Genomic DNA, 60,948 nt, shown 5'->3' with positions numbered 1-60,948 from the left:
TCCGAAAGGGGAAGGTTGGTAGTATTACGACAGAGAGGTGACAGTATATGTCCGAAAGGGGAAGGTTGGTAGTATTACGACAGAGAGGTGACAGTATATGTCCGAAAGGGGAAGGTTGGTAGTATTACGACAGAGAGGTGACAGTATATGTCCGAAAGGGGAAGGTTGGTAGTATTACGACAGAGAGGTGACAGTATATGTCCGAAAGGGGAAGGTTGGTAGTATTACGACAGAGAGGTGACAGTATATGTCCGAAAGGGGAAGGTTGGTAGTATTACGACAGAGAGGTGACAGTATATGTCCGAAAGGGGAAGGTTGGTAGTATTACGACAGAGAGGTGACAGTATATGTGACACAGGCCAAAGAGTGGTAGTATTAAGGTCATAAGCATGTGTTTATGAAACATGTGTTCAGAAAAGTCCACCACGAGTCTATAAAACGTTTTGAAAGCTTTACTGAGGCCTTGAACGTTGTAACCTTGATCTAACAACAAAAAGGAAAGGTTTCTGGTATTACGTTATAGAGGTGATAGCATCTGTGGCAGACACAGAATGGATGATGAAGGAGGGTTATAAGAGGGAAGATTAACATCGCGAATCGACAAAGACGTAAGGAGGCAATCCTTTCATTTAGTCTTGAGAGTTGAAATCCAATCAGTAATTCGTTCAATATCCACTGGGCCCTTCACCACGTGGCCGCCAGCCCCTGTCACGCGATACCTCGTTCAACTTGTGAATAACCGAGAGGTGATCACGTGCCACCAAACCCACCACCTTCAAATCCAAGAACGCTTCGTCCCTGGTGGTAGCTGGTTTATGGATATGTGAACACGTGTAAACCAGAAGCACGCGTTAGATATGTCTAAACAACGTGGGCTGTTCGCAGCTGACGACAATGAACTCCTACGGTTGCTCCTGCGACTACAAAATTGATAATTACAACCGAGAACAAACACATTTCCCACTGAGGAAGATCAACTGGGAACTATCACTGACGCACCATCAACACATGTTACCAACACATGAAAACTGACTTCCAAACGATGATGATGCATTGATTCGGAACCAATACTGATTGGGTTACGAGTATTTTGGGATTACAATACATCAACGATGATGCAAACAAACACGGTTAAAAAGAAACCATTAAAAACATAAGGAGGATCCTGGAAAGCGGAACTAAAAACACACGTATATAAACACATTTCAGCTCGGGAATATCTACTTCCAAAAGATAAGCAAAATTAACGAGATAGTTCGCTTGAACTACATGTATTCCGTGGGATATTACGAAAACTGTTTTATTGTGAAACCTCGTTATTGCGGACCTCGATAATCTCCATGTTCAGCTTTTGGGACAATATTAACAGAGACGTCATGACACTGATTCGATAATCTGGACAATCTTTACTCTGGACAGTGTAGTCCGGTTTAAATACATTTCACCGAAAACGGATTTATGAAACTCTCGTTCCAGAAATTCAGTAAAATTCATTTGTCTACACGTGACAGTGACGGAATTGTACAGCGCACTGTTTTTTAACATAATTGTTATGATTATGGAATGTGTTTTGTAGGTTATAATTTTAAGGTTTCTCAGTTAAGAACAGAATAAGTGAGAAGGCAATGAGTGTGGCTTAACGCCGCTTTGAACAGTATTTCCAGGTTCACCATTATTATTGTTCAAGTTTAGTCAGCACAATACCCGTGCTCCTGGATTTCACCATAGTGTAAACGTCTAAGACCTAGATCACTCTGGGCTCCCCCCCCCCCCCCCCCCCCCCACACACACACATCAACCTGCCACGCTGTGTGTGAAAAACTGAAGTACTGTTCAAAGCGGCGTTGAACCCAACTCACTCACTAACCCAAATTCAATCCAAACTCATGAGTCAGTGACGCAACTAACCTCAATTTTGTTACCCTTCCGACATAGGCGAGGTACTCATGATTACATGCGTGTTCAGCCCCAGAACTCATAAGACTTGGCAATTGTTGTGGAAATGGAGCTAATTGAGGGGGCGAATTGAGAAGGAGAGTGTGACAAATACGGGTAAAACACGGAGTGGCAATAAAATGAGGTATTGTTGGAGAAGCATGTACTTTTGCACACCCGTCTGCGTCCGTGAAAGGAGAGCAGACTCAGCAGAGTGGGCACACCTTACGCCAATAAATAATCAATAACACTCATCCGAACAGAAACCACAGAGGTCAAAGCAATCTAATATTTACTTAATTTCGTTCCAGAATAGTTGGGATTACCAGCAGTCCTATTTTTGTACAACTGTTCCGGAGATTATAACCTAACAATTACCGTAATAAGAGTAAGAGTGGGGTCTGACTTTTCATGCTTTAGCTGCGACGCAAAATATATATGACTCGTGTGGATACTCAATTACTGTCGTAGTAAAATCCCCAAATCATCGCTAGCTAATAAAGGTCTATTCTTTCACATTTCTACCTGAAAACAAACCACTCCCAAACACCTAACTGCAAATCTCAGTGAGTAGCTAAATAACCGGACAACTTAATATTCCAATAACCGAACTCCGCACGCACATATCACCCACGTTCTAATACAGCGATGATAATTATTGTCCCACACGCTGTCGTCTGCGCTCTTTCATAGGCAGACGACACTTTGTGATTGGAAGAGAGGCCGTCAGAGAGAGAGCGTGCAGCGCGTGATCATCTACTCTTCAGGATTGTAGAACCATTTCCTCAACCAAACTGCATTCTCGTCTGTCATGTCGTCTGCTCATGTTCTTTTGTTGGTCCTTCTAGCGGTATTACACGTGATTGCCCAGGTGAGTTTTTCCCGATGACCATATTCTTATTATAACTTGTATACAAATGGTGATAGCTTAAACACTATGGCATTGGGGAAGAGAAGTTTTGGATGTCAACTCCTTTTTTATGAGGAACACAACGTTTCGTCAGGTGGTGAAGGAGTAAGCATATACTCCGAAACGTTGTGTTCCTCATAATAGAGAAGTTGACATTCATAAATTCTCTTTCTTTTGTGTATCACTTCTAAATGCCTTTCAAGGACTTGACGTATGACATTGTTCGTTTTAGTATACTTTTAAAGAAACAGTGATATATCTCGCTCAAAACAAAGGTTGTTTGATCAGGGTTTTCAGTGTTCAAGAACTAACTAAGTAAGACTTTCAAAAATGGTTTTGTGGTAGGCTTGTGGACAAAATGATATCCGATGACATCCCTATTTTCACTTGTACCATATGTTCTCGTGTTTGTTGAGGTGAACACTTGACTTGCCTTTATGTGTGTTTGGGACGGTTGTCTTCGATGTGGCAGGATACGTTCTCCTCTTCGCAAACACCTTGCACCTGGAATCTTCACTTATTGATAATGATTCATAAACACGTGCAAATGATACAGCCGGAATCCTAAAACTGGCTCTGCTTTAAGAAGTGTTTGTATGATTATTGAAATAATTGTGTCGCTTTTAATTAAGTAAATACTTCGATGATATATTTTCATATCCATCTACCAATCGTGAATCATTTGCAGTCGTCTTGCATTTGTATGCTATTTTGTTTTTAAGAAAATGCAACCAATTCCCCCACCCCCAAATTATGCAAATAATTCGATGGGATGTTTTCACTAAGAATAACCATCTACCAATCGTGAATTTATTTTGTCCCTCCACCCCCAAGAATTTCAACACCTAACTCTCAGATATGGTGTTGATTCTGGACAAATGACTTGGCTGGGTCTAGCTTGATATTCTTGTTCATACAAATATCCTGGCAAAGTTATTAACTGAGAATTGCATGCAACTCAACGGGGCATTGTTACAGAAACGGCCGTTCCTTCCATCTCTTTGTTTTGTGAAATATTGCAGTTGCATCAAGACCTTGTAACACTTTTAACCTAAACGCCCACCTCATAACACGCGAACGTAATACCAGAAACAGCCATGGTGTCGCCCTCTGTTCTAAGATGTGTAACCTCTGAATAATCGTTCTATTAGAAGTTGGCGTGCGTCCACTGCATTAAAGTATGTAAGACGTTCACTTATATGACGAGAACCCCCGAGCACACAAATCAGAGGTATTTTTCTTAAAGAAAGGACCGCAATGCTAATGCAATCAGACAAGCAGTAACCGAAACTCTGACGATGCCCACATGATTGATAACCAGGGGTTTCTTATCATTTCGCCACGGTTGTATAACATAACGACCCCTGTTGGGATTTCTGCCCAAAGTGCCCCAGTCATCGCTGCGGGATCATTATATTCAGAAACATATGAAACTACAGGTTTAAAGGGGGCAGGCTCTAGCAAATTGGCAGGCCAAGCAAATTGGTTCAAGTCATTCAAATACCTCTTAGTTGTGTCTGCAGGCACATATGTATGGTGAAAATCACTGTAATATTTTCATGATTTTCCCATGCGTCCATGGACAATGCCCATTTGCACATGCCACTTATTAAAATGCCGAGACCAAGTCTTCAAATGGACTTCAGAATCTGGATCAGAGTCCACCTTTAAGATGAAATTTGGATCAAGTGAAGTCCGGGTTAGAAATGGTTCCCAACAACCCATGCTTGTAGTTGGAGGCGACTAATAGGATCGGGTGTTCAGGCTGGTGACTGGAAAGTGATTCATTAGCATGCTTATGCTATGGTCGGAATCCTACAATTTTAATAGAGATTTCTTATGATCATGGAAATATTTTTTGTTGCTTGTTTAATCATTACGAACATTATGACCTTTACTCAAACAACACGCTTAAGGTTAACCCTTCGGGGCCATAGCTCTCTGTTGCTTGTGGTAATGGGTTACTACTATAATAGATTGGTGCTCAGGCTCGGTGTCTTAGTTGATAAAGTGTCATCCGACCCCGACGGCGTGGGACGTGGGATGTTGACCGCAATGAAGACTTGAAGAATGTCACATCTACTTGCTCAACACCTGGATTAATGGACATTGTCCAGTTTCCAGGTGGAACTTCATCAAGTATGATGCCCCCCAACTTGGTAGAAGGATACCGTAAACGCCTCATCAAGAATGCTGGAAAATCCCATCCAAACATTTTTGTAGTTGTTCAGCTGTCCATCCATGAAGAAGTGTCAGCCCTTGTCCAGATTGTTCAACTGGAGTCGACAGTCGCATTGAGAGGTTGGGACTTGAGTATGTCATGGTCATTGAACCTTAGTTTCGTTCTTGGGTGCAATAGGTGGACATTATGTACCGATGGACTCTGAACTACGTGATTATTACACGCAACTGTGACATTGTGATCGCAAGGTCAATATATCAATAGGATCCAATAAAAAGTGGGTTCTGGGAGGAGAATAGGTCTTCAACAACCAATGCTTGTCGTAAGAGGCGACTAACGGGATCGGGTGGTCAGGCTCGCTGACTTGGTTGATGCATGTCATCGTATCCCAATTGCGGGGATCGATGCTCACGATGTCAATCGCTTGATTGTCTGGTCCAGACTCGATTATTTCCAGACCGCCGTCATATAGCTGGAGCGGCTTTAAACAACAAACAGACAAGGAAAAGCGAAACACATAATACCTGTTTCATGAGGATTAATATGTCATAAAAAAAGTAGAGTGAGGCGTTAAACAACAAACAAACAATAAATGTTTACTATCATGTTTTATCTACATGTATGTCATAATTGTTTGGACAGCAGACAAGCCTGTAAGACAACTAATTGAATGGTTAGGTCATTGTGTTCAATGAGCCAGTTAACGAAGCGTCTTATGAGCTGGGGGTTCATCTCATAGAACAGCACAGCCTGGCGGGAAATACAGGTTCTCAATAATGTCTTGGAACAACAGGGGGCTTGAGCGACGGGAGCTACAAGGTTGGAGTCCAATACTTCACCATCGAATAAACTGTTCTTGTTTACTTGGTTTTCAGCCAACATCAAACATGAGCGTTTACTTTCTTTTGCCCCGCAGTTGATATGAGAATTGTCAAATTAATAATCGAGTCTGGGGCCGACAAACCATTATGGGTAGCGCATTGGACCTTACGCGTTCGGTGACTGTTTTAAACAGAGCTGGTAACGTTTTGAGAACGTTTGTATTTTTTGGGGTGAAATCCAGTTTTCAAGTGTAAACTCTCTATTGCCCGGGAGGTTATATGGAATATTGCTGTGTGCTGCCTTAAACAAAAAAAAACCAAACAAACAAAACTACAACCACAACGCCTCGCTGACAGTCTGGGCACACAGAAGTGATTATTACTAATGATGTGTAAATGAATAATACAGTCAACTAAACTTAAAATTAATTGAAGTAGAGCAAGAACGAAGTGTAGTTTCGTATCGAAATCTAGATATGAAACAATGTGAGTGAGTGAGTTGGGTTTAACGCCGCTTTTAACAGTATTCCAGTTATATCACGGCGTGTCCGCTTATTTTTGGAGGAAAGCCCGAAGTGATGCAGGTGTCAGACGTTTACCTCTTCGGTGAAACCCACGAGCGCGGGTATGGTGCTGACAAACGTAGAAACATAATCTGGGTTACCGGGATTCGAACCCACAATCATAGGTTTCTGGCGTGTCCAAGGGATGCGACTCTGCACAGCGAATAGCGGCGCCTTAGATGACTGGGCCACCCGTGCCCCCAGATATCAAACAAGACCTAGTATTGTCTCGTTTATATGCTAGTGACTCCTGGCACTGAATCAGCTGGAAATAACTCAAGCCTTATTTCCTTGGCGTTTATGTTATAATTCAAATACCCCGGCATTGGGTCTGCCCAGTATACCAATCTGTTCGTGTAAGGGTACTAACTTACTCTGATTCATAAAAAACAAACGTGATGACGTTGCCTGTAATATCAACTCCTGGTTTGTCTCTCTCGACTTTGAATATCTCGCGCGGACCACATGTCAGGAGGCAATATCCGTTTTACCCCATATTAGGCAACGTGTGAATGTAACTGGTGTGCAAATAGACGAACTATTTTCAATATGGCTGACCTGAATGGAAACAATAACAGTTATGTTTACCTGAAACGCTATAGTTTTGTTAAATTTATTTCTAAGGATTCATCGATTTTGTAAGTTGTGGGCTTGTGATGTAAGCCGCCACATCTCTCTGTTCAGTTGAGTCCCTTGGCCGTGTCAGGATTCGATGTTTGTAGTTTAAATGGCGGATTCGCCCCGATAATGATGTTATGTCTGTCGGTACCAATCCTCACTGGTTTCATGAAAGTGCTAAACATGCAAAGACCTGATGTATATTTAATTTCCTCCCACATTATTCAGGTCATGATATACTGCTCAAAAGAAGTTAAAGAACACTCGAATCACGACAGCTCAACTTTTGTGATATGAAAGAATAGGATGTTCTTTTACTTCTTTTGAATAAAACATAACTGAACGTAAAATGTGGCGTCAAGCCCACCTTACTACAGTAATTTGAAAGTGCTCCTTCTACCCCTATAACTTATAACTACCACGGAGATCCGTTAAGATCTGGGGTAGAATAGGTCTCCAGCAACCCATGCTTGCCGTAAAAGGCGACTAACGGGATCAGGTGGTCAAGCTCCTGACTTGGTTGAGCATGTCATCGATCCCAATTGCGTTGATCGATGCTCATGATATTAATCACTCGATAGTCTAGTCCAGACTCGATTATTTACAGACCGCGGTCATATAACTTGAATATTGCCGAGTGCGGCTAAACAGCAAACAAACCAAACCAACTATCACGGAGCTCGCAGTATGTTTCTCGCGGGGAGCTATGTTAGAATAAGTCATCAGCACCAGAATAGATTGTTTCCGGTGGTGAGGCTCTGCAACAAGGTTATTTTCTATGTCCCTTTACCTGGACGGAGTTTGCTCACAGCGGTATTTGTGTGTTGATAATAAATAGATTATTTACAGACCACCGTAATATTTATTACCTGACAAAAGAAAGCTATAGCAATGCATGATGGTGGCTAAAAATGAAATAAACAAGACATAGTTATTCGATGGTGATGTAATGAGTGAGTGAGTATGGTTTTACGCCGCTTTTAGCAATATTCCAGCAATATCAAGGCGGGGGACACCAGCAATGGGCTTCACACATTGCACCCATGTCGGGAATCGAACCCGGGTCTTCGGCGTGACGAGCGAACGCTTTAATCACTAGGCTACCCGACCGCCCCCGATGGTGATGTGATACGGGTATCACATTTGTGTTTTGGACCTTATGTTTGCAGTGTTTCGGCGACTGTTTTAATCCTTGAAGGTTTTAGACACTTTTGTACTTTGTTGGTTCAATCTAGTATACTTTCATTTGCCGGGCAGTTCAGCTTGATATTAATAAGCTGACTGCGGCGTAAAACAACAAGCAACGAAATCGTAAATGTTTCATTCCGCATGAACGTCTTAATCACTTATTCCAATGCCACACCAGATAGCGTACAATTTCGAGATTTTCGGTCATTGAATCAATTTCCCTTGCCCACGTGGCATTGAAAGCTGCCTTGTGCTGTTTGTCTGAATTAACGAAACAAAGATATTCCCAGAGGTTTCTCGTTGTAAATCCGTACAGACATGATAAAGAAGGAAGCCTATTCACTGTGACAGAGAGTATGTACAACTGTGTAGAGCTCAATATCTCAAGCCTCGGTGGATTTCAGCAGATTGTTTTAAGTCTTTGTAGATCTCAGAAGATTGTCGTTACGTCTTGGTGGATCTCAACAGATTGTCGTTACGTATTGGTGGATCTCAGTAGATTGTCGTTACGCCTTGGTTGATCTCAGCAGATTGTTATTACGTCTTGGTGGATCTCAGCATATTGTCGTTACGTCTTATTGGATCTCGGCGTATTGTCGTTCCGTCTTGATAGATCTCAACATATTGTCGTTGAGTCTAAACAGATTGTCATTACATCTTGGTGGATCTCAGCGGATTTTCGTTACGCCTTGGTAAATGTAAGCAGATTGTCGTTACGTCTTGGTGGATATAAGCAGATTGTCGTTACTTCTTTCGGGTCTCAGCGAACTGTCGTTAAGGTCTTGGTGGATCTGAGTGGATTGAAGGTCTCGGTGGATCTGAGTGGATTGACGTAAAGGTCCCAAAGGATCTGAGTGGAATGTCGTTAAGTTGTTGGTGTCTATTGTCCATTGGAGTCGATTGTACAAAAAGAATGCTTGTGAATTTAGTGGATTTTCGTTAATGTGTCAGTGGATCTGGTTGACTGTTGTGAAGGGCTCAGTGAATCTGAGTTGATTGCCGTTAATTTTTCGGTGGATCCGAATGGATTGTCTTTCAGTGTCGATTATCAGAATATTCTGTGGATTGTCGTTAAGGTGTCGGTGGTTTAAGTGGATTGTCTTTAGGTTCTCGATGGATCTGAGTCGGTTGTTAAGATGTCTGTTGATTTAGTGAATTGAAGCTTTGGTCTCGGTTAATCTGAATGGACTGTCGTTAAGGTCTCGGTCGATCCGAGTGGATTGTCGTTAAGGTCTGGGTCGATCTGAGTGGATTGTCGTTAAGGTCTCGGTCGATCCTTGAATATAGAAATTCGCTAAAGTAACATCTGAGATGTGGGGGGGGGGGGGGGGGGGGGGGAGATGATCCTATAAGGATACTCTCACTGTGTATTTAGAGCATCTATTTCAGTTTATTACTTTAAAAAAAATACTTTTTCCCGTTAAAGTGTCTACCAATTATTTTTCAGTTATCAAATGGTCGCTGTCTACTGTCTTTCCACCTCAAACTTAAAACATAGGACAATTTGTAGGTCAGTGGTAAATGAGATCGCTCGTCATGATGAAGCTCCGGGTTCGATACTGCCAATGTATAAAGCCTATGATATGGCTAAAACAATAAAGACACAACGAAAACCTAATTTTCCTACCCACCGAAGTAGGGGCGGTCGGGTAGCCTAGTGGTTAAAGCGTTCACTCGTCACGCCGAAGACCCGGGTTCGATTCCCGACATGGGTACAATGTGTCCCCCGCTGGATATTGCTGGAACATTGCTAAAAGCGGCGTAATACCGTACTCACTCACCGAAGTTTTGTATGCTTATTCCTCACATCGACCACCTCCGTTGTCTAGTGATAGAGCGTCCGCCCGGAGAGCGGAAGGTCCGGGGTTCGATCCCCGGCCGCGTCATACCAAAGATGGTACTTGTTGTTACCCTGTCTGGCGCTCACACACACACGTGCATGCACGTCGCTATATAAGTGCAATAATCTTGGACGCGACGTTAAACGCAATTTCACCTCACCTCACTTATTCCCAACATCAGTTATATAAATAAACACAAACTCGTTACATGACGTCCGACCGAATCTGCCTCTGCAATGCTTTGAACAAACCCCTTTTTCTCAGCACGATCACGTCTTAACATATGCATTCCTTTCTTCTAACCCAGGATATTGATATCTTTGAATTGTAAACCAAGTTCCATTCGATGTCTGTTTCTAAGTGATAAGAGCCTAATATGTGAATGCTCATGAGTGCGTTGGCCTGGACAGCGATCCTAGAATCGAAGCAATCTAACGGTAACACATCGCCTAAGGGCGTTTGTCCGTGATTACAGCTTTGAAGTAGTTTGAAAGATCCTCCTTGATTTTATTTCAAATAACTGATGTCTGATTCAAAGTAACGTTTACATGAAATGAGATTCTAACTTTAAGAATTAAGCAAGGTTCCAAGTCAATCTTGCGAACGCTTGAAGCGATTCGATATTAAGTTATTTCAACATATTGATCAAGAAGCAAAACGTGGAATAAATAATAATAAAAATAATACGAAAAGTGAGGGTTAAAAGTGATGCCTCTTGGGCCCCTCATTTGTAGTTCCTTTGAATAAGGATTATTTTCCAAAACCGACGTGTTCTAAAGATCGCTGGTCAATCTTATAAAGAAATCGAATCTTTTTATATAAGTTATCTTCAAACAGTTGTCAATCAATTTCAATAAAAAAGTAACGAAAAAGTGTTCTTTTCAATGCAAATCCCCAAAATGACTTCTCATCCTATATTGACCTTTTATCATTGTTGAAAAACGTTAAACCACTCGATCCAATTCTCTATATTTTAGTTTTAATCAATATTAATCGAATTTTGAATAAGAAATATCTTACACACTTGTCACCAGGGCGGTACGAAAAAATCTGATTTTTATGTTTGTGGTGTTGTTTCACCATGATTATGACAAACATGGCTATAAATAGCACATCAATATCATGACATACAATGTCGGCCTGAAGAGACGGTATTTACTTGTCTCCGGGGCCAGGGCCTTCACATTGTACCAGCATGCCCTCTCCTGTTCCATGACCTTTACACGAGGTTTTCACCCCTCCTCACTCACTGGCACAGACTTTAATGGAAATTGGGTGAGTGGTGGGTTCTTCTTGTAGAGCTGGACCCTTTGGTCATCGCTGATTTCAGTGATCCAATAAGATTCACCCCTGTTTTGTTAGGATGAAGGGTTTTAGACGCTGATGTAGATCGTGTTTTGAGAAACTGATCAGTTGCAAAGAGCTCCTGGTGTTATCACCGATTTTCAGTGATCGACTCAAATCATTTTCCCTGCTATTTTGACTTTACGCCCAATGGAATCTATTTGGACGGAGAGTCGAGACGGGTAATTCTCTGACGTTTACGTTAAACGGTCACGTGGCTGCATACAACGCCCGTAGGTCAAGGCCTTGTTCTCCTTATCCGGTTTCAAACAGTCATAAATATAGGACAGTCAGGGGGGACTGGACCAAAGTAACTATTTATTCAGTTTCTACTTAACGAGCGTCGACTGTATAATTAAATCATGGTGTTAGGTCCCATAAATTTAGTTGTCGTTGTCGTCTAATCGATGGAAGAGCCAATTGAATGTGACGTCTCGGTAACGTCGCAATTGACTATGAAACGCTCTGCATTACATCTCTGTTAAATGTTTCTAACCGATACAAAGTCTAGTCATTGGGGATCTGTCCTTGTTTCTGATCAATATACACCGCTTCATCTGTGGTAAATGTATCAGAAGGGACCTCTGCTTGAGACATCTACATGATATTTCACAGCCGGGCGCAACGCGAGTACATAAATGGTAACATATAGGGTTAATCTTCACAGACCTCAATGATGAGTGAGTGAGATAATATTTAACGTCACATCGGCAGTATTTCAGCCATACCATGACGAGTATTTCATGATGACTGGTGGAACATGAAATAAATAAAAATGGCAACATCTTGGGTTAAACGTCACAGACCTCGAACTCGAGGAAAACCACTCGTGAAATTGATAGTTCCAGCTGGGATGCAATGCAAATACATAGATTGCAACATTCAGGGTTGATCATGACAGAACTCGAGTTCGAGTAAAACCAGATACTCTTGACATTTCACAGATGGAATGCATCGCGAAAGACAAAAAACAACAGTGAACATATGGGTTTTATCGTGAAAGTAAAACCGGTAAAACCATCAAGCCAATATAACACTTGTAATGATTCCCCATAAAGGATTTTATGTTTAATGGAAATGGATTTTCTATCCTTTTGGCCATAATTCCCTTTTGTATGGCGTACTGAGTATTGTTCTATTGTCTGCAAGCCCCGATCGATTAGACGAAATAAGCGCTATACGATATTGTGCCCCAAAGCATTTGCTTTATTTAGACTATGAAGTTGTACAGCAGAACCGATGTGATTGGCTCAGAAACGGCACTGGCTGTCAACGATAAGTAAGCTATCACCTGATACCAAATATTCTCTCCCTGACGATTTGAGTTATTTCGGATATTATATCATATTTTTATTTTGAGAAGACGTGTAAACGAGGAAATCAGCTTTCTAATAAAACGAATTAACTTTTAATATGTCACCGATAACCGTTAAAACATACACTAATATATGATAGAAGTTTAAGTTTCAGCAGATGAAAATACGTCCGTTGGACAATTATGTAAAGCTGACATGATTGCACGATTGATTTCATGAAAAAGAAATGACAGAGTGAGTGAGTGAGAATGGTTTTACGCCGTTTTTAGCAATATTCCAGCAATATCACGGCGGGGGACACAGAAATGGAATGGGCTTCACACATTGTACCAATGTCGGGGATCGAACTCGGGTCTTTGGCGTGACGAGCGAACGCTTTAACCACTAGGCTACCCGACCGCCCGATTAATATAGAGAGAACAATACGTTAAACTACAAATGTCATTCCCATTGAACGTAAGGTTTACGTAGGCGGACGGTTATGCGATGGAAGATTATTCCTGGAATCCTGAAAATATATGTCACAGCACGAATGATAACAAAAAAATGGACAAGCTCCATAATTGCATCACCAACCCAGTAGATGATAAGGCTGCAAGAAAACACTTTAACCGGGCACATTTTTTACAAAATCGAGGAGGGAGGTGGGTAGATAGGACATTTCATGACTGAAAACATGAATCTGGTAGAACACTTATTATTGTTTTCCCTTCCAAGTACACGTGAGTTCACATTAAACTCGACTCATAAGCAGGCCTCAAAGTTGCGACTAAAATGGTCGCCAATGCGACCTAAATTTGATTTTGTCTACTGTCAAAAATTCAGAGGTAGCAATGTGACTACCTTGAAAAATATTTTGTGGTGACTAAATTCTATTGCTACACATCTATTGACAGAAAAATAAATAACAGCAGATCTTGGAAAACACGTCTGCTAATAATTGTACTCGCAAATAATTCCTCCTAAAGTTGTCAATAAACCGAAATACATAAATTTAAAAGTAGTTCCTACTTTATTTTAGTTGACAATGCTCAATGGATGAGCAAGGATATACCTATTCCATCTGGTAACATAAATTGTATCATTGTAACAAAAATCAAGTAAAGTTTCCACTAATATTGTATAAAATTCCAAGACAAGTGCTGTAACTTGTACATATCACAATAGTTATTTGATACAAGATAATTTCAAATGCTTTTGGCTACCTGCACTATTGGCTTGACTTCTTGATTTTAATACCAGCTACCTGGAAAAAACTACTTGTAGCCATATGGCAACTTGGTGAAAATGTAAACTTTGGGGCCTGGTAAGTACAATGTCAGTCATTTTTCGGTTAACATAGTATGCTTCATATCGTGCGGAGGGGCGGTCGGGTAGTGGTTAAAGCGTTCGCTTCCATGCCTAAATCCCGGGTTCGATTCCCGACATGGATACAATGTGTGACGCCCATTTCTGGCGTCACTTGCTGGAATATTGGTAAAAGCGGCGAAATACCAACTTGATAACTAATTTTTATTGGCAATTAAAATGACTAATGCGTAGGATTCAAAGTAACGCGTAAAGGTCGCAGAAGCATTTTCCTTGTATCGCCTAAAATAGTTGACATTATTGCTTAGGTTATTCTATTGTATTCTATTCAATATTTCTTCAAAACCTTTTTCGGAAAACAAAGGGATCAGGAACACTAACCTTGATGAGGACAATATTGAACGTAGGTATGACGGGTTAACATGTCAGAATCTAACGTCATCAACAATAACCTACGTCATCTGAAGTTACTGCTGAGGCACACACACATTCTTGTAACAGATTCCCTTTAGATACATGCGTGGAAATTTACATGCAAAGTCTTTCAATGTAGATCATCACGTTAGGCGTTGTTTGATCAAGGCCTCAGTGAAGCTTCCAGATGCTTTATGGTAGACATGTGGAGGAGACAAATGATGTCCGATGCAATTCCCCATTTTGACTTGTACCATGTTCCCGTGTTTTTCAGGTGAACAATTGACTTGCCTTTGCATGTGTTTGGGACGGGTCCAACGGTTGGGCAAGATACACTGACCTTTTCGATACACCTGGTATCATCACTATTTGATAATGATTCATAAATACATCTGATGACATGGTCGGAATCGTACAATCGACTCTGCTTTCGGAAGAGATTTCTTATAAATATGGAAAGGGTTGTGTCCCTTTTATTTACACATCTACCCAGTGGTAAATATTGAACTCAACTTTTTGGCGTGACCTTAAACCACAGGGCGAAAACGAAGTTGTTTCGATGAAACTCATGGGTCTTCTATAATAATAAAAGGTGAAATAACATAATGCCGTCGAACATATCAAGCAATACATTCATCCATTATAATGACATTTAGTCAAAGGTCAGCGTGGGTAGATTGCAAATGTTATCAGTAATAGGGAAAATAAGAGGAATCCTATTTGACTTCCTTGTTCTCAGCGATCAGCCATTGATTTGTTTTATGTATATTCGGAGGTAATCGGTGCTCCCTACCTACTGATGCAGACATAGATTGATCAAAGCAGTAAAGAGAGACAAACGTTCAATTATTACAGTAATTTGCTTCTGAAGGGGATTTACAGCAAGATTTTACTGAATGGTAAATCAGTTACGGTGAGGTGAGGTGAGGTGAGGTGAGGTGAGGTGAGGTGAAATTGGGTTTAACGTCGCATCCAAGATTATTGCACTTATATAGCGACGTACATGAGTGCTAGCTCACTGAGAAACCATACCGCAGTTTAACATGAATACCCCACCCAGACACAGTATACTGACTCCGAGCCAACCATTCCTTGTTTTATCCCTCTTATTGCCGAGCACCAGACAGGGTAACAACAAGTACCATCTTTTAACGTATTTTAGTATGACGCGGCCGGGGATCGGCTCTCCGGGCTAACGCTCTACCACAAGAGCACGGAGGCGGTCTAATCAGTTAAGAGAAGGACTCAATAAGTTAAACCTTGCTGTCTGCGACCATCCCAAGACCGCCCGCCCCTGTGGCGTAGTGGAGAGAGCGTCTGCCCGGAGACCGGTTGGATCCACTACCGTGTCATACAAACATACGTTAATAGATGGTACTCATTGTTGTCCTGCCTGCCGCTCGGCATCAAGGAAAAACAACAAGGAACAAGAAGATAGAGGCATAACTTCCTTTTTATGAAGACTGTTTTTTTCACTAGAAATGAATTTAAAGAAAATTTCAAGGAACGAATACAAAATTGCAGCCAACTTGTCGTTAGCTCTGGTTGTGTTGTACCTCCCAGTCCGGGGACCGCCACCGTGGCCTAGTGGTAGAGCGTCTGACCTGGGAGCGGAACGTCCGGGGTTTTATCCCCGGCCGCGTCATACCAAAAGACGTTAAAAGATGGTACTAGGTGTTACCCAGTCTGGCGCTCGGCATTAAGGGGCTAAAACAAGGACCGGTCGGCTCGGAGTCAGTATACTTTTTCTGAGTAGGGTATTCATGTTAAACTGCGGCATGGTATCTCAGTGGGCTAGCATTACAAAACCGGAATACGTCCTCACGACGTGTTGTACAATCAGCCACACACGCACGCACGCACGTCTCTATGCGAGTAAATTAATCTTGAACGTCAAGTTAACCCCATTTCACCTCACCTCTGTTCTAGAAGGGTGCAATGATATCGTCTAGCAGTGTTCACTAACATGTGTGGGTAAACCTAATTTAACCTCACCTCACCTCAACCATACCGTCATCAAAAGATTACGTCCCAAAACGTAAAAGGAGTCAGACAGGGGCATTACCGAACACCCCTTCTTCCCCAAATATTTCTTTAATCTATCCCTTGATATTAACAGTACATTTAGGGTTATATGAAGCGTGTATGAGAATATCACTCATTAGTGGCGTGGAGTAGACATTTGACTTGGCAGCTGCAACTGTATTCATGTATTCTTTGACAGGTCAAGACGCGAGGTACCAGTCACTTGTAGGTAATGGCTCTCAGAATAGTTCAAATTTTGACATACTTGTTGTATCATTACGTATGGCTTCAGGACACGGTATCCTTGTCGTGACAAAGTTGAAAATGAAAACCAATTGCGGCGTGTTCTAGAAGCAGCACGGCAAATAGAAACTTACTTTGACACATGTATAATAGACAATGATCTGTTTGGAGCAATAGCTTGCGCAAGAAATTCAAACGAGTTGTATCTGTATCAAACCATCGATAATGAATGCTGACTATTTTTGTTTTTCATTTCTTGCATATTAATCAATTTTATTCAGCTTCCTGATTGCTCTCAGCTCCAATTCATCATCAAAGATCCTAGATCGCCTAATGCCGCGCATAACATATTAACAATCATTTTTCAAGATTCACTCCTTATTGCAATCTCATTATTTTTCAATACTGTTTGAATCAGTGGTGACGACTGTAAGACATTGAATGATAATGCGTCTCGTTTGTTTAATGTTGTCATTGTTGCGTTTGGAAGAAGATGTTGGTTGAAAGCGTAGCTTCGTACCCCGACCATATTAGGTGTCGCATCTGAAGCTGTTTTTTTGCCAAAATGTCATTGACCATTTGAACCATCCAGATACTGTGCAATTAAGAAAGGTTTATTCCGGGGGTTTGTGGGGTTGGGGTTGGGGTAGGGGTTGGGGTGGGGTGGGGTGGGAGGGAGATTCCGTGTCAGAATTGGTCCAAGGTACCTCAAGAAGACCAATGTCACTGCTGCACGTGCAGATTACTTTTACAGTGACAGCTTTTCTTCTTTTCATGAGCGAGAACAAAAAAATTCTATTCACGAAGCTGCTAATTTAGACCAACTGTTTTTCATACAAATATCTAGAATACGCTGAAGAGTATCACATACCTCGGCTGTGACGTTCATTCAATGTGACCTGCGTATACGGTTACCAGACTTTACCTTTTTACCTTTTTACTTTTTTGCTTTTCTTTCATTAACCTGTTTATGCACGAACGTGTAAGATTACATACAAAACACGTATTACATCGAGGCATCAATTACCGCCAGACGTCCTAATCCTGTGAAACAATCACGGGAACAGATTGCATTGTTCCAGAATACATATATACGACATACTCGGGAACGGCGACGTGCCGTTTTTGTCATGGACTCGACTGGGTTGATTTGATTAAGGGATGAAATAACTGGAAAACATCTTTCATTGGGATGCCATGCTAGGTTATTATTGTATCAGGTATTACATTGGCAGATTATGTAACAAAAAGTTAAATGAGTTTCTGACTCAAAATAGAACATGGTGAACATCAACGTCAAAATCAATAAATTACACAGTAATGATATCGCTTGGATTGGCTTTATAAGACCATTTTGCAGTGATAGAGTACATTGGTGAGAACTGTCAGACGTCATCATCATCATCATCATCATCATCATCATCAACAACATCATCACCATCATCATCATCGACATTATTCGTCTTCCCTGATGTTGTTTGATAAAACATCATACATTACGATGATGTGTAAGAATAGACTCATGAAACTTGTCACCCCTAGTGTAAGTTGCGTGGGGGTGGGACAGAGGGTGTAGCCAAGTGGTTAAAGCATTCGCCGAAGGACTGGGTTCGATTCCGCACACGGCTCCAGTGTGTTAATTCCATTACAAGGGGCACGGGTGGTCCAGTTGTCTAAGGCGCCGCGGTTCGTGGTGCAGACTTGCGTGCCTTGGGGACGCCAGGAACCTGTAATTGTGGGTTCGAATCCGATTATGTTTCTAGGTTTGTCAGCACCATACTCGTGGATTTCACTGAAGTGGTAAACGTCTTGGACATGCATCACTTCGGGTTTTCCTCCCACATTAGGCCGACATGCCGTGATATAACTAGAATGCTGTTAAAAGCGGCGTTAAACCCAACTCACTCACTCACTTGATAGTGCAGGAATACTGCTTAAGGCGGTGTAAAGCTCACTCACATCAGTGGAACAGCTTTTATTGCGTTGCCAGGCCACACTTGACAACATGGTCTTGTGTAATGCGATGTTACGTTTCCGATCATACTCTTTTGCCTCGCACAACATATTAATAATCAATATTCAAGCTTACCTCCATGACAAACCATATCCGGCGACACATGATCATGTCTCAGCTTTCTAACTTGAAATTAACTTAATGTGGATACTTTCGTGAAACCTCACGCACATTTGATATGAAATTACCAAATTAAGCGTTTAGAATTGACTACATTTTCAAAAAAAGAGCATACATGTTGGTGGTTAGTCAGTCTGTCTGTAATATGGACGTGCGTCTGGGAATTTCATCACATCAATTATCGGTGTGTAATGAACTTAGTCATCATTGTCCTTTCGTCCACTGCAGTGGGTTATTGCCTGTGTATTAATTTGAAATTTTACCCCTTTGCAATGTCACTAATGTTGGAATAGTGCTTGTGTAATTGTGTCAGAATAATCACAGAGAGAGAGAGACTTTTGTTGATCAAGCATGGCACATTGAACATTCAGCAGCCTGTTCGGACTAGTACAAGCAGCCACACACACACACGTGCATGCACGTCGCTTTATAAGTGCAATAATCTTTGATGCAACGTTAAACCCCCATTTCACTTCACCTCCCACCTCCCAATCTATTGTCTGGCACTGGGAGACTGCACGGAATACAACAATTCTGACAATCTGGGTAATGCAGAAGGCTGCAGTGAAGTGGAGTCTTCACATTCTCCGAAAAATTATGGGCGGGTATATATTTATATTGCGCCAAATTCCACACGAGTGAATGCTCATTGCGCTACAGTATTTCGTTTGTGTAGATGAGGTGTGATCACTGTCACTTGGCTGGATACAGTAGCCCACAGACTAAAGAGGTCTTTAGTTCGTTCGGTTGTCCACGTTGTGAGTTATGGACCAATTGCAAATAAAAGATACAAAAGTTAACCCTTTTCATTTGCATTAAATAATCATCTTCAGAAGCAAATTACTGTTATAATTGAGCGTGTGGCTCTCATTACTGCTATGATCAAGGGAACACTGATTCACTCCAAATATACATACTACAAATCAATTGCTGATCGATGAGAACAAAGAATTCAAATAGGATTCCTCTTATTCTCCCTATCACTAATAACATTTGTGATATACCGACGCTGACCTTTGACTAAATGTCATTATTATTGATGAATGTATTACTTGATATGTTCGACGGCATTAGGTTATTTAACCTTATGTTATTATAGAAGACCTAGGAGCTCCATCTAAGACTACTACGGTTTCGCCCTGTGGTATAAGGTCACGCCGAGTTCAATATTAACTACTGGATAGATGTGCAAATAAAAGCGACACAACCTTTTAGCATATTCATAAGAAATATCTGCCGAAAGCAGAGTCGATTGTCCGATGACAACTGTATCATGAACATATGTTCATGGATCCCTCAAATAGTGAATGAATGAGTTGGGTTTAACGCCGCTTTTAACAGTATTCCAGTTATATCCCGTCGTGTCAGCTTAATGTGGGAGGAAAGCCCGAAGTGACGCAGGTCTCAGAAGTTTACCATTTCGGTGAAACCCACGAGCACGGGTATGGTGCTGACAAACCTAGAAACATAATCGGGGCGAACCGGGATTCGAACCCACAGTCATAGGTTTCTGGCGTGCCCAAGGGACGCAACTCTGCATAGCGAATCGCGGCGCCTTAGTCGACGGGGCCCTTATCACATCAATTGTGTATTGATGTTGGTATTAATCATAATCTGCCAACCCACCAGGCCATTGGTACAAGTACGACATCAATGGCTCTCGCCGTCAACATGACTTTACACACTGGGATAGGTTGTCAGAAAGCAATCGGTAAAGTATAAACAGGTTTGGTGAAGGGAAACTGCCAGTTCGTCGTCAATACTTCACGAGTTTGTGTACATTACGTTCTTACATCACCCGTGAATACATTCGGCCGCTTTCCGGTATACCAACGGCGGTAATGAAGCGACGGTCTGGCCCATCAAGCGGTAAACCGGCGATCACTCGGGTCAACGAACGTCCAGTTTACATCGTACTAACGGCAATGTGACCTGCTTGACGTCCAGTTTACATCATACTAACGGCAATGAGACCTGCTTGACGTCCAGTTTACATCATACTAACGGCAGTGTTACCTACTTGACGTCCAGTTTACATCGTACTAACGGCAAAGTTACCTGCTTGACGTCCAGTTTACATCGTACTAACGGCAAATGTAGCTGATTGACGTCCAGTTTACATCGTACTAACGGCAATGTGACCAGCTTGACGACCAGTTTACATCGTACTAACGGCAATGTTACCTCCTTGACGCCATGTTGAACATATGCCATATGTGATAATTAAGCTTCACAATGCTTTATTGTCTGGCAATGGTGGGGTTCACACAAAGTTCATACATTGAGTAAGATCTCATTCTATTAGCTGACAAAAAGCAGACTTCGCCTATCGGCTCAACGTAATCACGGGTGAACACAGTGTGTACACTGTACACTCGTGAAGTATTGACGATGCTCCCAGTGTACAGAAAGTGATTCCATCAACACAGTGTTTGTTTGTTTGTTGTTTAAGCCGCACTCAGCAATATTCCAGCTATATGACGGCTGTCTGTAAATAACTGAGTCTGGACCAGACAATCCAGTGATTGACATCACGAACATCGATCCAGGCAATTGGGATACGATGACATGCATCAACCAAGTCAGCGATCCTTTCAATACAGTTTGGTACGATGGTATTACTAGCCAACCATTTCGCAGCTGAGGTTTACATTTCAAAAGTTGCCATTATCAATTTTGTGTAGCCATTATGGAGGCTATTTAACTACCGCCAATACCCTTCCTTTTCTTATGGTTAACGTACAGTTCTGTCTTAGAGATGACCTCATGGTTACCATGGCAACAAGTCTAGATGTCTGACACATCGATATACCTAACAGCAATATTTCCTAAACAGACCATAACAGACCCGTGAAGATTCCGGGCTAGAATTGGTCTTAAGCAACCCATACTTGCCGTAAAAGTGTGACTATGCTTGTCGTAAAAGGCGACTAATAGGATCGGTTGGTCAGGCTCGCTGACTTGGTTGATGCATTTCATCGATCCCAATTGCGTGGATCGATACTCATGATATTAATCACTGGATTGTCTGGTCCAGACTTGATTATTTACAGACGGCTGTCTTACAGCTGGGATATTGCTAAGTGCGGCGTTAACAACAATCCAACCAACCAACCAATCCTAACTATAACACGTAAATGCCAGAAAATAACCAGTCTCGATTATCCGAAGAAACAGATTACGTTGGGCGTAAGAGGCAAAATAGCGGTGAAAAATATATGAAGGGACCACTGAAAATCAGCGGTGACGCCAGGTGTTCGCGAAAAGGGTTAGCATATCCTGCCCTACCGGTAGCACCTGCCACTCCCACGAGAGCTTCGTTATAACCGGGATACGCTGGTCAAAGGAGACCAGGAACTGGTTCATATTATTCAAAATATATCCGACATTCATTTTCAAACTACCCGTAATGTGAGTGAGTGAATGTTGTTTTACGGTAGCCAGGTGACGTCTGTAATAAGTAGTCTGGGAGTATACGTAAACCTATGCCACATCAAACAGTCAGAGCCACAGATTTTAAGTACCTTTGTTTTGTTACAAGACTTTGATTACGCGCAAAATCCATATTTCACATGGATGACTCGAGTCGGTGAAGCGGAAGGTTCTTATAATCACAAAATGTATACCCCATCGATCCAAGGCTTGATAGTGAGATTGTTCTGAGGTTTTGTCTTCATGTGCGTTTGATATCTCAACGTTCACAAGATTTGCAGAACTTTTCAATATCATGTTTTATATTAATACGGAATAAATACTCGAAACCGACGTTTTAAACCACAATTTTCGAAAGAATGTCACATTTCAGGCCAGCGGACATTCTCAGCATACAACGCACCTTCTGACTGAGATCATGTCTTTTCCTTGACAGTATTGATTCCTGCCAGCGTCTTTGTGACATTTTATTTCCCGCACCCCTCATAATTCCCTCCCTTCTCGTCACTTTTTAAGAATCTTGGCGTTAGGATACACGTTTGACCTGACGGACTATTTGGAAAACCTCTTCACAATGGTGCCTTTCCGCGGCATTGACAAGCGAAGTAACATGTCCTCCGGGAACCGCGGATATTTGATGCTACTTGTCATTCCACTACCGTCATTAGCCGTTAGCACTTAGTATTGCTGCGTCACAACTACTATCATTACTGGAGAGCACTTTATACTATTTGTGTTAAAATCGCTGTCATTATAAGCTCAGTGGAATACCCTTTAGAGAAGCCAATGGTGGGCGTTTTGCTTCTTCATGGAGTTGAGATTCTTTTCGACATATCTCAAGCGTTCTAAAACCTAATTATCTGTGAAACAGTCCAATCTTTTATTTACTGTTGGAGTGCCTAATAAACACATACATGTTTGCTCCTCACGTCGTACAGAAATACACAGCCAGACGACTTGGTACCGTACTGTTTGAAAATAAGTCTCTTTCTGCCGAGAGTGTGTTCAAGAATTACCCATATCAACGAAGAGAGTTCCACTTAATGAGGGGTTTCCTTTAAATAGTGTTACCTCGTACATCGTGCTTGTGAAAACCAACAACAGTTGCCTCGTGGGAACCCGTGTGAGGATGTTTGTTTGTCTCGATTGTTTGTCTAAGACGAGACAAAATTGGACTGGGTGGTTAGAAATAAAGACTCGGTTGATCACGTGTTTTTGTATCCCAACGAAATGAAGTGTTGCTCACGATATCGATACCTCGTTTGTCTGCCCCCAACACGGTTATTTGCAGACCCCGTGATATATTTGGACTATTGCTGACTGCGGCGTAAAACAACAACCAAACAAACAAACACTTCGCCTCGCTGAAAGCCTGGTCACGATGGGAATGGTTTTATGTCTGACATGCGTGATTAAGTCATTCTCCGTGGTTTGTTCGTCGATCATGCTGCTATTAAATATTTTTTTCTGCCCAGATAACTTTTTACAAGTCTATAAATGCAAACTCTTGACCAACCCCTGCAACTCAAAGTTTGAAAAAGCGGATCCGAGGCCATGGTTACAACGGTTAGACCTTGGAGTGAAAGTTGGAATCTGGTACAAAACGAAATTTGGTTTGATAAAGTCTAATAAATGTTATTATGTTATTATACATTCAGGGGCCATGAGAAACAAGAGATATATTTTAACAAGTCTCAAATCGTGTTACGTTTGTTGAAACGTGCGGTAGGCCGAACATGATACAGAAACAACATAAGAATGGTTGAATTATATGAATATTACATGTAATATTTATCTCCGTGTACCCTTGACACAGGACCTGATACTGCCTGGTGTTGTGTCAGTAAATAAAGACTGCGAGGGGACTCTGGTCCAGATTCAATCACAGTAATGTGCTCTGTCCATAACGGCCATGTGTGGTCTGACTGTCATAGGTCCAATTCTCCTATGGTTGATTGTGGTCCTCCCCTTACTTGTTTTCGGCGACAATAATGGGACTCGCTGACTCCCCGAGGAGTAGAGTCAGACTTGTAGTCTAGGGAACTATGGATATACATAAAGATTTACAGTTGACCTCCAGAAGTTCCAGAAGGACGTTCAAAGACATTTGTTGTTACCCTGTGTGTGTATTGTGTCGCAGCTGGTTCGCACTATAAAACAGGCATTAGTCCAGACACACACACACATTTTATATTTTCTTAAGCATTGCCATTTTTAGCTTGAAGATTTGATAGAATTTTCGCACTATAAAACAGGCATTAGTCCAGACACACACACACATTTTATATTTTCTTAAGCATTGCCATTTTTAGCTTGAAGATTTGATAGAATTTGCGTTTAATATATTTATAAAAGACCATGTTACGCGCGTCTACACACGACCCCCCACATGCACGCACGCACGCACGCACGCACGCACGCAGGCAGGCAGGCACGCACGCACACACACACACACACACACATGAGAATTGGACTTCACACCTGTATGTTTAGAGCTTATTATAACAACAGTAAATGTATACGTTAAGCTAAAATGTGCCAAAAGTGCATGGTGAGAAACATATTATTATGATTTGAACATGAACAAGTCTTTGACCAACTGGGTTTTTTTTTGACATGTAGATAAAGACATATGGAAATAATTTATCTCGGGCCATGTACATTGTTCATAGTTAGATGTTCTAATATAAAGACGTTGTTGAAACCGGCCTATCATGCCAAGTGTCGCCATTCCTGTGTGCATGAAGACGCCGGAATTAACAAAATCTTGTAAGTGCAAGAACGAACAGAGGCTAATATATTTTTTATTAGTTTGATATTTAAAAAAGAATGGCCTTATCCAATCTTCTTCTTCCGAAAGACCGGACCAAAGAGTAATGTACCCTTGTTTGTATGATGATGTTCCGGAAGTCGGTGTTCTCAGGGAGACACTACATGTGTCACGTACATTACCTCACAGACATTGTATTCTAGTAATCATTGTGTAGTAACCTATGGTTTTGCTACATAACGTCAACAACAAAGCAGTTCATTAAATGGTCACTACGTATCTACACTTTGTCTATCACCAGAAAGAAGGTGAGGTGTGTGTGGCTGCTTGTACTAGTCCGGACTGATGCTGATTTATAGTGCTAGCTCACTGAGATACCATGCCGCAATCTAACATGAATACACCACTCAGACACAGTATACTGACTCCGAGTCGAACAATCCTTGTTTTAGGACTTAAATGCCGATCGCCAGACAGGGTAACAACAAGTAACCATCTTTTAACGTCTTTTGGTATGACGCGGCCGGGGATCGAACCCCGGACCTTCCGCTCTCTGGGCGGACGCTCTACCACTAGACCACGGAGGCGGTCAACAAGAAAGGAGTTCATAGACAAAACGTCAACGGCAAAGAATAATCAGTCTCAATTATCTGCCCAAACCGATTCCACTTGGTGTAAATGGCAAAATAGTGGCGACAGTGACGTAAATGGAACTGAAATCAGCAATAACGCCATAAATTCGCGAAATTTGAACCAACCTTCAACCACGCCCCCAACAGTCTTTACCGTTTTCGAATTGCTCGAATTGAATTTATACATGTATAAAGGTGTTCCACAAAATATTCTCCGCATGCTTTGGTTTTCGACCTACATAAAGCTGATACACCGTGTCGTACCTGAAATATCGTTTCTTCTTTGTAAGAATTATGGTGTACTTCGTCTGCGAGGCACCAGACAGAACTACCCCATTGTGCCACACACTATACAGCATCAGGTCGCCAGTAAGAGCTTATAACATGCCTTTGATATCAAACATAATGTAAAGAAATCACAACACCAGAGTTCACAGGGAGTGGAACGTTTCATGACAAACAACAAATGATGACATGTTTGTTTTCACGTTCCAAGACTGCATGCGACAATAGAGAAATCAATTACCAATGGACTTGCAGCAGATTTAATGGTTAATGCACATTGTGCCACGTGGCCATATATTTACAATGCCGTATACCTGATGGCAGGATAAACAGCCGCAGACATCATAATCTCTTTTTGATTTTAGAACGCTTTAGGGCTTTTGATGCAGTAGTGTAGGCTTTTAAAATACTTTAAGGACAGAACCTTTATGTATCTGGGAAAAGGGAAACGTTTTCAGAGACATGTAATGTTCTTTTACTACATATGCTGTTAAGGTCGGCCAGGAATACAACGGGCTGTTATGGAACACAATCGGCCTTGAGGCCTTTCAAGGAGATGAAACGATCTGTTTGTATTACATGTGACATTTCCATGCATAAAAGTATTAAAGTGTGGTCTCAGGATGCACTATTCTTTAATTGTTCTGCACTTTCCTTGCTTCGCTGTTGACTTTGATGTACAAAAGGCCCGCATTATCGCCTGAAGATGAACGCAGAGTGCTCTAACAGCGGAAGTTCAGAACCTACATGGCCGTTGGCGACCTTAACATTCCTTAATGTTTTTTGTTTTTTATATTTGAAAATATGAAATCATTGCACAAGAAGCATAATAAAAAGATAGAATCAACTTCCTAAATTATATAATATTTTGAACACATGTGTACTGTAACCATGTACTGTTTTGCAAAAGAGGTTTTAAAATTCAACGAAATTGCTTGGCGCGAATCATGTGTGATCGTCACGATAATTATATGAATATTGCATGTAATATTTATCTCCATGTACCCTTGACACAGGACCTGATACTGCCTAGTGTCGTGTCAGTAAATAAAGACTGCGAGGGGACTCTGGTCCAGACTCAATCTCAGTAATGTGCTCTGTCCATAACGGCCATGTGTGGTCTGACTGTCATAATTCCAATTCTCCTATGGTTGATAGTGGTCCTCCCCTTACTTGTTTTCGGCGACAATAATGGGACTCGCTGACTCCCCGAGGAGTAGTGTCAGACTTGTAGTCTAGGGAACTATGGATATACATAAAGATTTACAGTTGACCTCCAGAAGTTCCAGAAGGACGTTCAAAGACATTTGTTGTTACCCTGTGTGTGTATTGTGTCGCAGTTGGTTCGCACTATAAAACAGGCATTAGTCCAGGGACACATACACATTTTATATTTTCTTAAGCACTGCCATTTCTAGCTTGAAGATTTGATAGAGTGTGCGTTTCATATATTTTTAAAAGACCATGTTACGCGCGTCTACATACGACCCCCCACACGCACGCACACACGCACGCATGCACACACACACATACACACATACACACACACACACACGAGAATTGGACTTCACACCTGTATGTTTAGAGCTTATTATAACAACAGTAAATGTATACGTTAAGCTAAAATGTGCCAAAAGTGGATGGTGAGAAATATATTATTATGATTTGAACATGAACAAGTCTTTGACCAACTGGGTTTTTTTTGGACGTGTAGATAAAGACATATGGAAATAAGTCATCTTGGGCCATGTACATTGTTCATAGTTACATGTTCTAAAGACGTTGTTGAAACCGGCCTATCACGCCAAGTGTCGCCATTCCTGTGTGCATGAAGACGCCGGAATTAACAAAATCTTGTAAGTGCAATAACGAACAGAGGCTAATATATTTTTTATTAGTTTGATATTTTAAAAAAATGCCCTTATCCAATCTTCTTCTTCCGAAAGACCGGACCAAAGAGTAATGTCCCCTTGTTTGTATGATGATGTTCCGGAAGTCGGTGTTCTCAGGGAGACACTACATGTGTCACGTACATTACCTCACAGACATTGTATTCTAGTAATCTCTGTGTAGTAACCTATGTTTTTGCTACATAACGTCAACAACAAAGCAGTTCATTAAATGGTCACTACGTATCTACACTTTGTCTATCATCAGAAAGAAGGTGAGGTGTGTGTGGCTGCTTGTACTAGTCCGGACTGATGCTGATTTATAGTGCTAGCTCACTGAGATACTATGCCGCAGTCTAACATGAATACACCACTCAGACACAGTATACTGACTCCGAGTCGAACAATCCTTGTTTTAGGACTTAAATGCCGATCGCCAGACAGGGTAACAACAAGTAACCATCTTTTAACGTCTTTTGGTATGACGCGGCCGGGGATCGAACCCCGGACCTTCCGCTCTCTGGGCGGACGCTCTACCACTAGACCACGGAGGCGGTCAACAAGAAAGGAGTTCATAGACAAAACGTCAACGGCAAAGAATAATCAGTCTCAATTATCTGCCCAAACCGATTCCACTTGGTGTAAATGGCAAAATAGTGGCGACAGTGACGTAAATGGAACTGAAATCAGCGATAACGCCATATATTCGCGAAATTTGAACCAACCTTCAACCACGCCCCCAACGGTCTTTACCGTTTTCGAATTGCTCGAATTGAATTTATACATGTATAAAGGTGTTCCACAAAATATTCTCCGCATGCTTTGGTTTTCGACCTACATAAAGCTGATACACCGTGTCGTACCTGAAATATCGTTTCTTCTTTGTAAGAATTATGGTGTACTTCGTCTGCAAGGCACCAGACAGAACTGCCCCATTGTGCCACACACTATACAGCATCAGGTCGCCAGTAAGAGCTTATAACATGCCTTTGATATCAAACATAATGTAAAGAAATCACAACACCAGAGTTCACAGGGAGTGGAACGTTTCATGACAAACAACAAATGATGACATGTTTGTTTTCACGTTCCAAGACTGCATGCGACAATAGAGAAATCAATTACCAATGGACTTGCAGCAGATTTAATGGTTAATGCACATTGTGCCACGTGGCCATATATTTACAATGCCGTATACCTGATGGCAGGATAAACAGCCGCAGACATCATAATCTCTTTTTGATTTTAGAACGCTTTAGGGCTTTTGATGCAGTAGTGTAGGCTTTTAAAATACTTTAAGGACAGAACCTTTATGTATCTGGGAAAAGGGAAACGTTTTCAGAGACATGTAATGTTCTTTTACTACATATGCTGTTAAGGTCGGCCAGGAATACAACGGGCTGTTATGGAACACAATCGGCCTTGAGGCCTTTCAAGGAGATGAAACGATCTGTTTGTATTACATGTGACATTTCCATGCATAAAAGTATTAAAGTGTGGTCTCAGGATGCACTATTCTTTAATTGTTCTGCACTTTCCTTGCTTCGCTATTGACTTTGATGTACAAAAGGCCCGCATTATCGCCTGAAGATGAACGCAGAGTGCTCTAACAGCGGAAATTCAGAACCTACATGGCCGTTGGCGACCTTAACATTCCTTAATGTTTTTTGTTTTTTATATTTGAAAATATGAAATCATTACACAAGAAGCATAATAAAAAGATAGAATCAACTTCCTAAATTATATAATATTTTGAACACATGTGTACTGTAACCATGTACTGTTTTGCAAAAGAGGTTTTAAAATTCAACGAAATTGCTTGGCGCGAATCATGTGTGATCGTCACGATAATTTCGTTTACCAAATCTATATTTGAACATAATACGAGAAGCGGATGGAAGCAAGCAATTAACCACCATAATTTGAGTTTGTTTCACACCATTTTCCAAAGTGAGTATGGTTACGCGCTTTTAGCAATATTCCAGGAATATCCGGCGGGGGACACCAGAAATGGGCTTCACACATTGTACTCATGTGGAAGAGCGAACGCTTTAACCACTAGGCTACCCTACCGCCCTGATTTTCCAAAGCTTTCGGTTCCAAAATAAGTCAAGAGGTATCTACACTACAGTGTGACTACATCCAATTTCAAAACACGGTAGGTTTATCTCCAAAGTGTTAAATTATTTACCAGATCACCTACAGAGTATGACAAATCATGTGATCAAAATATGTTACAGTTTTATTGTTCATTAGATCCTATATATATGAAGAATTCATGTGGTGTTTGACGCTTTGGTATTTTCCTCAGGCATCATATGAAAGGCAGAGAAGACCTCAGGCATCTTACAAATGTCATTCTTGACAATATATTTCCGTTTTCATTAATTTCATGAAAGTCAATCGAAATACATGCTTGAAATAGAGGTATTTCATGTAGGTGGTTGGCTAATGACGTTCTTCAACAGGAATATCTCAGAGTGTATCAGAACATATGCAAGTGTTGATGGTTTAGCATTTATGATTCAACCTTAGGCCGACGTTATTGTCGGGCATCGGCAATTCACTATAAATCTACTGCGTCAGCTCTTTTTATTGCGGCTCATAAACTATTTTTTTCATTTCCTGAGTTACTTGAAGCAGATTTTGTTATCCATAGATTGAACACTGAGATTGTATTAAAGAGCTGAGGTAAATGGGGGCCCAGTTATGTTTGATGGTTTTCCTGGTGGGTAGAGAATAAAACAATGTTCCTTCCTAAATGACTGTTATCACTGTGTGCTCGTCCAGACTAATGCCGGGTTTATAGTGCTAGCCCACTGAGACACCATGTCGCAGTTTAACATGAATACCCCACTCAGACACAGACTCCGAGCCGACCAGTCCTTGTTTTAGCAGCTTAAATCCGAGCGCCAGGCAGGGTTACAACAAGTACCATATTTTAACGTCTTTTGGTATGACTCGGCCTGGGTTCTAAACCCTACCACGAGACCACTGAGGCGGTCGCTAGCCTACTGAGACACCAGTCCTTGTTTTATACCATTAATGCCAAGCGTTAATGGAACGTGTGGTCAGGCTAGATGTCGTGGATCGTTGCTCCTGATATCAATCCCCGGTTTGACTCGATTAATTACAGCCAGCAGTCACATGTCTGGAATATTGATGAGTGCGACGTTAAACAACTCACCACAAACATCGAATGTGTTTGCGAAAGCCATTTGAGTATTCCGTTATTGGCTACTCCATGGTGATGACCTAAGGTCAGATTATAACGGACTACTTTCCTCGTTGCAATTCTTGGATATGTTTCTCGTGCTTCTGTGGAGTTTACCTATATGTGTGTTTTGGTATATTTAATAAATGTTGTTTGCATTATCATCGCCTTGATACTCTTCACGTGGCAGAAACCTTTTGGTGTGGAGCGTCTTCTGTGGTGAAGTCTGCCGGAAGCCGAATGACGTCTGTCATGACCGTTGTGTTATATATTAATGCGCTACTATGATCATGAGAATAGTCAAAATATGCACTTATTCGATGCTCAAATGGAGCGATTTAAGGATGTATAAGACACAGATGATGACACTTGTGTCTGCCATATACCATTTATCCATGTATCTGACAGATTCGTGTTTTCTAATCCCTATATAAGCTACAGATGCCAGTCACTCCCCAATCCATCATGGGTGTGACGTATATCTTATCCGTTATGACTTCGTCTTCGGTTGGTAGCTTGGTTGGTTTGTTGTTTAACGTCGCACTCAGCAATATTCCAGCTATATAACGACGGTTTGTAAATAATCGAGTCTTGGCCAGACAATCATGTGATTAATATCATGAGCATCGATCCACGCAATTGGAATCGATGACATGCATCAACCAAGTCAGCGAGTCTGACCACCCGATCCCGTTAGTCGCCTTTTACGACAAGCATAGTCTCCCTTTACGGCAAGCATGGGTTGCTGAAGAACTATTCTACCCCGAATCTTGACGGGTCATTTCGTGTTAGGAAAGGTCCCCAGTCAACTTTTCTTGTGTTCAGAAGCGACTGAAAGGAACGGATGGCCCGACTCAGTGACGGTCCGACTGCGTGAGACGTTGCTTATAATATGAATCACTGATTTGCCTTGTCCAGAGTCGATTATTTACAGGTCGCCGTGCTATAGCTGGCATTGTGTTTACTGAGTTGTAAAACAACAAGCAAACACATGTTAGATCCGAACATATTGAGGGGATAAAGATACTGAATCGTAAGGCTCCAAATAATTCAAAACACTTTTAGTTTATCTCTATTCAATCATGGCGACAAAACGCTTAACAACTGATACTCTTTGGTGACAAACTTGATTAAGTTATAGCTTTTCGGTTATTTTGCAGTTAAGTTTCCCCAGTAACAGTAATATATATCCAGGATAAGAATCTCTCCATCTCGAAACCTATTTCGGTTACACTTCATTGTCCAAGACTGCCAAAATATCTGTTCAGTGTGACAGTTTAATTTACACATACTCGATGTATTCATATGCCATGTGTGGGTGCGTGCGTGCGTGCGTGCGTGCGTGCGTGCATGCATGCGTGCGTGCGTGTGTTAATTTTGAGGTATCAAATGGAATTGGAAACCTTAATTTTTAATGATTTTTGTATTTTGAGAGAAATTAATTAATTTTGTACAAACTGCACTTGTTTTTGGTTAAAACAAAATTTAATACATGCTTAAGATTGTATCGTATGACACCGGCACGGTTAAAAAATATCTTTAATTATCCTACATATGCACAACACTGTCCAACAAATGTCTATTATTAATATATTAGACGCCAAATCTATCAAATCTTTAAGCTAAAAATGACAATTATTAATACATAATTTGAAAAAAATCTTGATCTCCATTTCTGGACAGATTATAGTATTTCAATGTCCAAACGAGAAGTTTAAAATGAAGCGGGTTAGTCAAGGAATGAACTCTGAAGGGACAAAATCTGTAACACGATATCCTGAAGCCACATGACGCCGCGGGCGGGGCAATATGCCAGTGTCCCGTACATTAGCTGTATTTGTTTGGTGTGAGTCTCTTGGCGGATATAATCACCTTTGGGACGCCATGATAATGTAATTGAGTGGGTGAGGGCACTTTATGAAATTGCCCATAAGATACACTACTGTTCAAAACAACCGTGTCCTAAATCGCGATACAAGGGCTTAGCGCTGAATATTCGCGTCCCGGTCGAGATCCTGGGGAGGATGGTTTCAAACAGTAGCATAATGTGTGCATTTACCCGCGACATAAATACGTCGCACCCCGGTCACTTTCTGCACTTTTTCTTACACCAGTAATACGACCAAGAAGACGTTTCTTTTGCACAGTAGTGTACACTGATCTCTTCAGGGATTCCTTCTCATCATTAACATTCTATCACAGCCACCAGTCTGATATGTATATATGGACAAATTCACCGACAGTATTGCTGTAAAGATTTGTTACAGGACATGATAGCAATGCTATTCCCTCGGCACGACGTGGAGGTTTTCTATTACAACTGTCGCATCGATAAACGGCCATTTGCTTAAAGCGACAATCTGAAGATTAAGTTAAAAAACGAACATCTGAATTGGACCACATCTTCCAGTATCGGGGGCGGTCGGGTAGCCCAGTGGTTAAAGCGTTTGCTCGTCACGACGAAGACCCGGGTTCGATTCCCGACATGGGTACAATGTGTGAAGCTCATTTCTGGTGTCCCCCGCCGTGATATTGCTGGAATATTGCTAAAAGCGGCGTAAAACCATACTCACTCACTCACTCACTCTTCAAGTATCGACATTATTTATCAATTTCCGTCGCATTCTTTCAGCGTAAACTAAATCAGTTCATGGTTAAGTCATTAAATATTCGGGGTTATTTCCTTCTTTGAGTGTGGTTTTACATTAAATTCGGCGCGATTCTGCGGGGATCGTTAATCGTGCTATTAGCCGCTTGTCTGACTGATCATGTATTACGGTAGACCCGGGTTCGATTCCCTACATGGGTACAATATGTGAAGGCCATTTCTGGTGTCCCCCCGCCGTGATATTGCTGGAATATTGCTAAAAGCGGCGTAAAACCATACTCACTCACTCACTATTACGGTAAATGTTGTATAACTTTGTTTTGCTAGTTTGTTGATTTACGCCGCACTCAGCAATATTCCAGCTATTTGACGGCGGCCTGTAAATAATCGAATCTGGACCAGACAATCCAAATATTGACATCATGACCATCGATCTGCGCAATTGGGATACAATGACATACAACAGCTCTATTCCGTTAGGCGCCTCGTCCGACAAGCATGGCCGTGGTTGCTGAAGACTAATTCTTAGCCGAATCTCCACCGGGGAATTCAAAGTCAGTTCATATTATTAACAAGTTAGACACACGCCTCAAATTATGTTCGTAAAGAAATATAAGCGATGGGAATACAACCCAGTGACCTCGATCTGGCTGCATGTTGTCATTTGGGAAAGAAATGGTTGTCTGTATCGTATTCACCTCCACCGCTAGGGTCAACACAAATCAACGGATATCAAGCGTCTGTGTTGGCAGCTAGCAATTTTGTCGCTTCCGCTTAGCGGGATCGGTAATCGTAAACGTTTATTATTGACGTATAAATGGACTACTGCCAAACCACACCTCATCTGTGCACACCACGGGTGTCTCGGCATGTTGCAGCTTTCCTTTGGTTTCAAATTGCTTCGTCGAATTGTTTTTAATACACTGATATTTGCTCGAGAAATGCGAAATAATAAGTTAACTTGAAACAGAATAAAATATATTCTATGAATTACAATTTCAAAACTTTTTCTCGTCTGATATTTTGTTTGTCAAGAATGTGATTATGATGCAAGTATTCATGGGATTTCTACAGAAAAAGTACTTGCATTGTGTTAATTTAGTTTCTTTTGAGGTCACTTCTATCACAGATCACAAATCAGAATCAGAATTGTTGGACATTGTCAGACATTCTCTTGTGTGTTTTTTCCATTCAAGCACTTGTCTGGCTGAAAATTAGATACTAGAAATTGGCCAGTTCTATTGCGCTAGACTGCGAATCGGAATAGATCTGTGTGCATCAAAATTGTATTCTCAGCTCCCTGTGGAGTATACAACCCACGCTGCGCCCTAGGGGTTATACACATAAAGCTGAATTATCTCTGAATTTAATAATAGGTTCATACACACGTAGTCACCGGGGGTTCCGCAAATCATCTTCCCACGTCCCCATGCTCGCCGCGATCGTCTGAGACGATCCACATAGCTGCCAAGTATAAATTTAATCAGACATTTACCCCAATATTCTATCACTCTTTCTTATCGTGCGGGAAATACCTGTCACAGTGTATATAATACATACATGTAGTGTGCTTAATAACTAGAAAACAGCGTTATCACTATCCCCCGCCATGGGGCACATTAAAATTTGTTTGTTCATATAGTAGTGAATATAAACTATAAATTGAGTGCAATATGTTTTAAGAAAGAGATAGACACTTGGGTCGCTTTATGTCATCAGACAGAAATGATTAACTTAATACACTCAAAATGCCCCTTCACTGGAAAAATAGCTCAATCTTGATAAGTAACTTCAGTAGTTTCTGAGAAAACCTGTCCACATTGCAGACATGGGTACAATGTGTGGAGCCCATTTCTGGTGTCCCCCTGCCGTGATATTGCTGGAATATTGCTAAAAGCGGCGTAAAACCATACTCACTCACTCACTCACTCACTCACTCACTATTACGGTAAATGTTGTATAACTTTGTTTTGCTAGTTTGTTGATTTACGCCGCACTGATTAACTTAATACACTCAAAATGCCCCTTCACTGGAAAAATAGCTCAGTCTTGATAAGTAACTTCAGTAGTTTCTGAGAAAACCTGTCCACATTGCAGACACGTGCACAATGCACCAAGTAAAATAACATAGATCGGGGGCCAGTTTTCGAACTCAATCTTGACAAGATTATATCTCTTCCTTGATATGCATACACTTTTAAGTCGTGCAACTTCAGTAGTTTATCAGAAAACTTGTCCCCAATTCACGCAGTATGAAAAGCTCGGAGCAAGGGCCATAACTCTGAAAAAAACAACAACTATACGACACTAAGTTTCGAACTCATTTGAGATCATGACCAGTAAGATCAGAGTGTAAAATTTCTCTGACTTACATTGTTTTTGAGAAAATGTGCCTTTATTGCACTTTTTATTTTAATCTGTAACTAATAATAATAATAAATAACACAACAATATATATAGATGAGAGAGAAGCGATGTAGGGCTCCAAGTACACTCTTTCTCATCTGAAATCAAGTGAGTGAGTGAGGTTTTACGCCGCTTTTAGCAATATTCCAGCAACATCACGGCGGGGGACACCAGAAATGGGCTTCAAACATTGTCCCCATGTCGGGAATCGAACCCGGGTCTTCGGCGTGACGAGCTAACGCTTTAACCACTAGGCTATCCAACCGCCCCCTGAAATCAAGACTGAGATAGATGCCCATGGTGTTTGAGACGACAGCAACGAACCAGTCTTCATAATCCTTTTAGCTAACTAAGGTAGCCTTCAGATGGAAATGCGTCTGGCTTAACCCTTGATAAGGAAACAGATACCTTCTGTCCTGTCTCGAACAAAACATATACACTTAATTTGAATCTCAAACCACAATGTCCCATATTTCTATCTCAGTTTATAACAAAATTATTATAATTGTCTGTTTTTGTAATACAAAAGACTAATGAAGTAAAAGTAATAAGATCAATGGCAGTGCGATTGCATTTACGGGACAATAAGAGGACAACATGTGTATGCGATGACAATTTGAAGTGTATTTCACAGGCAATCATCGATGACAATTGTGACAAATCATGTTCAGTGTAATTTAATGTTACACTCTCACCTCAAGCTTGTTAATTCATAACTTGGATATTGTGAGTAGCGTCACGCAGCTTTGATTCCTTTAATGCGACATTGATCAGTAGTGATGTAACCAGGAAGTGCCGCCATGTTTTTTACGCATGTCTACTCACGATGTTGTATTTGTCAATAAAGATTACCATTACCATTGGATTAGAAGTGTTAGATGTGTTGGGAATGGTACTACATGTGCAAAACTGTTCTGGGGCGGTCGTGTAGCCTTGTGGTTAAAGTGTTCGCTCGTCACACCGAAGACCCGAGTTCGATTCCCGACATGGGTACAATTTGTGAAGCCCATTTCTGCTGTCCCCCACCGTGACACCCGAAATATTGGAATATTGCTAAACACGACCTAAAACCATACTCACTAACTCACTCACTCAAAACTGTTCTTAAGTAGAGTCACAGTTGGGATCGCTTTGTCATTTTATCTCGACTTCGAGATAAGCGGGCAAATTTGTATGCATTTATTTAGTGAGGCGGTCCGGACCGGAGAATACGTTCGATATATCAGTTCAATCGAGATAACAGGGTTCGACTGTATGACATTTGCGGTTTCGGAAAACAGGTTCTTATCATAAACCTGAAAATCCCATGGTAAAAGCTCGTTTTGCAACCAACTATTAGTGTCTGTATTGTCTAACTTCCGGTTTTATAAACACTTTCTTCATGCATTAAAACCTCAGATATGAATCCTGTACGGAGGATGACGATTCCGGTAATGGCTGCCCTGTCAAACTCTTTACAACTAAACGTCTTACAGCTGTAGCTCAATTTAGACCAGAGCTTATATGACTGGCTTTACGTATACAACGGAAATTTTCAAACCTCAAATAAAAGAATCACACCATCTACCACAATTAGCAAGATTGAACATTTTATGGCTCTAGTAGAATAAGGTTCAACGTTCACAGCAATTCCCGTCATATGGATTAAATTGTCACTCTCTCTTTAACAAATAAGACCATACGTTTACAAAAATAGACTTTCAAAAGGTACTCTAAAAAAATAGGGAATCATGAACTATAAACGTTTTACCAAGTATTAGAACAAAAATAAGTGTTGACAAACATCCTATTCAAGAAAGTTTATGTCTGGAAAACGTTTTCATGTGCCCCACGCAGTAGCATCTGACACGCGCGAGGGGTGTCATTCCTGATTTTGACACTTTCAAGGAAGGTTGATTGATCTCGATGGACTGTTATTTCTGTCAATCGTGTTGATTCTGCTATCATACAGTTGATACAGTTGTGATTTACTTGACAGTCATTGTTTGTGTATGAACTAGCGATGCGGCGTCTGCAACGCGCAGAGCGTCTTCAGTCTATTGTCATGCTGGATACTGGCAGAAGTCAGCGTGCAGTGGCCAATACGTTCAATGCTCCACAGTCTACGATTAGCAGACTATGGAATAGATTCCAACAAACCAAACTGTTGACGATCGAGCCGTTCAGGGCTTCCCAGGCCAACGACAAGAGTACAGGCGCGATTGGTCCGAAACCAGGCTCTACGAAATCGAGCTCAAACGACGAATCAAATTGCTGTAAACTTTCATCTGGCCACAGGAGTCCGAGGTACGGGAGGCGATTTGAAATTGCCTCCATGCAGCTCATCTCCAGTCTCGACGGCCACAAATTGTCATGTTACCAACAGATGTCAATGATCTATACAACGTGAAAACTGGGGCCATCGTCGCTGGTCACGTGTCATGTTTTCACACGAGTGCAAATTGACATTGCACTTCCGTGACAGGCGTGGTCATGCCTGGCGACGTCGTAATTAACGTCAAGCCAATGTCAACCTAAGACCTCATGACAGATTTAGCGGTGTATAGGTTATGATTTGGAGAGGCATCACTATGACAGAGTGAGCCCCATTCCATACTCTGCAAGGAAGGGTCACTGGACAGGACTATTGGGACAACGCACTGACACCCTTCGCTGTCCCGTTTGCAAGGCGTGTTGGTCGACGTTTGTCTTTCAGGACGACAACGCCCGTGTTCATTGTGCACGAATCGTAAATGCACACCCCCAGCACCACAAGATCCATAGAATGCCATGGCCAGCAACGAGCCTTTTCCCCAATGTATAACATGTCTAGGACATGAAAGGGAGACGTGTGCGTCAGCGTCAAAGGCCGCCGACCACGTTGGCTGAACTTTACCAGTCGCTGTAAGAGAAGTGGAACTGACACCCTCAAATCGCCGTTGTTAGACTTATACGCAATTATATCTCGTCGAGTGAATGAATGTTTGACAAATCGTGGCAGTATAACGCACTACCGATCCAAACACTTCAACCTTGAAATTTCCCATTCTAAACCTATCGTCCTTCAAAATCATTGGCGGTTATAACACCTGCTGTCATACTTCATAAGCGATTGTAATGTTTTCCCCTTTTCGTTCAGTATCATGAAACTATTACCAAAAACAAATATCTCTTACAATTTTGGAAGTTTTAAGTCATGTCCGAGTGTCCCCGAGTATATTGTAATAAAACCCCTGCCAATTTATTGTAATATTTTACGCCTGATGCTCCGTCCATAGGAAGGCAGTTAATGAGAGTATCTCATATTTCACTGACGCTTCGTCGAAAGAAGAGTCGACATAATCCGTTATAAACACCTTTACTTCGTCGGCGGAACCTGTGTCAATTTTGTTCATTTATGAGATTTTTGATGTTCCGTGCCGTTTTTTTTAATAAATGCATTCAGACAGTCTTCAATCCAATATGGTTGCCAAAAAAACCGACATTTCACGAGCAACTAAGAATACGAAATGTTCAGCGTCTAATGACATTGGGTCATGTCAAGGTGGAATGTTTTCTACGACGAAACAGCAGATGCGGCTTTTGCAATGTAATCTAATTAGAAACTAGTGGAATCCAATAAGGAACTAAACAAATCACATTTTGACACACGAACCTATGATTTCACCACGCAATGCCAACTTCCAATCTTTGTTATGCAAAACTAATTAAGATGCGAATTTTAAGGCAGAATCAATGAGAAACGTTACATCAGAAGTAAAATCCACAATGGCCGCAACCAATCTAACAGCGATTAAAGACTTTTGATGAAGAAAGTATGAATTTAATCTTTTCACATTTTGAAAGTACTGCAGCTGCTAGATTCAAAGGAAACGACTGCGGAAAATGTCTATCCTACGAAAACGACAAATGCCATATGATGAGAGCCAGAGGCTCTTCAGCAGCCAATAACAATACATCAAACACCTTCTGCAATTACTTTACATGATAAATTTCCATGCCAAAATGTCAGAAAGAAGTCATGACAACACAATAATGAAAACTTTGGCCAAGAAGTACGTCTCAATTTGGCAACCATCGAATCTCAGCAAGTTTTCTGGTAACTTTGCAGTATGATGCATGGACATACAATTTGGAAAGTTTGGGAGCGTTTGAGAGGAGCAGATTTGCTGAGACGAGGTAAGGTACTCAGAACAATGGTAAACTGCATGGCTAAAACCTTTAATCCATAATGGCTGCCAAACGATGCCATTTAGCGTCACGGGACGTCGAGACGTCCAAAGTTCAATGTCATATCAGTAAACCACAAGGCTGAATTGATTCATTTGATGTCAAGGCATTGTAAGATTAATGAAAGAGAATAAGCAAATCTTGATATCCCGGTCGTCTCGCAATAACCATTAATAGTGTCTGCAGTAATTTTATAACACTGCATGACCAAAATCGTATGTTCGCCATAACCCGTTTAGTCACCCAATACTTCTTTTCCATAAATGCTGCCGATGTAACATTAACTTTGTACTAACCCTTTTCGACTGGTTCTCTTATTCTTGTTATAATTCTTGTACATGGTTTTGTCCATCTACTTTAGCGTTTGGCGTTGCAATACAATGACTACACTCCCTTTCGCGTCAATCTATGTTATGATGTCCCTATTATGGGTTTACTTAATGTCATTCTGGGTCGAATGCAATATTACTTTTATTGCTAAACATTTAATGTCTGCTTTCTAGATGGGATTACTGCGAGACAGCCTTTGAAGTGCCTAATCGATTCACCTATCATCAAATGAACGATTATTTCAAAGGTTATACATCTTCAGATGTTATGACTCTTTTGATGGGGTTTGTGACACTGGATTTGTCAAACTGCCATATTTAATCATATTGGGAGGCCTTCCGTCTCCACTTCACTGTCACTTTCGAGACTCGCTGTCATCTCTTCTTGGCACTCAGACCGCCTCCGTGGTCTATTAGATAGAGCGTCTGCCCAGGGAGCGGAAGATCTGCTGTTCGAACCCAGGCCGCATCAAGAGATGGTTCTTGTTGTTTCCCTGCCTGAGCTCGGCATTGACGGGATAAAACAAGTACTGGTCAGCTGGTAGTGAGTATAGTGTGAAGAGGGTACCCATGATAAATGCGACTTGGTATAATCATAACATTTAAATTGGACGAACAGACAGTTATAACGAACTCAAAAGGACCACTAATTTTAGTTCGTTACAACCGAAGTTCGTTATAAGCATATATACAGCATAACTACAGCAAATAGTCGGGACGAATAAGTAAGTTCGTAATATTCGTCAGCTCGTTATAAGCGTGTTCGCTATAAACGTAGTTTACTGTATTTAAGTTGAATATTCAAAATTTAAATACAAGAACAAGTAATAATAATTTGCGTTTGCGCCAGATTTCAGTTCCAATTATACAGATGCACACGATCCATTTCTCTGGCCTATTTCTTTGGTTATATTCAAGGCCTCATTAGAGGATGTTTGTACAGGAGACAGGTGGAGGACATTTGACGCATCAGTAACAATATTGATGTTCGATGCAATTCCCTATATGGACTTGTGCCAGATGTTCCCGTGTGTTTACAGATTAACAATTGACTTGCCTTCTTACGAATATTGAAATTGTTTTGTCGCTTCTCTATACATGATATAATTACAATCTTACTTGATTGGGTATAGTGTTTGTGCCAAACACGATGACACACTTGCCAGGATGTTAACTGTCTGGTAATTAGTGAGGGTCGAAACGTCGAATCTTCTGTTAAAAGCGACGTTACATTTCGTCTTTTCTCCCATTACTAGCCACGTGTTTATCTGGCTTAAGCAGAAGAGGTATTCAACATGACTCACTCGGGAAATGGGAACAGTGACAAAACAGATGGCCAATTATGACATCTGAATTAACAGGCGTACACTGGTATTTGCCTTAACAAGCCCATGATCAATTGTTGGCTAAATGTCACGATACAACACGGAGAGCGTCTGTGTCCGCTAACAAAGTATGATTTGCTTTGAGCTATGCTTGTGTAATGTGGAAAATAGGATTATACTTGGTATGGAAATAGAGCTAGTATTACAGACATGCTTCGATCTGGAGCGTTACCGGAAAGCAAACATGACAATCTTTGTCGAAATTATGTTGGTTGTATCATTTTAACTGACCAGTGGGTAGCCTACTTGAGAACACGACGCCAAAGGTCAGTGTGTTATTAATAGGACTGACGCACTGTCGCTGGAGCACAGTGGCTTCGTTTGTGGAACAGTGTTTTTCGCAGTGGTGCTTTGTCTAGAACAGTGTTTGAAATTGTTGCTATTTCGGCGTTTGCAGCCTGTATCATTCACTGCCTTTGTTATGCTAAAGTTAGTGAGTGAGTGAGTGAGTCGTGGGAGGAAAGCCCGAAGTGATGCAGGTCTCAGACGTTTACCACTTCGGTGAAACCCACGAGCACCGGGTACGGTGCTGACATACCTAGAAACATAATCGGGGCGAACCGGGATTCAAACCCACAATCATAGGTTTCTGGCGCGCCCAAGGGACGCAACTCTGCACGGCGAATCGCGGCGCCTTAGACGACTGGGCCACCCGTGCCCCCTTATGCTAAAATTAATTACTAAACAGTATCGTTTCATCAATCAGCCATCGTTTTAAAACCATGACTGCAAATTGTTTTACCCCAAATGTAATGTATTCTCCACATGATTTAAATGAATAAAATACATCAGCATCATTTTAAAAACCCATAAACAATTAATTCCCCTTTCTATATCAGGAAGCTGCAGGACCTGAAATAAGACAACTCAAAAAGAGTAAAATCAGATTAGCGTTACGTTCTTCCGGCCCTATTAACTCCGCCATAATGTTAACTTTATTTTTACATAAATCAATCCTACTACTTTGTAGAAGATCAAATTCACATGACAAAGATCAAGTGAATATTGGTGTATCTGAAATCAAATATGGTCATGGTTTCCCCCAGCTAGTCCACGTCCCTTGATCTTAGAATGTGTTCTTCCATCAAATTCCATTATTGATGAAGGGGTTAGTGACTTATCCTGGCAATATGCAAGCCATGGGACACGTGTTAACTTACATTGCATGTGAATCATGTCAGCTGGCCCCGGGGGCTGACAGTGCGACTTTGATCATCTTGGAACAATTCAATGCAACACAGTACCAGGAATTACAAAGCATTGTCTCCACATCATGACAAATGAACTGTCACTGCGTCCGAGACCAATATAATCTTTGTTTAACAATACAGTGTGGTGATGCTATTATTTCTGTGTTCGAGGTTTTGGTATTCTGGTGCTTGAATGCGTGGCTGTTAAAATGTTTGTGATGAGTTGTGATATCAATCGATCTCATACCTAAATCCTCCACAATGGTATTTGATGGATAGTGAAGGCGGTGCGCATCGAGGGTTAATCGAAGTCCTCCTGTCCTCACAGAGAAACTCGTACAGAATCAATGTTTCACAAATTATGTTTTAGCATAATCTTCCTTTACTTCAAACGTGATCCGGGGCGGTCGGGTAGCCTAGTGGTTTAAGCGTTTGCTCGTCACGCTGAAGACCCGGGTTCGATTCCCGACATGGGTACAATGTGTGAAGCCCATTTCTGGTGTCCCCCCGCCGTGATATTGCTGGAATATTGCTAAAAGCGGCGTAAAACCATACTCACTCACTCACTCACTCACTCAAACGTGATCCAGGGTTGCACCAGTTGTGTTATCCCTTACAACATAAAATCTTATTTGCAATCATAAGCCTGCAACTGTATGTTGGCTTCCGAGACATAATAGTCTCCATACAAGGGTAAAACTCTCACATACTTTTCGCGAACACATGGTATCATCACTGATTTTTAGTACTCCCTTCATATAATTGTCACCGCTCTTTCGCCTTTGACGGATAACCTAGATTCGTTGGCGCTGAATGTTATGTCGACAGTATTTAGTAGGTGATTAATGAGGACGAAGTTCAACACCAGTCGGACGCGTTGGTCTAAATCACCCTGTGCGTCCTGTTTGAAAGCGCAGAGGGAAGGTGTAAACTAAGTGGTACATGATGGCGCATTGTCACTCCATTAACGTAACCTGACCATCTGCGTTAACACCACAGACAAGCTATTACCTCGTCTGATGAGGTCAGTACATATGAGGTGTTACAAGCGTGGTCACATGGTAATACTCGCATACATTAAGGGCCTCAGGGAACAACAAACGAGGATGAATTCCCTCTTAGTGATGCTAATTTTAATTATTGCGCTGCCAAGATAATTGGTTGCTAACTAAACATATTGTCTGACCCCATGTATCGCAGTCCTTATCGAGGAATCCCGTGAAGATGCGGGTTAGAGTAGGTCTTCAGCAACACATGCTTGCTGCAAAAGGCGACTATGCTTGTCGTAAGACTAAAGGGATCGGGTGGTCAGGCTCGCTGACCTAGTTGTATGTCATTGTATCCCAATTGCGTGGATCGATGCTCATGATATCAATCAATGGATTGTCTGGTCCAGACTCGATTATTTACATACCGCCGCCATAAAACTGGAATATTGCTGAGAGAACAAATAAACAAACAAAGCTTATCGAAGGTTACATTCTCTCACTGATCCCAGGGCATAGTTTTGATAAAACAAGCACTCTGGTCTATTTTCAACCCCTTGAGCAGAACTGAAATAAAAGAGTTGATCGTTCCTTTATTCTTCTAGGGTTCCCTTGTGGAATGGTTTACAGGAAATACACTGAACTCACTTGTACAGTAATGCACAAACAGACCTTTTCGCGATCACGTCTTTGGTGCGAAATCGAGGAGAGGTTAGTTTTGAACATTAGTGTAATGTTTAAATTTGTTGAAGGAAATGTGAACGTTCGCAAGTTTGCTTCCAGAAACTCTACCTCCATTCTTGAAATGTCTTGAAACAGTAGTATAATCATGCAAGGAGGAACTCAGACAGACAGATGTTTTTCGTCGCATTAAAAAATCTTGCATTCATATAGCAACGTGCATGCACGTATGTGTGTAGCTGCTTCTACTAGTCCGGACAGATACACAGGGATGGTAGCATCACTTCCGAAACGGTCTGCTTGTACTAGCCGGACTAATGCCGATTTAATAGTTCCAGCCAGCTGGGGTACCATGCCGCAGTTTAACATGGATACCCAATCATACTGACTCCGAACCTTCCTTGTTTCATCCCCGTAATGTCGAAGGTAGGGTAACAGTGAGTGAGTGAGTGCGTATGGTGTTACGCCGCTTTTTTGGCAATATTCCAGCAATATCACGGCGGAAATGGGCTTCACACATGGTACCCAGTCGGAAATCGAACCCGGGTCTTCGGCGTGACGAGCGAATGCTTTACCCACTAGGCTACCCGACTGATCTTCGCGCAGACACACTATCCAGTAAACCATGGAGACGGTCTAATATCTCAATACAAGACAAAACCGTTTTGAACTCGATGTATTATTGATTAGTTATTTGTCCACCCCTCTTTCTTCAGCAGTTGTTTCCATATCGCGCTACGTACCATCTCATTCAGTTCTCTGACAATGTTTTACTTTGCCCACAGCAAGTAAATGAGTGTTCTATTTCGACCCAGTCAGCAACAATGCAACCTGTAAATAATGAAGTCTTGACCATACAATGCAGCGGTTGAAAAACGTCAACAACCATCTGAACCCCCGAGGTACGATGACATTATAGCGACACGCATTGAGCACTTTCTAATTCTACCTCTGAAACCTCCAGGGCACTGTGGTGATGTCGGATATCATTCGTGACCAACTCGTCTTATTCCGGGACAAGCCGAATAGCGACTCGTACCCCCTTCCTGGCCATTTTTTTGCGACGGGGTTCCGTCTCAGCGCAAAGGAGCATAGCTAAAAGAATTGTCAACTCGTATTATTCACGTATATTTCTCCATGTATTATATATATTTCAGATGCAATTCTGGCAAGTCCTATTCTGTGAGAGCAGGTGAACGAGAGATGACAATTGTTTGCCTCATTGGTAACTTAAATACTGCTCATAGAAAATTTATTCTGATTTGTTTGTTTGTTTGTTCTTTAACGCCGCACTTAGTAATATTCCAGCTTTTTGACGGCGGTCTGTTAATAATCGAGTGTGGACTAGACAATCAAGAGATTGACATCATGAGCATCGATTCACGCAATTGGGATCGATGGCATGCATTTACCAAGTCAGTGAGCCTGACCACCCGATCCCGTAAGTCGCCTTTTACGACAAGCATTGTCAACATTTACGGCAAACATGGGTCGCTGAAGACCTTTTCCACCTCGGATCTTCACGGGTCGATTGCTGAAAGGCGCAGAGGACATTAAAATAATCGTTTAGGTAAACACTTGGTTTTGTTCGACGTCATTGCAACACAAATATGTACTAATCGATCATCTTAATTGTATCGGTTGGACTTAATTGAGTGCTTCAATTCATATAATTGGCAAATCATTTTCAGGGGGACGCAAAATCGCATGTAGCAATCATTCTATTGACTAACTGTTCCCGTGTGTTTACTTTCAAACTAGCTCAGCTTCTGTCAATACAATAACATAGTCCCTGCTTCTATATCTCATAGGGAACTTTTATCGATAGTCACCAGTGGAAGTGCTGGTTGCTCTCGAGGTGACAAAATTAATCAAAATGATGGACTTCATTTCCGATGACACGACTCCAGAATGCTTGCTCTGCCAAGCCAGGGACAACGTAAATTTAACCCCTGCCACTTAGGCATGATTAGGATGGATTTAGGTTTCATGTCATTGCTTTAGTGCAAGAACCGTATTGGACGCTGATAAATGTAAACATAATTTATGAGAGGACTTATTCAAAGGGAAAATGACCTGTCACTTGAGGGGTTTTCATGTGTACACTTTTTTTTAAAAGCACTTCGTCTGACAATTACATGTTCAGGACCAGAGCGACGTGATTGATCACCTTATAAATCCTAGCTACACATCGCATTTCCCATTGGTTTAAAGCGCATGATAATTAATTACACAGTGTTAACGTTGTTTTTTCCCAACAATCACGAAGGACAATTACAGCTTTTGTCCGCTTGACAGAAACAATTTAATTAACTTAGTGTCACATGTCCTCGCCAACAGCCAAGAGCGTCCGGAACAAATTATATAATTGATTTAGGTGTGCTTGCGAGTTGGCGGTTTACGCAATGTGTCAGTTATATTACGTTGACATCTATTATTTGATTGTTACTCTGCGCCAAATGGGCTATAAAGCCGAATGAGATATTTTTATACAATGTTACTTTCATATTATAAGTGAATAAAAGCGACAACATCCTTTCCAGAATCAAACAAAATCCCTACTGAAAGTCCACTGTACGATTCCGACTTTATCCTAAGCTTGATTGAAGCAGTTTCGTGAGCAGTTTGGATTCTGACACATTACCCAAGGTAAACATCAAAACTAAAGCGAAATTATTTGTCGTGCAATTCATGCACTACGCTTCGTCATCTTATGTCAATATGAGTTCCATGTTCCGACAAATATGAGGCAATGACAAATTAACGGCTGGTCTCCTGTTGGCGTTTTAACACGCCCGGCTACAGAAACCTCAAGAATCAAGCTGAATTCAGTCAACACTTGTTCAATTCCAGCAATCAAATGCTCGCTATCTCTTTGACAATGTGAGTGAGTTGGATTTAACGCCGCTTTTAACAGTATTCCAGTTATATCACGGCGTGTCAGCTTTATGTGGGAGGAGAGCCCGAAGTGATGCAGGTCTCAGACGTGCACCACTTCGGTGAAACCCACGGGCACGGGTATGGTGCTGACAAACCTAGAAACATAATCGGGGCGAACCGGGATTCGAACCCAAAATCGTAGGTTTCTGGCGTGCCCAAGGGACGCAACTCTGCACAGCGAATCGCGGCGCCTTAGACGACTTGGACACCCGTGCCCCCTTTTTGACAATGTGTTCAAATACCGAAAATCAAGTGATGGACACAGAAATTCAGTGACGCATTAATTGATTTTGAAGATAAAGTTTGAATATATGTTCAAATTTATCTTCAATATCAGTAAATGCGTCACTGAATTTTCGTGTCCATTACTTGATCATCTGGTTTGTTTACAGGCCACATGGCAGGAGAACTCCGTTGCGGCGTCTTTACGTCTTTACGTCTTTACTCATTTTGCAAATTGTTTGAGAAGCGGGTATCCCCTGATGGGCAAGACATGCTTTCCATTTCCGTGAACACCTGTGACGTCACTGATTTTCAGTGATCCATTCAAATATTTTTAACCGCCATTTTGCCTTTTACTTCCAATGGAATTCTGTTGCGGTGGTTAATCGAGACTGGTTATTCTCTGGTATTGACGTTTTATTAACATGTTAAGGTTATCTACATCTACTTATTCTGTCAGACGCTGGAATTTCTACGGACCCCCAAACATATGCAATTGATCAATACTAGTGACGCCCAACCTTCACTCGGTGTGTGTTGTTTGCTTGGATATGAATATTTTTATTCAACGATGATAAGGGACACGTTTCAATAATGAGGCGGTGATGCGTTAGCCAAGCGGTTAATGTGTTCGCTGGGGGGCACGGGTGGCCCAGTCGTCTAAGGCGCCGCAATTTGCTGTGCAGAGTTGCGTCCCTTGGGCGCGCCAGAAACCTATGATTGTGGGTTTGAATCCCGGTTCGCCCCGATTATGTTTCTAGGTATGTCAGCACCATACCCGTGCTCGTGGGTTTCACTGAAGTGGTAAACGTCTGAGACCTGCATTACTTCGGGCTTTCCTCCCACATAAAGCTGACACGCCGTGATATAACTGGAATACTGTTAAAAGCGGCGTTAAACCCAACTCACTCACTCACTCACTAATGTGTTCGCTCGTCACTAGAAAATACGAGGGTACAGCGCGTGCAGTCAAATGATAATGTCGCACGTCATTTTGTTTGGCTAATCGCAAAGAGCGGATAAAATATTCACCCATTTCAATAAAGAAGAAACAACAGAAAAAGTGATGAAACATGACGCCAGGATTCAGTCAAATGTATCCAGACACGAACCGCTGACGCATTGAACCAAAATAAAATTAAATGCACCTGGGATTTTGTATGGAGGCTTGATATTTTTGCAGCAAAATTATTTCTTTTCAAGCTTGTTCTGGGATAAGTTTTCTTGGTGATAAAGCGTCATTGATAAAGTTTCAATCTCCAAAGTGCGATGAAGACATAAGGGGACATAATCAATGCTGAAAGATTACAAAATACCTCTAGCGAAATAATTTAAGAATGTATATAGAAAACCCTGCGGAATCAACACTGTGGGGTGACCGTGTCTTCCTTTCGTGCTAAGATTAATGAAGTCTGTGGGAATATGAACCGGGGTCTAAAACAAAAGCATAATAAAAAGTGTGCCATTTGGCATTCCATTAGTGGCGTGCTTTTATGTTGTTGACATTTTAGGACGTAAAATATCTCACCTTGACGTGGTGAAAATGGATTAATACTTCCTTGTCGTCTGTTAGCAGGGAAATGAATACTGTAGATAATGAAAAACGTAGGCAGGGAAATGCTGCCGGCGAAATAATAGATATTGGATCCTTGGCACGTAAAGTAACGATATAACTGAGCAAGTTTGTGATCTAACACTGACATTCTTTCGTAAGCTAAAAAACAGATTCCATGTTTTGTGTGTTTTAGAATTATTTCCATGTTTATATTTACATATATTATATTAATTGAATGAGATATAATAACAATGAGATATATTACAACCCTTACAACCTTTTTTTTGTTGTCAATTTAAATATAAAGTCTCGCTTGACCACAAAGGCAAAGGTTTAAGCTTCAAACAAAAAATGCAAGCGTTCCAAGCAGTAAACCCAAGAGTGGGCATCCTGGATTAACAGGGACCGGACTAACGAGGTTGCATGGTATAGGACTTTTAATTATACACTTATATTTCCTATTCTTTGTTTCTTTGCAGACTGAAAATGGTGACCAATCCAAGCAAGATTTAGCTTCAGTTCAGGGGACGGGACATTCCACCGAAGACAAACAAGACGCAGAGACGGCGTCATATGACAAACTATCAGATGAAACCAGACTGCGAGAAGTCATTGACAAATTTGTTAGAGGATGGGATTTTCACCATAATACTGGCACCACAAAAACCAGGCCCACGCGTTCCAAAAGATGGGCAGAGTCGGAGAAGAGGCCTAGTTATTACTACGGCTCCTACACGCCCACCAGATACGACAATCAGAGATGGCGGTATCCTAGCAACTTGATGGCAATACTTCGTGGTGCCAAGCGAAGTTGGTCGGATGAGCCCACGCCTAGTAACGATCGCTGGGCGTATCCAAGCAACCTGATGGCGTTGCTAAGAGGGAAGAAGAGCGCAATGTACGAACCAGAAGAAACGGATGAAGTTGAAGAAGAGGCTATGCAGAACGTGATGGATCGTCTTGCGGATGGATGGCAGTACTTTGTTGAGAACTACGTCCCGGAAGGAAGTTCAAAAAGATCACCGGATTATGTCTATGATCAGAGAAGCGGGAACTCTAAATCAAGAAACTTCAGGCCGTTTGGTGCTCGTCAGTTCTTGGTGTTGAACGGAGGGAGGTACATCATTGGGTGAAGGTCTCGGAACTATCACCCACTGAAGTACAATCTGCTGTAACATTCCCAGAACATTTGAATGCAGCTCAAACAAAACACGAGGGTTGTGTAAGCTAACACAGTAGTGTGGAATACAATGCACAATATTTCAGCACTGGGGACATTGTAACGACAGTCAACTTGTATCTGAGTGAACTCTCAACGTTTATTAATGGATTTGGCGAAGGAAATATTCAAAATTCTTTCTCATGAGCAAATATGGTCCATCGGTGTGTTCTGCTTCATCTCTTTGATTTCGTCATCTTATTGTTGCTACTTCAACTATTGGTGCTATGACGAGGCTCATTTTTGTGACTATGAGTTTCTTTAGTTTCTCTTGGATTTTGCTTAAGTAGCTCTCACCTGTTAATACATCGTCGTTGTTGCTATCCATATCATTATTAAAGTGTAACTTTCACGAGATCGTTATCTTGTTGATTACAGCTACCGTATCCAGTATATGAGGCGACAAGGTCCGAATCAATAGCGGTAATAGCAAGTTTTATCACATAATGGGTAAGTTTCTCGTCAGGTTAAGCCAAAGGATAAAAATTGTATCATTTAGGATCATTAAGGGATAAATGTGCAAAAAAAAGGTCCGGTAGGTACCACATTCAGTGTCGACAAACATATTAATGGGCACATTCCCGGAAACCTTGCATTTCAGAGAAACCGTTTGTTTGAGACCGAGAGGTGAGAATACTTTTTACGACGATGTAATTTAATTTAATGACCCACACTGCCGAGAAACAATGACATGCAATCAACCAAGTCAGCGAGCCTGACCACCAGATTCCAAGTTGCTGGTAACTTTTCACATCCGGAAAAAGTGGTGAGGTGAAATTGGGTTTAACATCGCGTCAAAGATTATTGCACTTATATAGCGACGTGTGTGTGTGTGTGTGTGTGTGTGTGTGTGTGGCTGCTTGTGCTAGTCCGGACTGATGCCGATTTATAGTGCTAGCTCACTGAGATACCATGCCGCAGTTTAACATGAATACCACACTCAGACACAGTATACTGACTCCGAGCCGACCAGTCCTTGTTTTAGCCCCTTTGCCCAGCGCCAGACAGGGTAACAACAAGTACCATCTTTTGGTGTGACGCGGCCGGGGATTGAACCCCGGACCTTCCGCTCTCCCGGCGGACGCTCTACCGCAAGACCACGGAGGCGGCCCGGAAGGAGTTGAGAAAGGTGAGGTGTGTTTACATGGAGTTGAACGTCGTTCAAGATTATTGCACTTATATGATGATGGGCATGTACGTGTGTGTGTGCGTGTGTGTGTGCGTGTGTGTGTGTGTATGTGTGTGTGTGTTGCTGCTTATACTTGTCCGGACTAATGCGGACGATTCCATAGTGCTAGCCCACAGAGATACCATGCTGCAGTGTACATGGATAGTGAGTGAGTGCGTGCGTGTGTTTTGTTTAACGCCACTTTTATCAGTATTCCATTGATATCACGGCGTGTCAGCTTAATGTGGGAGGAAAGCCCGAAGTAATGCAGGTCTTAGACGTTCACCACTTCAAAAAAAGCCCACGATCACAGGTATGGTGCAAAACAAAACTAGAAACATAATCGGGGCGAACCGAATTCGAGCCCACAATCATCATCTTCCCGAGGCAAGGGAGTTAACTGACTATAAAAGTCCAGTTTCCATCCTTGCCGAACTAGGCTGGTATTACATTTTGGCTGGGCTAACGAGTCTATGCATAGTCCAATCAAAATCGCGCACCGAAATCGAAATCCGGTTTGTACAATGTCGTGCAGATTTCTGTCGATTGCAGGATTTGCAAAGCATGTGCACCGTCAACTCGTTGTCAACAGATATTTTCCAATCAAGGTGCTCACGTGATTTGATGCACTTCGCTATGTAAGACCCGTTTTATCACAATATAGATCTTGATTATCAATTAGATTGTTTTGACTGGGCGCCACCATTTTGTTTGAAACAAATGCAAGTGATACGAGAGGTGGAATCTGATTGGTCCATAGGAGAGGCTTAGAAGGAACATAACTCGTAATAACCACTGGTGGTGCTATGGTCGAGCCCGGGAATTCCAGCCTAGTTCGGCAAGGGTGGAAACTGGACTTTCATAGTCAGTTAACTCCCTTGCCTCGGGAAGATGACAATCATAGGTGTCTGGCGTGTTCAAGGGACGCAACTCTGCACATCGAATTTCGGCGCCTTAGACGACGGGGCACCCATGTCCCCCGTATAGTCGGAAAAAAGCACAATAATCTGACTATGCTAAACACCGGTTATATCGCTAGGACCATATTTTTAGATACCGATAGTCAAGTATAATGACATTCCTTCCCCACCTCCCACAATCGTTACCAGGAAATTGCAAATCAAATTAAAGTTACATGACTTGGTCGTAAATTAAATCCAATCTATTGATTTCGACTTCAACCTAACCGGTGCGTCGTCTCTGTTGACATTAGAAAATCAACTTTCAATTATATTTCTAAAATGTGCTTAATTTGAAAGAAAATTTAGAATTGCGTCTGATAAAATCAATCTAAGTTAGAGACGGTTCCTGTCAATTGACGATGCGGAGTTAACTGGGCTCGAGACAATAGGCATACTCGCAAGTCTTCTTCCGTTCGCTCAAACGTCAATTTGTATATTATTTATGTCACAATCAACAGTTAATTGTGACCGGAACTAAACAGAGATCGTTAGTTTCACGCACGACTAATAATGCTGTCTAGACCTTGACCGGAAGTGGGCGCCTGACCGTAAATATAACAAGTCAATTTAAAGTCATATTGATGCCAATGAGCGGTGAGGTGAAATGGGGTTTAACGTCGCGTACATTATTATTGGTCTCATACAGCGAAGTGCATGCATGTGTTGTGATTGTGCCTGCTTGTCCTTTACGCCGGTTTCATTGTTCTAGCCGAGATATCATGCGGACGTTTAACATGGCACATTACACTGACTCCGTGCCCACCAGCCCTATCCCTTAATGCAGAGCGCCAGACAGGGAAACAACAAGTATCATCTTTCAACTTCTTTTGGTATGGCGACGCCAAATATAGAACCACCGACCTTCCGTTCATCCGGCAGACGCTCTATCCACTACATCACGGATGGAGCGATAAGAGTGAGATAATGATGTGTATACTCAACAAAAGTTCCTGTGACACCAATATTTTAGTGTATTTTTCAAACAAGTAAAGTTTGGTTTTCAATATTGTAGTACATGTATGGAATCAAGTCACAAAAACGCAGCTGCTACAGAAAAGCATGCATTCCGTGATAAAGTTGACTTTTATGCAAGCCTCATGCATTTCACTATCCAAGAATGGGTATAAAAACATGTGCATTAACGGGATTCCATATGCATTGTTTAGCATCGTGCTGACAACAACCACTTAGAAAAACAACAAACTTACGCAGTTATTCAACATTACGAAATGCCACGCCTGTCCGAAAATTAGCGTCTGCGAGCCATTGGTATGCTTGAAGCAGGATCGAGTCAACGTGATGTTGCAAGACAACTTAAAGTCTACAGAAAAACCATTCGGTGTTTATGGTAACGTTAGCAACAGACAAATGCAGTCAGAGACCATCCCCGGAGTGGCAGGCCACGCGTAACCAATAATCGACAAGACAACTGGATTCGAACAACACACCTACGAAATCGATTCCGGCCAGCAACAGTGACTGCAAAGCATCCCTGGCCTTCGACGAATATCTTCACAAACCGTACGTCGCCGCCTCAGATGTGCAGGGATTGTCGCCAGAAGACCCTCCAGACGTCCCATTTTGACAAGAAACCACCGTCAAGCACGTATACAGTGTTGCAGACAGCGTCTACGCTGGACGGCCATTCAGTGGGGACAAGTTCTATTCACTGATGAGTCTCGTTTTCACCTCAGCCACAGCGATGGACGGATTCGAGTGTTCCGACGTCGAGGTGAACGTCACGTCAATCATTGTGTCATAGATCGGTTCGGGGGCGGCAGCGTTATGGTATGGCGTGGGATTACAGAAAGACAGAGAACCCGTTTGATAGTGGTAGCGGGGAATCTCAATGGACAGCGCTACCGCGACGAGATCATCGGCCCTGTTGTTCTACCGTTTTTGCGTCGTCATGGCTCAGGCATTACCTTTCCACATGACAACGCCCGGCCTCATATTGCTCGACTTGTTTAGGATTCTCTTCAACAAAACAACGTGAATGTCATCCCCTGGTCGGCTGGCTCCCCCGATCTCGCACATGTGGGATGAGATGGATCGGCGCCTTTGACGTCAACCAAGTGTTCCACAGACACTCCAGGAACTTCGAAACATGCTCCAGCAGATATGGACAGATATTCCACAGGACTATGTGCGACACCTGTTTCATTCCATGAGACGAAGATGTGTTGCTTGCATCGCAATCAGAGGTGGACACACACGCTATTGATTTGTAAATTGACATTTTGGCATGTTCATGTTTTTTTCTTAAAACACGCATTTTCTGAAGTCAGTATGGCACATTAAAACATTTGAGTCAGGTGAGGTGAAATTGGGTTTAACATCGCGTCCAAGATGATTGCACTTATATACCGACGTGCATGCACGTGTGTGTGTGGCTGATTGTACTAGACCGGACTGATGCCGATTTATAGTGCTAGCCCACTGAGATACCATGCCGCAGTTTAACATGATTAACCCATGACACAGTATACTGACTCCGAGCTGACCAGTCCTTGTTTTAGCCCCTTAATGCCGAGCGCCAGACAGGGTAACAACAAGTACCATCTTTTAACGTCTTTCGGTATGACACGGTCGGGGATCGGACCCCGGACCTTCCGCTCTCCGGGCGGACGCTCTACCACTAGACCACGGAGGCGGTCTTAAACCATTAGAACACTTACAGGAGTCTTTTATCTGTTGCAAACCGAAATTGTTTCAGGTTTGGTAAAAAACATAACTTTGCATTAAATCTTATCTAATGTCACAGGATATTTTGTTGTTCAGTATAACTATTTATACACCAACCTCTCCCTTGTGTATATTGCTATATCCATACAGACTCAACCAAAGGATCGCGGATTGCGTTGTAATTGCCTACAATGGGAACATAAGTTGTTCCAAAGATAGGAAGATTTGGTTATTTTTCTCACACCAGATGGAGACATCTCATCAACTGATGGAATGTCAGTGATTGGGTATTATTGGTTTTAGATTTAGGTTTTCTCCCTCTTGCTGAGCCTCTTTACAGTTCAATCTGTCTTCCGGATGAACGTGGTCCGGTCAATGGTACCGGTAATATGTTTAGCAGCCAAAATCTACCTTCAGGACATTGTGCACTTTTACAAAACTGACCTGAAAACTGGATTTGGCCCTAAAGTTAGATAGGTTACCAACTGAAATCAGTCATATAGTAGACTGACACGTGTTGCCAGAAATGTATCACTGACCACTAAATATACATCGTCAAAGAACAACCAGACTCAAATATATTTGTTTGTTTGTTGCTTAACGCCGCACTCAGCAATATTCCAGCTATTTGACGGCGGTCTGTAAATAATCGGGTCTGAACCAGACAATCCAGTGATTGACGTAATGAGCATCGATCCACGCAATTGGGATACGATGACAAGTCAACCAAGTCAGCGAGCCTGACCACCCGATTCCATTAGTCGCCTTCTACGACAAGCATAGTTGCCTTTTACGGCAAGCATGAGTTGCTGAAGACCTATTCTACCCCGGAACTTCACGGGTCTTCTGCAGAGTAGGATGTGTGTATATTATTTTCATGCATGTGTGATTCTTATCCAAAGGTTGCTCCATACGAATTTTCGGTTACAAGTTATATTTTCAATCCCAGTCACTGACTGTACATACTCTATCCCATATACGTACATTTATCAATATACCTGCCTCTATATTTTGTCACGGACACTTTTGGGTTTCCCCCAAAATGTCGGTCCCGAAGTGACCAAGGTCAAAGACGTAATCGCACCGCTTTGGTTAATCCCACGAGCATGCATATGGGTACCGTGTTAGGAAACTGAGGGTCATCAGCAGGATGAATATGGTATTCGAACCAACGACCATTCGTTTCTGGCACGGAACTCTGTACATTCCTATGTTTCATTGTATCGGAACATTATTTATCGCATTTACACTTATCAGTGACACGGCTTATTGATTCGTTGTTATTAGACCACCATCGTAAATCCGTGTAAACATTAAGCATGGTAAATAGACGAAACCGGTGCCAAGTTACAGTTGAAGGTAAACCTCTTCACCGGAAGTCAACTGATCTAACTCGCATACATTCGTGTCCAATTCGTGTTATTCCGGGACAAGCCCTGCAGCATTCGTCACCACTCGCCCCTTTCCGTAGCCTGTAAGAAGACTCGTCCCCCTATCGATGAATGTCATGTGCGAAAATACGACAAACTAATCAGAATGCGCGTATGATTTTGAGTTCTTCGTCAAAGAATCCCTCAGAAATATTTTTTGATTTTACATGTGTCTTGCATCTAAAAATATACCAAAGACAAAGTTAACGTGTTCAATCATACTGTATAATTCCGCACGTCCCGATGTGCTTTAAATTGCATCTGAAATATATATAATATATGGGGAAATAAATGTGAACCATTACGCAACAAGTTGACAATTGTTTTAGGGATGCCCGTTTGCGCTAAGACGGAACCCGGTCGCAAAAATGGCTACGATAGGGGCACTAGTCGCTATTCCGCTTGTCCCGGAATAACTAGAGTTCGTCACGAATGGCCCTGCAGGTTAGGGAAAGGGGCGAGTGGTGACGAATGACTCGCATAAATACATTATCCCCAACACCATGTCATATGTATGGAATACTGGAATATCGCATTGTCGCCATTACAAAAAGAAGCAAAAAGTGTCATAATTAACCAGAGCGCGACAATGCGACATTTTGGCCACGGTGGCATTGGCGCGATTTGAATAATTTTACCAATTTGCGAATATCCAACGCGACATTTTTCAAGGTCACCCTTTGGTAAAATAAAAAAGATTATTCAAATCGCGTCAACGCGACAAATGGCCGAAATGCCGCACTCTGATTAAGTTTGTCACCTTTTCCTAGTTTTTGTAACGGCGACAACGCGACAATGCTCCTTCTATGATTCCATACTGTATGATCGCAACCATACACAGTCACGAGGTGACAATACCAAACGAATAAATCAGGGAATCTGATATGTGTCTTGGTTGGCTCATCACTTGCCGCCATTGAGTGGCGATCCATCACCGGACTGTTTACACACTGAAATTCCCTGGCCTGTTAAACCATATTGTGCTTGTTTGTTTCTCGTTTAACGCCGAACTCAGAAACACTCCCGTAATATGACGACAGCTGTAACAAAATCGAGTCTGGACCAGCGATTGATATCATGAGCAACGTTTCACGCCGTTAGGGTACTCCAATCAATCATGTCAGCGAGTCTGGCCCCCCGATCCAATTTGGATCCTCTCATGACAAGCAAGGCCTTTTTCTATCCCTGGCTTACGTAAAAGAAAAGGAGACAAGACATTCATTGCATATTTTACGCTGGCTTCAATATTGTGCACAAAACCTCGTGTCACGAGTAGGTTTGTTAGATTCTTGTTTAACACCTCACTCTGCACTATACGACAGACGGCGGTCTGTAAATAATCGAGTCTGGACCTGAAAATTCAGTGAATGATATCATGAGCATCGATCTACGCAACTGGATACGACAAAATACAATCAACCAAGTTACCCGAGTTCTGGGTGAGTGAGTGAGTGAGTGAGTGAGTGAGCGAGCGAGCTTAACGAGTGAGCCTGACGAGTCCGACTAGTGTTTTAGTGTAGCCCACTGACGTACCATGTTGGCTTTTTTCGCATACCAGAAGAACTAGCCAATTTGGTGTTAAAATGAACAGTGAAGATAGATAACCCTCTAAATATCTCAGACCACCATCCAGTCATCTGCAGCTCAAAGATTCCAACTTCAAACCAAGAACCAAGCAATGACGGCTTTTGCAGGCCCGCCAGGGATAAACCCTTGCCAAACAACCAGTCGTTGATTACTTATGCTGTATCCCACATTCTGTTGGGGATTGGAGTACCAATGCACCAATGAAGAGATATAAATATTCTAATAGTATGAAACTGTTGTGAGAGCACTTACAAAGGCGACCAAGGAGTGTTTACCAGTACAGAAATATAGACCGCACCTATTGGACGCTTGAGGTGAAATCCCATTATGACAAGATGCTTACAGCAAGAATGAGTAAGTTGGGTTTAACGCCGCTTTAAACAGTATTCCATTTATATCACGGCGTGTCAGCTTGATGTGGGAAGAAAGCCCGAAGTGATGCAGGTCTCAGACGTTTACCACTTCAGTGAAACCCACGAGCACGGGTATGGTGCTGACAAACCCAGAAACAAAAATCGCGGCGCCTGAGACGACTGGCCACTCTTACAGCAAGAACGACCTGGATTGAAAATGGAAGGCCTTGAGTCATGCAGTCTGACACCTTCGCAATGCGAAATGCATATGAAGAATCTGAACGGGAACACATCAGCAACATTGACACATTATGTGATACTGACCAAAATGGTCCTCTGGTCGCACGGGCGCACGGGTGGCCCAGTCGTCTAAGGCGCCGCGATTCGCTGTGCAGAGTTGCGTCCCTTGGGCACGCCAGAAATCTATGATCGTGGGTTCGAATCCCGGTTCGCCCCGATTATGTTTCTAGGTTTGTCAGCACCATACCCGTGCTCGTGGGTTTCAACGAAGTGGTAAACGTCCGAGACCTGCATCACTTCGGGCTTTCCTCCCACATTCAGCTGACACGCCGTGATATAACTGGAATACTGTTAAAAGCGGCGTTAAACCCAACTCACTCACTCACTCACTCTGATTAGAGAAACAAGAACATGAATCAGATCTCAGCCATAGAAATAGGAGATACTGTCGTGCTGGAGTCGAAGCAAATATGCAATGCACTTGCTGACCATGTCAGTAAAGTCAACAGCAATCCAAAAGAGCGCCATTTCGAGACTGGATTTAGGGATACCGCAAAAAAAGGAAGTTAATACTCTCTAGTACAAAATGTCAAAACGGAATTTGCTAGCCTTATAACATAATCTGTGCCGATCATTGAAAAACAACAAAGCAGCAGGACCCGACGGCCTGCAATATGAACACCTGGAAATACAGCGGTAATCAGCTATGTTCCTGTTTGTCAGTGCTCTTCAATAGGATAGTAGCTTCTGGATATATTCCACGACCATTGAAAGATGGAAGTGTAGTCCCTATACACAAAGGTGCTGGAACACCCAGTACATCACCAGAGTCTTGCAGAGGAGTAACATTACTGCCGGTCATCTTTAAGGTTTTTGAAACAGTCATTAGTGAAAGGTTACCAGAGACATATGACTCGAAGTCCTTTCCAGACCCAACAGTCTGGATTTCAGAGGGGTTTATCCTCCTCTCACACCTCTTAAGAGACAGTACACAATTATCAAGAAAGGGGAGATGAAACTAAAGTTCTATGGGATCTCTTCAGCAGCATGTACACTGGCCTGAAGAGCTGTGTACTCATAAACAACATCAAGTCCTGCTGGTTCGATTTGGACATGGGTGTCAGACAAGGCAATGTATTATCTGCGAAGCTCTATCAGGTGTATATCAATCGAACTAATCTTCACAAAAAGGTGTAGCAGTCATGGATCGCCAATTAGCCGCCCCAACTCGGGCCGACGATATCACGCTAATAGTGAGTGAGTGGGTGAGTATGGTTTTCCGCCGCTTTTAGCAATATCGCGTCGGGACACCAAAAGGGGGAGTAACTTAAACAAATTTGAGGGTGGATCTTAGTAATCAGAAATAATTTAACTGTTTAGATAGAACACATCATATGGGTATTCCGTTTAGGATTTAAACACACTCCTAATCGTGTTTAGATCTAAACATGTCTTGTCTGTGTTTACATTCTAAATACATTTTTACAGTGTGGACCACGGAGGTGATCTTTGCCGACTTTGGGGGTAACGTCAAACAACTACCTCTGTAGCGCTCTGTACATTAAAACAAAATGTTTATTATGAATGTAAATGCATAGAATTATAATATGACATCTGCACGATAACAATCACTTGTAAGTAAAAAAGAACATTCTTATCCACTTATCCATTAGATGTATATTAACTGTACACACGTCATTTCGAAATATTTTGGTATTTAAATTTCGTC

The 60,948-nt window shown here is 41.9% G+C and overlaps 1 protein-coding gene across 1 annotated transcript; it reads left to right on the top strand.

Moving 5' to 3' along the window:
* The first annotated feature begins 2,614 nt into the window (after positions 1 to 2,614).
* On the top strand, positions 2,615 to 51,146 carry LOC139471733 (uncharacterized). Its single transcript, XM_071254214.1, has 2 exons — positions 2,615 to 2,806; positions 50,055 to 51,146. Exons 1-2 carry the CDS (start codon positions 2,747 to 2,749, stop codon positions 50,706 to 50,708), a joined length of 714 nt encoding a protein of 237 aa, XP_071110315.1. The 5' UTR covers positions 2,615 to 2,746; the 3' UTR covers positions 50,709 to 51,146.
* Positions 51,147 to 60,948: the final 9,802 nt, after the last annotated feature.

This window comes from Haliotis cracherodii, unplaced genomic scaffold (assembly GCF_022045235.1).
Source record: "Haliotis cracherodii isolate W230 unplaced genomic scaffold, xgHalCrac1.p SCAF_23, whole genome shotgun sequence".
Lineage (NCBI taxonomy): Eukaryota > Metazoa > Mollusca > Gastropoda > Lepetellida > Haliotidae > Haliotis > Haliotis cracherodii.
Note: the sequence above shows the minus strand (reverse complement) of the source record. Positions and strands in the feature narration are given on the sequence as shown.

Excerpts from the sequence above, each read along its gene's own strand:
- LOC139471733 (XM_071254214.1), top strand. The coding sequence starts at position 2,747 with ATGTCGTCTGCTCATGTTCTTTTGTTGGTCCTTCTAGCGGTATTACAC. Across the intron at positions 2,807-50,054 it reads TATTACACGTGATTGCCCAG|ACTGAAAATGGTGACCAATC; the intron begins GTGAGTTTTTCC and ends GTTTCTTTGCAG.